The sequence below is a fragment of the Emys orbicularis genome, chromosome 19, assembly GCF_028017835.1.
Source record: "Emys orbicularis isolate rEmyOrb1 chromosome 19, rEmyOrb1.hap1, whole genome shotgun sequence".
Classification (NCBI taxonomy): domain Eukaryota; kingdom Metazoa; phylum Chordata; order Testudines; family Emydidae; genus Emys; species Emys orbicularis.
The window spans coordinates 6,056,397-6,124,815 of NC_088701.1; the positions used below are offsets into that span (position 1 = coordinate 6,056,397).

Genomic DNA, 68,419 nt, shown 5'->3' on the forward strand with positions numbered 1-68,419 from the left:
GGAAGATTGAAAAAATTGGGTTTGTTTAGTCTGGAGAAGAGAAGACTGAGGGAGGACATGACCGTTTTCAAGTAAATAAAAGGTTGTTAGAATGTAAGAATGGTCATACTGGGTCAGACCAAAGGTCCATCTAGCCCAGTATCCTGTCTTCCGACAGTGGGGGAATGAACAGAACACGTAATCATCAAGTGATCCTTTCCCTGTCACTCGTTCCCAGCTTCTGGCAAACAGAGGCTAGGGACACCATCCTTGCCCATCCTGGCTAATAGCCATTGATCGACCTAGCCTTCATGAATTTATCTAGTTCTTTTTGTACCTTGTTATTGTCTTGGCCTTCACATCTTCTGGCAAGGAGTTCCACAGGTTAACTGTGCATTGTGTGAATAAATACTTCCTTTTGTTTGTTTTAAACCTGCTGCCTATTAATTTAATTTGGTGCCCCCTAGTTCTTGTCTTAGGAGAAGGAGTAAATAACACTTCCTTATTTACTTTCTCCACACCAGTCATGATTTTATAGACCTCTATCATGTCCCCCCTTAGTCGTCTCTTTTCCAAGCTGAAAAGTCCCAGTCTTATTCATCTCTCCTCCTTTTCCAATATATCTTTTTTGAGATGGGATGACCAGATCTTCACACAGGATTCAAGACGTGTGTGTACCATGGATTTATATAGAGAAGGAGGGAGAAAAATTGTTCTCCTTAACCTCTGAGGATAGGACAAGAAGCAATGGGCTTAAATTGCAGCAAGGGAGGTTTAGGTTGGCCATTAGGAAAAACTTCCTAACTGTCAGGGTGGTTAAGCACTGGAATAAATTGCCTAGGGAGTCACAGCAGGTGACTGTCTGTCATTGGAGATTTTTAAGAGCAGGTAGACAGACAGCTGTGAGGGATGATCTAGATACTGCTTAGTCCTGCCTTGAGTGCAGGGGACTGGACTAGATGACCTCTCAAGGTCCCTGCCAGGCCCATGATTCTGTGATTCCACCAGTGCCCGCTGCTGGATGGGATGTGGCAGCCCTGGCTCTCCTAGGCACAGCTGGCTGGCCTCTATACACCCCGCCAGGCACAGCTCGCTGGCAGGGATTTCCCTAAACCCCCCATTCGGGGTATAAACCCCCCTTGAATTTCCCCAACACCTCCCCAGTGGCAGGACTGGCTCTAGGCACCAGCAAACCAAGCATGGGGCGGCATAATTCCAGGGGCGGCACTCTGGCCACCCTTTTTTTTTTTTTGCTTCAGCAGTTGTGCTCTTGGAGGTGGGTTTTTTTTTTTTTTTTTGCTTGGGGCAGTAAAAAACCTAGAGCCGGCCCTGCCCTGTGGTCAGCTACTTACATGCAGTGTTGCCATATTAGGCATTGGTTGGAAATTTGAATTGAAATTGAAACATTAGTTCACACTTTAGAAGCCTATACAGAGTACAATAAAATACTTGTACCTGAAAAAGTATAATAGGTTTGAAAAGTGTGAACAAAGACTAGATTCTTCACACAGCTGTTGTTTTTTCTGACAGTGTCGGTGCATCTGTTTCGGCAATGTTGGCCAACCTTATAATATCAAATTATGATTCGCAAGCAAGGTCTGAATGAGCTACTGCTGGGGGTGGGGGGGTAAGGCCTCAAGTGAGGGGAAGGCTTCAGAACCAGAATGTATTTACCTGAACTCCCCTACCTTGCCTAGGTATCCAGCAGACAGAGCTGTGTTGCCCAAGTGAGCAGTTTTGGCTGGGGTTGGGTTATAAATCACTTTAGCATTGAATGTGGGGGTATAACGACACGCTGACTCATCACCACAGCACCTCCTGCTGGTCAGTCCAGGAATTAGCTCATTCCAGCCTCAGAGCGCCTCCTGCTGGCTGGTGTCTCACCCGTTGTCGGCTCTGCTGTGTTATCTCCACCACTGGGACACGCGTCACTCTCTGGACCACGGTGTCCTCTTCAGGACACCGCCCTCCGGCAGCGCCCACTACTCCATTCTCCCCCCGTTCCGGCGGTATATCAGCAGTCCTAATCCACACCTGCCTTCATGGCCACCTCAAAGTCTAGTCCCTTACCTCAGGGACAAGGTGCAGTCCATGAGCCATGAAACATTAGTTCACACTTTAGAAGCCTATACAGAGTACAATAAAATACTTGTACCTGAAAAAGTATAATAGGTTTGAAAAGTGTGAACAAAGACTAGATTCTTCACACAGCTGTTGTTTTTTCTGACAGTGTCGGTGCATCTGTTTCGGCAATGTTGGCCAACCTTATAATATCAAATTATGATTCGCAAGCAAGGTCTGAATGAGCTACTGCTGGGGGTGGGGGGGTAAGGCCTCAAGTGAGGGGAAGGCTTCAGAACCAGACTGTATTTACCTGAACTCCCCTACCTTGCCTAGGTATCCAGCAGACAGAGCTGTGTTGCCCAAGTGAGCAGTTTTGGCTGGGGTTGGGTTATAAATCACTTTAGCATTGAATGTGGGGGTATAACGACACGCTGACTCATCACCACAGCACCTCCTGCTGGTCAGTCCAGGAATTAGCTCATTCCAGCCTCAGAGCGCCTCCTGCTGGCTGGTGTCTCACCCGTTGTCGGCTCTGCTGTGTTATCTCCACCACTGGGACACGCGTCACTCTCTGGACCACGGTGTCCTCTTCAGGACACCGCCCTCCGGCAGCGCCCACTACTCCATTCTCCCCCCGTTCCGGCGGTATATCAGCAGTCCTAATCCACACCTGCCTTCATGGCCACCTCAAAGTCTAGTCCCTTACCTCAGGGACAAGGTGCAGTCCATGAGCCATGCTCCCTCGTGGCAAGGTGCGGTGCGGTGCAGTGCGGGGGGGGTGGGGAGGGCAGGCCCACCCACTTCTCTGGGCCCCAGCCCAGGGACCCTTGAGCGGCAGCTGTTTGCTGCCTTCCTCCACTCCCTGTCACTGCCCACCTTCCCTGGGCTGGGCCACTTCCCCGTATCCTAACACCCACTCAGCCCTTGTTTCAAGGCCTGCAGTCTGGCACGGTCAGCCAGGGCTCCCACTGCCCTGCAACCCTGCCCAGCTGCTGCTCCTACCAGGAGCCAGTCCTCATCCCTTGCTGGCCAGGGGAGACTCACCTCTCCTTTGCTAGGCAGCCTTTATATAAGGCCCAGCCTGGCCCTGATTGGCTCTCCACAGGCCTTTGCTGACTGGCTGCCAGTCTGCACAGCCTCTGGGGCCTGTTCCAGCCCTTTTTCTCCTGGAGTGGGGCAGCTGCTCAATGCTTAATTTTTGCCAGGGCTGAGCCCTGTCACTTCTGGGCCTGGCAGTTCAGAGCCCCGACACCTCTGGACCTGGCAGTTCAGAGCCCCGGCACCTCTGAGCTTGCTGCATCAGTTATGAAAGTAAAAAACTTGCTTGAGTCTCGGCACCTCTTTCATTACAAATTAAGCACTGGTCACCCTCAAGTGAACTGCACTGTCTAAGTGAGGGGTTTGGATGGCAGATCCCAGTGGGGGTGGGGGAGAAAGGGGTTTTGCTTGGTGGTGTGGGCTGTGCCTAAGTGTCAGGCCCTATTTGGCCTGCCCCTCTCCCCTCTATAAAGATAGAGCTTATTAGGTTCCATAGAGAGTCTTTTGTTAAGTGACCATTAGAGCTGAAACCACTGAGAGCCGAGTGGAACCTCAAGAGAATGACTTGCACAGGACACAGTGGTAGGTGGCAGCAGAAGGTGACGGCTCAGGGCCATCAGTGATGGAGTGAACAGTGGCACAATAAACAACAGCACCAGAGTAAGCGTCCGGAGCGAGTGGCAAGCAGCTGGAGGAACAAGCAAGGTGCCTTCTCCCCTGCATCTCCCCAGAGTGGGAGGTGAACTCATGTGAAAGCACCTCTGAGTCTCCACTGACCGAGGACAACAACTATGAGTGGGGTGCGGTGGATGGAGAAGGGAGGGGCACATTAAAGGAACATTTGTTTGTTGGACTATGTTTTAGTGACTTTGCTCCAGAATGTTAGATTTGTGATTGTGAAACGTATATAAATATACATTTCCTAGTAGGCCACGGTTTTTAAAACGCCTTATTTGCCAAGGTCATTATCTCACATTGTTGCTATCTCAAGAGGTTGTTACCTTGGGGAGTTTCTGTACTAAACATTTTTATTATATTATAATTAATGTTTACATAAGAACATAAGAGCGGCTATATTGGGTCAGACCAGTGGGCCATCTAGCCCAATACTCTGTCTTCCGACAGTGTCCAATGCCAGGTGCTTCAAAGGGAATTAACAGAACAGGGCAATTATTGAATGATCCATCCCCTGTCGTCCACTCCCAGCTTCTGGCAAACAGAGGCTCTCAGAGTATGATGTTGCATCCCTGCCCATCCTGGCTAATAGTCATTGATGGACCTACCCTCCATGAACTTATCTAGTTCTTTTTTGAACCCTGTTACGGTTTTGGCTTTCACAACATCCCCTGGCAAAAAGTTCCACAAGTTGACTGTGTTGGGTGAAGAAATACTTCCTTTTGTTTGTTTTAAACCTGCTGCCTATTGATGTCAGTGGGTGACCCCTAGTTCTTGTGTTAGGTGAAGAAGCTTATTTACTTTCTCCACACCAGTCAAGATTTTATAGACCTCTATCATATTCCCCCTCAGTCCTCTCTTTTCCAAGCTGAAAAGTCCCAGTCTTTTTCAGCTTTCCTCCTATGGAAGCTGTTCCATACCCCTAATCATTTTAGGTGCCCTTCTCTGTACCTTTTCCAATTCCAATACATCTTTTTTGAGATGGGGCGACCAGTACTGCACACACTATTCAAGATTTATATAGTAAAAGTGGAGGAGCTTTGTTTGCCAGACTGATCAGCAAAGCCAGTGCTGACAAACTATATGAAAAGGCTGCAAAACACTATGCCTCTGGACTGCATCAACATGCAGAAAGCCTTATAAGCCAGTCACTGTCAAAGCTAATTTTAGAAATACTTAATGAGGTTGTTAAAAATGCTGGAGATACAACACAGTTTATTCAAATAAACATGACTGTCACATCATACACTCTCTTTAAGCAAGAGATACCACAGACTACAAACTGGAGGCCAATATTAAGTGCATTGTCATTTGTTAATTCAGAAGTTGGACACTGGTTCCAACCGAGACCAGCAAATGCTCACTATCTTTCTGCAAGAAATTCTACTGACTGGCTAGAAGCATGCAGTGCAACAGTGAAAGACTCAGCAATTGAAAAAGTGAAGAACTCTCTCACCACATTCAAAAAATGTGCATACATGGCTGATGAATGCACCAATGCAAATGGGCGTCAAATATTAAGTCATGGTGTACGTTATCTTGATAACGTAGGCCAGATGCATGTAGATGTTCTAGGTTATAGAAGACACATCGGCTGCATCTCTGACAACCCACATCTTAGAAGAGTTAAATGCTTGTCAATTGAACCCCAAACAGATGGCTGCTTGTGCATTTGATGGAGCTGCCAACTTCTCTGGAAGACATAGTGAAGTACCAGCTTTGCTCAGAGAAAAGTGTAACTCTAATCTCTCCAATACACATTGCAGATGTAAGGGGACTGCTGCCCCCTTACTAACATTCAGTGGGGGTGTCTTGGTTGGCTAGCTCCCAGCACTAAAAGGGGAAGGGTCATGGGAAATCAGGAACCTGAAATTGACAGTCCCCAGGAACAATGGGGAGAGGCCAATGCTCCAGATCAGCCTGATTGACAGGGCGGGCAGGCCAGGGCCGGCTCCAGCATTTCTGCCGCCCCAAGCAAAAAAAAAAAAAAAAAAAAAATTGCGACCGGCGGCGGCAATTGGAGAAAAAAAAAAAAAAAAAAAAGCCACGATCGGCGGCGGCAGTTCGGCGGCAGGTCCTTCGCTCCTAGAGGGAGTGAGGGACCTGCCGCCCCCGAATTGCCGCACATGCCGCCCCTCTCCCGTGGCCGCCCCAAGCACCTGCTTGTTAAGCTGGTGCCTGGAGCCGGCCTTGGGGCAGGCTAATCAGGGAGTCAGGAGGCCAGGGTGGGTCCCGTCCTCCGTGTGAGCTGGAATGGCCTGAGTCAGACAGAATGGGGCCGAGCTAAGGAGAGAGCAGGGGCCCAAGCTAAGCTGCTGGGAGCAGAACTGCAGCCCAAAAAGCCAGAGCACAGCCCAAGAGAGAGCAGACCTGCCCTGGGGGCAGAGCTGTAGCAACCAGAGCCAGAGGGGCCAGACAAGCAGCCCAGGGAGCTGAAGGCAGAGCAGCAGTAGCCATGCTGAGGCAGAGTGAAGCAATCCGGAGCTGGGTGCGGTGAGCAGCGGGGGAGAGTGAGCGGGACCCTGGGCAGTGGGCCCAGCGCAGGGAGACACCTCAGCCAAGAGGCTCTGCAGGCCAGACTTGGAGGGGGATCGTAACCCTGACGGGGCGGGGGCAACGCTGGGAAGAAGGGTCCTGCCACCTAGAGCCTGAGAGCGTGTGGCCACCGCCCGAGCAAGTGTCCGACCCACAGCGTCTCTGCAGCACAGCCAGGGCCTGAGAAGGAGGCACTACCAGCAATGGGGTTGCCATGTGTTCAGGACAGACTAGAGAATCTGAAGACAGAGTGGAATATCATACGACAAATGAATGAAGATTTGACTTCAACTTCTTCTTCTTTATCATCACTAGTGGCTCGACCCGATCTTTGTGCTCTGTTTCCTGGGACGAAAGAAGTAGGAATTCATCTCTTTCTGCTCCCAGTCACAACAGCTACAGTTGAGCGTTCTTTTTCCTCGTTGAATAGAATTTTGTGTTCTGAAAGAAGTGGCCTTCTGCCTGATCATGAGCATATCATGAAGGACTGGAAATACTGGACACATGAGAAATCACCAAAAAGGAATGCACTGCATTCGAGAAGTTCATTAACAGAGTTGTGCAAAATTACAACAAGAAACCAAGAAGGATGTAGATATCGTGCTCCATAGTAGGCGCATGTAGCCAACTTTAATTTGTGTGAGGATTTAAAAACGAGTTAAATCTAATAAAATGGTCGTGAAACATTTTTCAGATTTGACTATGGTGCCATAAAGCCCACTTTCACCCTAATGGTCTCACCCCTTACAACCCACCCTGTATTTCTGAACACGCCCCCCCCCAATTTCAATTCCTGGGGAAAACACTGCTCGCTGGTCCTTCTATACCCCTCCTGTGTGCTGCTGGGAGCCTGGTACCACGGATGGGAAATAATGGGCTCAGCCCAGAACATCCAGCAGCCCCCCCGCCGCAGAACTGGGGGGGCGGGATTTCTGGTTCGCAGGGCAGAACCTTGGCACCCCAGGGGGACGAGGGCTCCCCTGTGCCCAGCCCCTCTCTGCTTATCCAGGCTGGAGAAGGGGCAGTCGTGTCCCAGCATCTCCCTCACATGCCACCTTGCCCTCAGGGAAACGGCCTGGGCGAGAGAGCTGCTCTGAACACAGTAAAGTCCAACCATGACCGAGACAGCCAGGCTGCAAAGACCCCGCAGCCATCCCCACCACCCTCCTGCCTAACCCAGGCCAGAGCAGCCGCCAGCCAGCACATCACACCACAGCTGCTGGAACTCCAGGCCCACAGAACCCCGCCCAGCTGTCCCTGCGAGGATGGTGGTGCTGGGGGAGGTGAGTGAATCACCAGTTGTTTGGTGCTCCAGCATCTCCCCCCGAAAAAGTAATTTCGGGCTGGGCCAGTGTAGAGAAGTCACATGAATTCTTTGCATCCATCTTCACTGTAGAGGGCAGCGGGGGTGGGGTGGGGATCCCCATTTCAGAGCTATCCTTTCTGGGCCACAAACCTGAAGCTCTGTCTCCCACGGTTGCATCAATGGAGGAGGTTTTAGAACAGATTGATCAGTCACTGGGACCAGCTGGCATTCACCCAAGAGAGCTGAAGAAACTCAAATATGAAATTGCAGAACTACTAACTGTGCTATGCAACCTAGCGCTGAAATCAGCTTCTGGACCAGATGGCTGGTGGCTAGGCAGAGGACACTGATTTTTAAAAAGGAGTCGAGACAATCCTGGCAATTACAGGCCGGTAAACCTAACCTGGTCAGTAAACCAGGCAAATCGGCTGAGACTATAGCAAAGAACAGAATTAGCAGACATGGTATGTTGGGGAAGAATCAACACAGCTTTTGTAAAGGAAAATCATGCCTCACCATTCTATTAGAATTCTTTGAGGGAATCAACAAGCATGTGGACAAGGGGAATCCAGTGGATATAATATGCTTCAACTTTCAGAAAGCCTTTGACAAGATCCCACACCAAAGCTCTTAAGCTAAGTGAGCTGCCATAGGATAAGAGGAAAGGTCCTCCCATGGATTGGAAACTGGTTAAAAGATAGGAAACGAAGGGGAGGAATAAATGCTCAGTTTTCACAATGGAGAGGTGAACAGCGGGATCCCCCACGGATCTGTGCTGGGACCAGCGCTGTTCAACGTAGTCATAAATGAGCTGGAAAAAGGGGTGAACAGTGAGGTGGCAGAGTTGGCAGATGATACAAACTTATTCAAGCAAATTCAGCCCAAAACTGACTGCAAAGAGTTACAGGGGGAATGACACAAAACCAGGTGACTGGGCAACAAAATGGCAGCTGATAAGTGCAAAGTACTGTAATGCACACTGGGAAAAAACAATCCCAAGTGTGCCTATGCAGTGATGGGATCTGCATTAGCTGGTTCCACCCAAGAAAGATCATGGTCTCATCATGGAGAGTTCTCTGAAAACATCCACTCAATGTGCAGCAGTAGTCAAAAAAGCAAACAATGTTAGGAACAGGGTAGAAAATAAGACAAAATATCACAGAGCCACTGTGGTGTGCCAACACCTGGAATGCAGTGTCCAGTTCTGGTTGCTCCATCTCAGAAAGGATATGGTGGAACTGGAAAAGGTTCAGGGAAGGGCAACAAAGACGGTCAAGGGTATGGAATGGCTTCCATAGGAGGGGAAACTAAAAAGACTGGGGCAGTTCAGCTTGGAAATTAGACAACATGGCGGGGGGGGGGGGAATATAAAATCACGAATAGTGTGGAGAAGTGTTATTTACTCCTTCACATGCTACAAAAACCAGTGGTTACCCGATGAAACAGACAGGCAGCAAGCTTCATACAAACAAGAGGAAGCACTTTTTCCACACAACGCACTGTTAACCTGGGGAACTCATTGCCAGGGGACGTCTCTGTATAACAGGTCTCAAAACAGGAGTAGATAAATTCCTGGAGATTAGATCTATCAATGGCTGTTAGCCAAGATAGTTAGGGATGCAACCCCATGCTCATGGTGACCCTAAGACTCTGACTGCCAAAAGCTAGGAGGGGAAGACAGGGATGGATCACCCCACAATTGCCCTGTCCTGTACACGCCCCATGAAGCCACTGCCAGAGACAGGCCACTGGGCCAGACGGACCATTGGGCTGACCCAGGATGGCAACTCTAATGTACCAACGTTTTTGGCTAAAAAAGTCTGGTTTTGTGTCAAAGGCAACGCTTCCATTTTGATTTTTTTCTTTTTTTTGTTCAAAATTTCCTTCATTAAAAAACCCCAAGGAAACATTTGGATTTTCTCTGATTCCCCCTGCATCACCATTTTTTTTCCCCAGCACAAAAAATGCAAAGGATGAAAAACGTCACAGCTCTAGTTCCAATCCTCCCCAGCACACCCTCACCATGCTGCGGTCATGGGCATGCCAAAGGCCATGTGTACAGAGCAGCAGCTCGGTGCAGTTGCCTCGGCGTGAATCTGGAGTAACCAGGATAAGGATCCAGCCAGGCCCTTTGGCTTAGGCCTTGTCTGCCCTGGCATGTGGCAACCCCCAGTGCCAGGCTGGGCTGGGCTGGGCCCCTCAGCTCTGGGTGGGGGCTCTTCATTGTCATTGGTGGGGCAGACGGGGCAAGCTCCCCCATAGCTAGGGAGCTGCTGGATGGGCCCATACAAGACATCCTGGCCCCACCATGCACCCCCGCTCAGAGAGAGGCCATCCGGGTGTTCCCAATGGGGGGCGCTGGGCCCACTCTCCCAGCTACCCCAGAATAATAGCATCATCCATCTCTTACCTAGCGCTTCCCAGCCGTAGATCTCAAAGCACGGCACACAGGGGCTCAGTCTCATTATTCCTGTGCTGTAGATGGAGAAACTAAGGCGCAGGGAGGGGACGAGACTTGCCCAAGATCACTCGGCAGTTCAGTGGCAGAGGTGGGAATGGAGCCCAGGTCTGCAGAGTCCCCATCTAGTGCTCCATCCACTAGGCTGTGCTGCTTCAAGCCTTCTCCCCCCACGCCGCCAGACCCAGCCAGTCCTGCTCCCGTCCCGAAGTCAGCCCAGCAGCCTTCCCGGTGCCAAGAACCAAACTTTTATTGCAAAAACACAAGCTTATAAATAAGAATTGCACTTGGGTTGGGGGGAGGGGGAGCCCCTGCACAGGGCTCTGTGGAGATCGGGGGAGGGGGGCCTCCAGCTCAAATTTGGGTGGGGGAGGGGACCCCATGGTGCTCTGTGCACATTGCCGGGGGGGGAGGGGCGGAGAGGGGAAAGTCTCAGTGCCCAGAAAGTTTGAGGAACGGGAGGGGGAGGGAGATGAAACCCCGGCAGATGGGGCCTGGGGTGGGATTATGGGGCAGCCCACAGATCAGGGGAGCCTGTGGAGACCCCCTGTTCTCCATTAACAGCAGAGATCCATCCCCTGGCTGGGGCTTTTTCAGGGGAGGGTTTATGGACCCAGCAGCCCCAACCCTCTTCTCGTTTACCCCCGCTACCCAACTGGGGCCGAGCTGCCCCACCCCTCCCAGGGCATCAGCCCTCCTAGAGGCAGTGGGGGTGAACTCTGCAGAGATGGGTCCCCGGCCTGCCCTCCAGCCCCAAGGGGTGGGGGAGGGGGTGGGGGAGTCAGGGCTGAGCCGCCTCCCCTCGTTAAGGCTAACGAGCCTCCTGGGCCTAGAATCAGAGGAGTTTTAAAAGAGCCAGTGGTCAGTTAAAATACAATGGGCCTGTTTGGGTGTCAGGCCTGCCCTGACGCCAGGGTGAGGGGCCCAGCAGGAGGCAAGTAGCCAGCACTTGCCCTCTGCACCCCAGGAAGCCACACAGGGGCTGTGCTACTGTCCCTGCCCCCCCGGGCTGGCCCAGTGTACGGGCTCCCTGCTGGCGCCAGGGCAGGGGAGGGGCGCGCAGGCCGGGGAGCTCAGGATCTGCACCAGCAGGTCGGTGGCCAGGGTGTGCGAGGGCTCCTCGAAACCGATGGTCAGCAGTGGCTGGAAGTCACCCGTGGGCTGCGGGCACAGCATCCTGCAAGGAGAGCGAGGGGCACGTTACAGCCTCTGCCCAGGCCCAGGCCCAGGGGCGCCCAGCCCAGCCGGCGCCCAGCCAATGCGCGCCCAGCCCCCGCCCAGAGCCAGCAGGGCCCCCACACCCTGCCAGGACCACACCCACCCACCGCCAGGGGCGCCCAACCCAGTCAGAGCACCCAGCTTGTCCTTGCTCCGATCCACACAGCCACTGCTCTCCCCGCCCCTCCCTGTCTCCTGAGCCCTCCCGGCTGCCCCTCACCCACCTGGCTGCCAGACCCCCGCCCCAACCCCGGGCCCCCTGTGTCAGCCCTGGCAGGAGGGGGCGCTACTCTCTGTTTCCTGGTCCAGGGTTACTCAAGGCTCACCCCGCGGTGCCTGCAGCTGGATGGGTTTGGGTGCTGCCTCCGTAGGGAGGGTCTCGGGTGGAGACAGGGTCACAGGGATGTGGGGTCAGCTGGGCTGGACCACGTCACTGGGACTGACACCAACCCCCCCCCCATAGCAGCTCCCCACCTCTCACTGCTGCAGCCAGGAACCCCCTCCCTGCCCCACAGCCCCTTGGCCGACACCCCGGCACTCACCACTGCAGGACGTCGGAGGAGTGCTCTGCATCGGGGTCCAGGGGCACCCAGCGCCCGATGGACCAGAGCTTCTGCATCTTGACGGCATTCTCCCTGCCCGTGTCCCGGAAGCACAGGAAGTAACTGCAACAAAATTCAGGGGCGAAGGTCGGGGAGGGGTCGGACTGGGGCAAAGGCCCCCCTGGGAGATGACCTGGGGCAGCAGGGCTGAGGAGGAGCCTGCAGGGAGCAGGGGTAAATTGAGGATCGGGGGAGATGCCTAGCAGAGGGAAGGGGTGCCAGTTGGAGGGGCACGCAGTGCCCAATGGGAGGCCAGGTGAACCCCTCCATCTCCCCCATCTACACCTGAGCTCCCTGCTGCCCTCCCACCACAGACACCCCTAGGTCCCTGCCAACGAGGCAGGAAGGGATGGGGGGTGGGGTTGCCCCGTAACCCGGGGCTCAGTCAATCACTGCAGCTCAACATCAAATCTCCCTCGGGCCCAGGCCCCACTCCCAGGGCCCAGCAGCTCACTACTCAGTGTGGTGCCCCCGGCGCCGCCCCCCGGCGCCCGCCCCTTCCTCCAGAACGTCCAGGTTCCAGCGCATCTTCTTGTAGAGGTTGCGGGGCAGGCGGGCGGCCGTGTAGGGCGCGGAGATGCAGAAGCGGAAGACAGAGAGCTGGTGCCACTCGCTGAGCCAGAAGCGGCCGCAGAAGAAACATGAGACGCTGGGGGAGGGGGAGAAAAACCAAACAGATGGGGTAAAAGCCCCCTCTCCACCGGGGGGAGCCGTGGAGGGGCTGGCTTCCTCGGCCACCCTGTAGCATAGTGCCCCCTAGCACTGCATAGGGGCATTGGGGCTGACTGCGAAGGAAGAGCTCCTCCTACTGAGCCCCCCACCCTGCTCCCTGCAGCACAGCGCCTCCTAGTGCCACACTGGGGCATTGGGGTCAGCACTGACTGTCAGGGGAGAGTGCCCCCGGCTGGGTCCCCCACCCTGCTCCCTGCAGCACAGCACCCCCTAGCGCCACACAGGGACACTGGGGTCAGCACTGACTGCCGGGGAGAGTGCCCCCAGCTGGGTCCCCACCCTGCTCCCTACAGTACAGCGCCCCCTAATGATGTACAGGGGTCTGTGCTGACTGCGAAGGGAGAGCGCCCCCTGCTGAGCCCCCACCCTCACATACCTGAAGGGGTCGGTGTCCTCCAGGGAGACGAAGCTGAAGGAGGCGTACATCAGCACCAGCTGCTCCAGCCGCAACGCCAGCTGCTCTGAGATCTCCAGCAGCTGCAGGGGAGAGAGACCGGGAGCCTCTGGGCGTGGGCCTGGCACTGGGGCAGGACCCCGGGGGGAGGGTGTCCCCCAGCGCCGGGCAGGGAGGGACCCCAAGAGTCAGCATTCAGTCACAATCAACAGCTTGGGTGTCGGGGCTGCCCTGATGCCGGGGTGAGGGGCAGGAGGAGTCACAAGGAAGCCTTCCCGGGATGGGCAGCCCAGTCCCCTTCCTGGTCTTACCCCCAGGAGGGCTGCCACCCCTCGTCTAGTCACTGAGCCCGATGGCAGCTTCCTGGGTCCTGCCAGCCACCGGCCTCCAGGCATCCCTGCCCAGCGTGTCTAGGGCGGGCTGGTAACCTAGCTCCTTCTGCCCCCCAACAGAGCCTGGCTAGAGGACGGGTACTATTCGCTGGAGCCCCTCCCCCATTTCGTTAGTGAGGACATTCAACGGGGCTGGACCCAGCGATCCAGTCGACACCCCAGCCGAGCCCTGCCCCATCCCTCCCCAGCCACGCCCCACACTATGCCCAGCTACCTAGCCCACCCCTTGAACCCCTAGCCCCCACCCTGCACAATGCCCCCACCACCACCACTGCCCCACGCCCTCTGGCCCAGTACATCACCCTCAGCCTTCGGTTCTGCTCCTGGAGCCTGTACTCAAAGGCACATGACAACATCACATCCAAGGTACGTGTCAGTTAGCTCTGAGCTGGGGGTCCTGACTCCCAGCGCCCCTGCTCTAACCACTAGACTCCGCTCCCCTCCCAGAGCTGGGGGTAAAACCCAGGAGTTCTGACTCCCAGCCCCCTCCACCCCATCCAACACCTTTAACAGGAGAGTAGAGAAGGCAGGTGACCGTTTGCCCCGATGCGGGGCAGATGCACCCCACTCCCCCCCAAACCCTTATGCAGGCATCTGTGATCCCCCCCTGCCCCCAGCCCACTCACCCTCTTGCGCACAGATGCCTGCAGGGCGCCCAGGCTGGAGTTGTAGCTGCGGGCGGTGGACTCCAGGTATTCGAAGTAGGGCTGGCACATCTGCAGGAAGGTGGGCACGGCCTTGGCAAACTGCTCCTTCTGCATCCTGTCCCTGCTGGAAAGGCAGCGGGCACCCAGTCACAAGGGACCAGAAGAGGCTCGTTGGCACCGACGGCAAGCGGAGAGCTCCCACCAGCACCAGGCTGGGGCATGTGGGTCAGCAGTGACCGCAAGATGAGAGCGCCCCCTACTGCTCCCTGCAGGGCCTTGGCTCCTCACCGTCCCCCTCCTGGCCCTGGGTATCTGAGTTCTGCATCTCCAAGGGGGTACCGCACCAACACCACTCCCCATTCTGCCCTCTGGGGTGGGGCTCAGTGCGCCCACAAGCCCCCTGGCAGAGAGCTGGGCACCCACAGCTCCTGTTTGATACAGACCGGCCTCTTCCAGCGGGCAAAGGTGGCTCCTGGAACCTCCACTCCCAGCTGGGTCAGATCAGAGGTGACCGGCGAATTCCCCTTTTCCCCTGGAGGGCAGACCCCTGGTGGGGCACGGCCTCCCCACCATGTGGGGTACCGCCCAGATGAGCCCCTGGCTCCTCAGCAGAACAGCTGGGAACCCGGCATGGCACTGCCCAGAGCGGGAGCTGTGCAGGGTAGACTGGCTGAGAGATACTGTGAGGGGGGTGCCCGCTTGGTCGGGCATTAATCCTGCCCAGCACTGTCTGATCCAGTGCGGGCTCCGACCCATCCTAGGTCCATCCTCCCCTGTGTTCCCAGCCTCCTCGCCAGCGTCGGCCGCTCTGCCCAGCTCAGCGCCACCTGGACCCCTCCCTTCAGCACACAGAGCTGCCCGGGGGTCGCTGGTGAACTGGCCCGCTGCCACCCCCCCTGCTGCCAGGCTGCCCCATATCCGTCCCCCCCCACGCCAGCCCCCTCTCTCCCCACTACCCTCCACCATTGCCCCTCTGTGCCAGGCTTCCCCTTAACACCGCCCCACACGTCAGCCCCCTCACTCCCTACTGCCCCCTCTGTGCCAGGCTTCCCCTCCCCCCACTTCCCCCACCTCTACCCCCATGCCAGCCCTGTCTCTTTCCACTGCCCCCCTACACTGCCCCTCTGTGCCAGGCTTCCCCTTAACACCGCCCCCCACCTCTGCCCCCCATGTCAGCTCCCTCACTCCCCACTGCCCCCTCCGTGCCAGGCTTCCCCCTCCCCCCACTCCTATTCCCCCTGCCAGACCCATCTCTCCCCACTGCCCCCTCTGTGCCAGGCTTCCCCCTCACCTCACTCCCCCCAACTCTGCCCTCATGCTAGCCCTGTCTCTCCCCACTGCCCCAACCACTGCCGCCTCTGTGCCAGGCTTCCCCTTAACCCTGCCCCCCACCTCTGCCCCCCATGCCAGCTCCCTCACTCCCCACTGCCCCCTCTGTGCCAGGCTTCCCCCTCCCATCGCCTCTACCCCCCATGCCAGCCCCTTCTCTCCCCACTGCCCTCCACCACTGCCCCTCTGTGCCAGGCTTCCCCCTCACCCCGCTCCTCCCACTTCTGCCTCCCCCTGCCAGCCCCCTCACTCCCCACTGCCCCCTCTGTGCCAGGCTTCCCCCTCCCCTCGCCTCTAGCCCCCATGCCAGCCCCTTCTCTCCCCACTGCCCCACCTCTACTGCCCCCTTGGTACCAACCCCCTTACCCCACTGTCCCCCCGTTCACTGTTGGCCCACTTCTTTGCCATACGCCTTCCTCTCCCCATTGCCCCCATACTAGGTGCCCTCCCCTCTGCCAGTCATCCCCCCCACATCCCCTCATGCCAGCCCCCTCCAGTGCCAGGCGCCCCCCTCTCACCCCTGCACACCTGTAGAGCAGGTATGTCTGGAAATCCTCTGCCTTCTTCAGCAGGTACTTGAGCTTCTCCGTGACGGGGGTGAGCAGCTCTTCCAGCGTGAGGTTCTCGTGGGTCGGGGACTCGGCCTGCGGTGCTGGGCAGCTCAGCCAGCGGGCTTCGGCCGCGGGCGAAGAGAAGAGGCTGCTGTCCGGGCTGCAGGGAGCCAGGCTCGCCACGCTGCCAGGGCTGAAGCACTGGGCCTTGGCAGAGCCCTCTGGGCAGAAGGTGCCACTGTACCCCTGCTTGCCTGCCATCCTGGGGTCCCGTCTCGGCGTCTGCAAGAGAGGGAGCCGCTGAGGCCGGGGCAGGGGGCCGTGGGTTTTGCCCCCACAGGGGAGCAGCCGTTACCTGAAGGGATCGGCCAGGAGAGCGGGTTACTTGGCCCCCCAGCCTGATGCCGCCAGTCCCCCGTGCATCTCCCAAGGGCAGTGAAGAGCGCGCCGACTCTAGGGGGTGGAGACGAGGGGAGAAGGCCTTGTCTACACGGGGAAGCTAATCTGAATTAGCTAACAGGGCGAATTCAAACCAGATTAGCCCCCCCGTCCGGACACTCCCATTCCAGATAGAGGTGCCCTCAATCCGGATTCGCCCTGGCTGTAGAGAATCCCCGAGGGAGAGGGATCAGGCCCAGAGGTCTCAGGATCACCCAGAGGTGCTGCCAACCCCCCTGCCTCCCAGCCCATCCCCGTGCCCCATGCAGCTGCAAGGGGCCTTGGTACAAGCCCCCAGCTGGGGGCAGGTGTGCCCAGGAGCCCCAAGGCCAGGGCCCTGCGGCGGGGGAACCCTGTTAGGGCCCATTTGGCCACCTCCTGCAGGGGGCTGGGTGGGGCTGTTCCCGATTGTGGGAGCAGCCCCAGCTCCAGGCTAGACGCCCCAGTGAGGAGCTGGGCAGGGGGAGGGGGGGGGAGGGGAGGGGGCATCTCCCACCAGGCCCCCCAGGTAAGTGGTTGCTTGAGAAATTGTTAACCTCACTGCCTCAGTTTCCCCATCGGTGTAACGGGGGGGGGAAGCTGCCTGGGTTCACGGGGGTCACACTGCAGGGAGGGTGGGCGGGGCTATGATCTTGGGGGTGGGGCACAGGGCAGGGCTAGGTAGCTTTGGAGCGGGACAAAGCGATAGGGGCGGGGCCGTGTGACGGTTGGTTCCCCTCCCCTTCACCTGCTCCTCCTACTGCGCCTCGCGCCCTGGCCACTTCCAACCGCCGCCTCCGTGAGGGGCGGGGCCAAAGGAGGGGGCGGGGCCCCGGGCATCCCAAACAAGAGGGCGGGGCTTAGGCAGGCAGAGAGCGGGGCAGAAAAGAGCAAATCAAGGGGAGGGTCTGCAGTAGGGACCCCGTTGCTAAGGGGGCCAGCCCCCCACCTCTGCAGGGCCCCAGTTCCCCGCCAATGCTAGGGGCCCCAGGCCTTCCAGTCTCCCCCCACCTTAGCCCCCCCATTATGCCCCCTGCACCCCACTCCTCCCCCTCTGCAGAAGCTGCACTGAGGGGCCTGGATTGTCACCCCCTGTCCAGAGACCATGTGTGGGGGCAGGGAGCAGCTCCCACAGAGGGGGGCACAAAATGGGACATCCCCAAGGCTGCCCACCCTGACCCTCCTTGTGGGTGCTCAGGGCGTCCCTGACAGCCCTCCACAGGGGCCGTGGGCAGGAGACAGAACTGCCACTTCACGGGGAAAAAAAAACAGATTTGTTTTCATTCCACATGGGACCAAAAATGTGGGAAGGAGCCACAAGAATCACACTCTTCCCTAAAGCACAATTCGAATCTGTTCTAGCTGTTGCTCTGGGTCGAGCAGCACCTGCCGTTAGGGTGAAAAAATCACAACTGGCCACGCTGATATATTTTAAGTACTAAATAAATAAATTAAATAAAATTCAGCCAGACTAATTTACAAACAAGGAATCTGAGTGGTTCCTTCTGTCCCTCCCCGGACATTTCAGCTGCCTCAACCCAGACCTGCCAAAGCGTCAAGTTCATCCAAGGAACATTTTTCTGCCAGAGGAGCCAGCTCTGCCCTATAAAGCCCCAGGTGCTGGAGTCCTGGGATTTGTTTCTGCGGCAAAGCCTTTCCCCCCCCCCCCCTACGTGAATGGGTGTTTCATAGAGTTGACACCAGAAGGGATTATTTAATCATCTAGGCTGGCCTCCTGTATAGCACAGCCCATTAAATCCCCCCCAGATACCCCACACTGAGGCCAGAGACTTAGGTGACTCTAAACTGATAGGTTTCAGAGTAGCAGCCGTGTTAGTCTGTATCCTGGGTCTGTATCTGTTCTAAACTGATACAGACCCAGGGCTGAGAGGGGCACCCCAGCCCTACAGCAGGCCAGTGGGACCAGGGCACACATAAACCCACCCCAGCAGTAGCAGGAGTTCAGCCCCATTCTTCAGCAAGGGGTTCATGCTCCAGAACAGGGCAGGAGAAATCAAAACAACCTGATCCTTTCCCTTGCCCCAGGATCCCGCTTCTGTAGGCCCCTGCCTGCTCCCTGCAGGTCTGCTGTGTCTCTCTGACCACCTGGCTTGGTGGCCTCTTATCTCAGGCTCTGTGCTGCTCCACTCTCGAACCCATCACCTGGGGGGGGGGGAAAGGGGGGCAGCTAATTAACTACAGGTGGGGGTGGGCTAAACCCACCTTTTTTAAAGGGCCAGACCAGCCTGAGCCAGACACAGCTGGTCTCCTGCTCTAGCTCCATCGGTTTAGATGTGGGTGGGAGTTTTGCTGTTGATTTCCTTGGGAGTTGGATCAGACCTGTAGCGAAAGCAGGGCAAAGACCCCGTGTGGACGCAGTTATTCCACTAATAGAACAGCTCTAGTAGCACCGCCTGGAGCTACGTTTTTGCCCAAGGTTTCCGTTTTCAGCTGCTTAGAACTTTGCCAAAGTTTAATTGTTTGGGACAAAACATCCCCCGCCGGGGATCTGCTTCAGGTGAACTTGGGGAGTTTAAAACCACACAACTGGGGGGAAACGCCATTTAGCCCATGTGGAAATTTTTTCCCAACCATTTGGTTCAGCAGTTCTAGCGCCCCCATGTGGTGACACAGGGACATTTGATGGATGTGGGGGAGGCGGAGGTCCTGGGGTCAGGGAGATGCTGCTCCTTGGGCCAGGGGCTGTCTTCCTGGCCTGTGTTTGTACAGCACCTGGCACGATGTGCTCCTGGCCCATGATTAGGGTGCCTAGGCACTACTGTAATACACCTAATAAATAACGTACAGCACCGAGCACCAGGTCTTGGTCTGACTGGGGTGCCTAGGCATTACCGTAATACACCTACTAACTCACTAATACAATGTGATCCCAACAGGCTCTGAACTCAGAGACCAGAATAAACTGAGCCCTGGGTTAGAACAAGCCAGGAAAGAATTGTTTTCCTGGGGACAAATTTAAAATATGTTTTTAAAGTTTGGGGCAAAATTTTGTTGTAGGGTTTTTCCAGGTTTTCATCAAAAAGCCAATGTGTGTCGAACAAAGTCATTTGAATGGAAAATATATTTGACACCCAACACCCCGTTTATTGTTTAAAATAATCTCATGACATTTTAGGCCAATCTTGCAATTTGACTCGGGATCTTAAAATGCCTGGGGTTGGCAATACTGGATGTCCCCTTACTCATTGGTGTGTGGCTCAGGGTTAAGCCAGTAGGAGGTGCTATAGGCTGCCAGCTCATCTCTTCTCTGGCTTCTCCATTGATTTCTGCAGAATTCCAGATTCCAACCGTTATGGATTCATCACAATGATGACTGAGCCGTGCTCCATCTTGGTTGGTGTTGACTCTGGTCCCTAACAATGACAGCCAAAATGGCCAGTGTGTTAACAGTTGATCATTTTAGCCCAAACATCTGGCTCATACCAGGCCTGGGGACTGTGGGCAGGGCTTGTAGGTTGCACCCGTCCCCTAACCTTTGTTGTGTCGATTTAGATTGCAAGAGCCTTGGGGCGAGGGCTGTCTCGGCGGTTGTCCGTGCAGCTCCAAACGAAGCCATCCCAATGTCTGCTGTTCTGTGTTTGCGCAGCACCCCCAGCAGGGGTCTGATCTTGATTGTCCCTTCCCCCGGCACCATTGTAAGAAACATGATTCTCTTCTCCTCCCTCTGAGCCCTGAGCTAGCTTAGACCATGCTGCCCATCACCTCGGCATCAGGCCTTTTATCACTTGCTGCTGAGGGAAGAGCTAAGGACAAGGCCAGAAGGAGACACAAGGAGGCAGCGTGTGATGGAGACAGGTGGCCGCAGCGCTGGGCCAGCACGGGTGCCATGAGACGCCCCCTCCGGGGATCACGGCATTGGGAGCTAATAGCAGAGTACAGGCGCGCTGGGCCTGTTACATGCATGAGAGGGCAAACCCCTGCCCAGCCCAGCCTGGGCCCCCAGGTGCCCCACACCAGCCCAAAACAGGTGTATGGAGAGCTCTGGGCTATGCAGGTGCCAGACTAGCTGGTCACGACGATCCCTTCTCCTCAATGGCTATGAATGAGCCTTCAGGACCAGCCCATGGCTGACCAGCTCAGCCGCTACCCCCCAGCAGTAGGGGGGCTCAGAGCCTGCGTGGGCTTCCCCAGTGGTGGGTGGGGAGACAGGTGCACCCCACATCCTGGGCAGCTCTTCCGGGGCTCAGCTGTCTGGAGGCAAGACACTAGCAGAAGGTAAGGCCCCTCTGCCCAGCCCCCATGGGCTCTGGCCACTTGCTCCAGGAATGCGGCCACGTGGCTGGTTGCTGGCAGCGCCAGCCCAGGAGCACATCTGAGGGGCAGACCCGCAGCGGAGGTAACTTAGCATTGCGCGAATGGTGTCAATGATCCCCAGCTGGTGTCAGTCTAGGGCACCCCCGGAGAGCTGGCTCCGAGCGTTTCTGCCATGATGCCCCAAGTGCTGGGTGGAAGACCAGGGATGAGTGGGACACGTAGGAGACTGCTGAAGCATTTGCTGGCGTGTGGAGCGTGTCAGCAGAGAACTGGACAGATGACAGTATGGGGAGCTCTCTCCTCTAAGTCTGTATGAACCCACTACCCCATTGCAGCACCAGGGGGCGCTGTGCTGCAGGGACAGGGAGTCTCAGTAGGGGGCACTCTCCCCTTGCAGATAGCACCAAATCCAATACCCAAGAGCAGGACTAGGGGGCGCTGTGCTCAGTAGGGAGCATTTCCCCTCACAGTCAGTGATGGCCCTAATGCTCCAGTGGGCGCTGTGCTGCTGGTAGGTCTACTGCTCAGAACAGACCCCAAACCTAGCCAGGCATGCTGAATAAAGATCCCCCAGAGCCCAGGCTCCATCCCAGCTCCCTCCAGGAGAATCCCCCCTGCCTCCCTCAATCCCCATATAGGAGCATCGGGACTTGGGCATTTCCCCCACTTCCTGTCCTAAACTGCCATGCACAGGGCCCTGGACGAGCTAAATAAACTCCAGGCCCACTGCGGCACTGCCCTGTTCCCCAGAAGGGGGCGCTGCAGCTACCATCCCTGCCCTGGGATTCTCTTCACTGAACTCACCAGGTCCATATTAACCCCTGCTGCACTGAGGCCAGGTGCCTCCGTTGGTTCCTGGGCCTTCTGCAGCAGGTTGAGGGCCCAGCCACGGTGCCACCACACACTGCCCAATTTCTACGGCTTGTCCCATCTGGCAGCCTCTCACCACCATTGTGGGGAGCTTCCTCCTCAGCCTTCAATGTGCTTCTTAACCGGGGGGGGAGGGGAGAGCATCAGTCCCACAAAGTTACCAGTGGGGAAACTGAGGCAGGGGACGCTTGCCCAAGGTCAGTGGCAGCGGAGAGAACTGAGCCCAGGAGTTCTGGCTTCCAGCCCCCTCCCCCTGTTCAAACCACTAGACCCCACTCTCCTCCCAGAGCTGGGCATGGAACCCAGGAGTCCGGAGTCCCAGCTGCTGCTCCCGAAGGGTTTCCCACAGCGCTGCTCTGGTTGAGGGCTCTTCTAGCCTCCCGGAATGAGACGCCTCCGACAGCTGGGCTGCAACATTTGCTTAACTGGTCTATAATTTACAACTCACATCTCATAACACAAAGGCAGCTGATTGGCTCCCTCTTGCCCCACAGAACACAGCCCGAGGGTTTCCCTGCGGGGACAGAGGTAGTTAAAAGGCAGGCGGGCGGCGGGGTGACTGTAACCTTGAGTCTTTGCCTGGAGCCAGAGCGACCACACCCCAAAGGCTGACAGGCAGGGGCGGGAATGTTAAAGAAGGGGAAACTGAGGCACAAGAAAAGTGACTCCACCAGGCACACACAGCAAGTCAGTGGCAGAGCTGGGAACAGAACCCAGAAATCCTGATTCCCAGCCCCTCCTGCTCTAACCACGAGAGCCCACTCTCCTAGGTCCAGGACAGAACCCTGACTTCTGGCCATATGTCCCTCTTTAACCACTAGACCCTTCTTTCTTCCCCATCAGTAACAGAACCCAGGAGTCCTGATTCCCAGCCCCACCTCCATCACTAGACCCCCCCACCCATTCATAAGCAATGGGCTCGACGCCTGCCAACCAGGATGAGAACAGCCCCTGTTGTGGCAACGCTTCCCTGCATCCCGACACTGCGGTGAGGGGCACAGCTCAGTGGGGGCTGGAGCAGCAGGCAGGTGCATGAAGCCCCCATGGGGAGGTGCTGCAGGACGGGGCAGCACCCTGTGGGTGGGAACTAGAGACAGTGTCCTCCCCCACACCCCCGGGGATGGGAGTACACAGGGAATCCCTTCCCCCAACCCCTGTGGATCTGCTGTGCCCTCAGCCCTTGTGCCTGCCTGACCTCCCCATGGGGCCAGCAGCCCCCAGCTCTCACCCCAGTCATACCCAGGGAGGCCCCTGCTCCCCTTTATCAGGGGTGATGTGGCTCCAGCCCCTCTAACCTTCATGCAGTGAGCGGGGGGGCTAGGACATCATGCTGAGTGCGGTCAGACAGGTGAGAGACAAGGAAAATGTAGGGAGTGGGACAGGGGCTCAGTGCCCCCATACAGCACGAGGGGGCGCTGTGCTACTGGGAGCAGGGTGGGGGAGCACAGCAGGGGCGCTCTCCCTTCACAGTGAGTGCTGACCCTAAAACACCAGCACGGCACAAGGGGGCGCTGTGCTGCAGGGATTGTGGGGGAGCACGGCAGGGGGCGCTCTCCCTTCACAGTGAGTGCTGACCCTAAAACACCAGCATGGCACTAGGGGGCGCTGTGCTGCGGGGAGCCACTCTCCCTTTCAAGGCAATGCACAGGGCCCCCTGGTTTTGGCTTAGAATTAAAGCTGGAGCCCTGATCAGTTGTCGCAGAACCCGAGGTCAAGTCCAGCACCCTGCACCCAGGCAGGGCCATGGGTACCTAGACCGTCCCCGACAGTTGTTTGGCCAACGTGTTCTTAAAAACATGGCCCAGCCCATGGCCAGTGACAGGGTGGGAGCACCAGTTTCCTGGCCAAAGTCCCTTTGGGGCAGCCCCCTGCCGCCTGCCTACAGTCCCGATACAATCCCCCTTCCCCTCCAGTCCTAAAACTGTTGTGCGCTGTTGCTGGTGGCTGTTAAGCAGCTGATACAGCCCACCCCAGAGGCAGCTGCATTTCAGTGCCATGCCAGGGATCCCTGTATAAACAGTGCCCATGCCCTGCCCCAGCGGCAGCTGCCCCCACCAGCTCCTGCGTCACCTGGCTCCAGATGCTTCAAATGGTCCATGATATGAGGCAGAGCCCACAGGCAAAGGGCTAGGCTGACCCTCGCCTGGCCCTGGGGGAGCAGATGGGCCTACAGCCATGGGCAGAGGGCAGCTGAACCCTGGGTAGAGCTGCGGTAGGATGAGGGTCTGCGGGGCATAAAGCCCCCTAGCTCAGGGGAGGTTTCCAGGGCTTCAGAGAGGGGCAGGGGGGTGGGTCACTGGATGGCAGGGGTGGGAGGTGGACCCTCCTGGGCATCCTTCTGGGACCTGGCCACCAGTCCTCCCCCAGGACCCAACATTGGGTGCCACTCCTCTGCCCTCAGGGTGGCCCCTACTTGCCCCGAGGGTCCAGCAGCTCCCCACCCCCACAAGCTGACTCCACCCTGGCCTGGCAGGGCCCCCACCTCCCCTCAGTGCCCATCCTCCCCCCACCCAGGATGCAGGGCACAGACCCCTCCTCTCGCTGCACCCCTGCCTCTAAGAGCAGGGGGTGGGGCTTGGCCTTTCACCCACGGCAGTGCCAGGGCCAGACCCAGGCTGGGGGTAGGAACCAGGGTGGGGCCAGCGCTGAGCTCCCCCTCTTCGCTTGTTGGCAAAACTACAATGGTCCAAGAGAAAGTCACGGGCAGAGGGGGCAGCCGGGGGCTCAGATGGGGAGGGTGGGGTTGGAGGGCAGCAGTCCCTGGCAGGGACTCCAAGAGATCCACCTCCCCGTCTTGCTTCTGCAGCCTTGGAGCCAAACTGCCCCCCCAGCACGGATCCGGGCCGGCTCCCCGCCCCACTGAGTCCTTCAGAGCCCCAGGGGGCGCCGGTGGGAAACCCTCCGTCCGTTCCCGCGGCCCAGATCTCCCCTGGGCTAGCAGGTGTCCGCAAGGTAGTCGAAGTGGAGGAAGGCCTCCTGCTCGGCAGCGGTGAGCAGGCGCGGCTCGCGGGGCGGTGTCAGCGCAGGTGCCTCGGCCGTGAACTCCTCGTCGAAGTTGCTGATGTCCTCACGCCCCTTGATGATGGGGACGAAGGGGGGAGGGAGCCGCCGGGCCAGCAGGGCCTCCCAGTCAATGACCTGCGGGGGGAGGGGAGCAGTGAGTGAGTGGGGGAGGCTGCAGCCAGACTGGGAGTTAGCCCTGCCCTTGGGAACCTCCCACCAGGCTAGGCCGGGCTGGCCATGGCCAAGCCTTGGGCAGCAGAAGGCAGCTGCAGGGTGGGAGGCACAACAGGGGGCGCTCTCCCCTGGCAGTCAGTGCTGGCTGTAATGCCCCCGTGCAGCACTAGGGGGCGCTGTGCTGCAGGAAACAGCGTGAGGGGCTCAGCAGGGGGCACTCCCCCTTGGCTGTCAGTGCTGGCTGCAATGCCCCCATGCAGCACCAGGGGGCGCTGTTGTCTAACATGATCTTAGACCAAGGGGGCTGCACTTCATCCTGGATATGGAGGAAGGGGGCATCGCCTCCTGCTGGCTGAGCCAGGCGTGGCAGTGCCAGCATCCACAGGGGGCATCCCAGCAGGAACCAGGCTGTAGCCAGGGACGGGGGCTGCAGTGGAGGGTTGTTCTGTCTGGAGTGGGAGTGGGGGGGTGGCCGCAGGGCGGGATGTCGGGGGAAGAAGGAGGGGGGTTAACATGGGGGTGGGGACTGACCCTGAAGAACGGCTGCTTCTTGACGTCCTCGGCGTCCCGCTCGCTGGAGCCCAGGCGTCGCTCCGGGTTTCTGCGCAGGAGCTGGACAGAAACACAGTCACCCTCCAGCGCCTTTCCCCCACCCCTGCTCTCCAGCCCTGGAGACCCCCCCCCCACTCCCACTCTCCATCCCCAGGAACCCCTCCCTGCCCCTGCTCTCCATCCCTGGAGACCCCCCATCCCCGCTCTCCACCACTGGAGACCTCCCACCCCCACTCTCCATCCCCAGGGGAACACAGGCGCTGCACTGAGCCACCCTTCCTGATCCCCACCCAGAGCAGAGCCCTGGAGCATGAGGATAGCTTGACCGGATGAGCCATACACTGGAGGGGCAGGAGCTGCTCCACGCTGGGGGCAGGGCCCCCACCTCCCCTCGGTGCCCTGCCCCCACCCGGTGTCTGGCCCCTCCCCCCAGAGCCCACCCCCTGCTCCAACAGGCCCTTCAGGAGCTGCCCTGTTCCCTGGCCCAGCCCCAGTGTGTGTGGTGGGGGCAAGGCCTGGCGCACTCACCCGGCGCATGACGCCGATGGCCTCGGTGGACAGGAAGCGGGGGTACCGCACCTCGTCATTCACGATGCTGTCAAACACCTCCTCCTCATCGTCACCTGGGAATGGGGACTGCGGGGGGAGCCAGGGGGCAGGTCAACGTCCCCCCAGCTCGGAGCGACCCCCCAGCGCAAACCTGCCACCACGCTGCCCCGAGCGCCCCCCCAAACCCCATGGAGCTGACCCCATGCACCTCAGCCCTGACCCAGCCCCCCCACCCTGAACCAAGCACACCCCCACCTCCACCCTACCCAATATCTCTCCACCTTTGACCCAGCCCCCGCCCTGTCCCAAGTGCCCCCGCCCCATGCCCCCTGCCTGTGACCAGGCCCCTCCCCCCAGCCCAAGCCACACCCCCTCCCTCCATTCAGACCCACCCCCCATCCTGCTGGGAGAGCCCCTCTGAACTAGTCCTCACTCTGAGCCCCTCCCCGACCTACCTGCCCCTCCAACTGCCCTCCCCCACCCCGACCAGCCCTGGGGTGGCCATGTGAAGGCCCAGAGTAAGACCCCGCCCCCCAACTCACCTCCCCCACCAGCATCTCGTAGATCAAGACGCCCAGCCCCCACCAGTCCACGGCACGGGTGTAGGACGTGTCTGTCAGCACCTCGGGCGCCAGGAACTCGGGGGTCCCACAGAACGTGCTGGTGCGGTCGCCGTAGCCCATCCCTGAGTGGGGAGGGGAAAGGGTTAAACCCCGGGGTCCCCCCCATGCACTGAGCAACCCCCTTCCCATCGCAGGGTGGGGGCTACGCCCGGGGCTTCCTCCCAGCTCCCTGGAGGCCACAGACCCACCAAGGCTCCTGCCCCCGGTGCCCCCCCCTTCAACTGCCCCCAAGCTAAGCAGGGTCAGTGCATGGCGAGAGCTCCCAGAGAGCGGGGTGGGGGCTCAGCAGGGGGCGCTATCCCCTCAGGCAGGGCTGGCCCTAATACCCCAGTGTGGCACTTGGGGGCGCTGTGCTGCAGGGGGTGGGGTGGGGGGCTCAGTGGGGGGCGCTGTGCTGCAGGGAGTGGGGGCTCAGTAGGGGGCGCTGTGCTGCAGGGGCTGCCATACCTCGGGGTGGTTATTAACAACCCCTGAGCTCCCCCCAGAGCTGCGTTTGTCCTGGTGCCCCTAGCACGGCGCTTCCATCCCCCTGCGGCCAGATACGCGCCTCTCCTTCACTTCCTGTCCCAAAGTGCTGCATCCCCCCCGAGTCCTACAGCTGCCACGTCTCCCCACGGAAGTGGCTGCACCCCGGCGCTGGGCGAGCCACCCTCATATAAGCAGCTTCTACGTTCCACCCCAGAGGTGGCTGCATTGCAGCAGCAGGTGGAATGGGCATAGAGACCCCCAGCTGCCTAACGGGCCCCAGTGGCAAAGTATCTTGACACTCACACATAACTGCCCCGGTACCCCTGCCCCCCTCCCTTGCCCTGTGCCCAGCACCCACCTTCCTTGCACAGGCCAAAGTCTGCGATCTTCACAAAACCCTCCTTGTCCAGTAATAAATTATCCAGCTTCAGGTCCCTGAAGGAGGAGGGTGCGAGGGTCAGCGTGTGCTGGCAGGCTAGGAGTCCGGCCTGCTGGGATCTATCCCCAGCTATGGGGGAGGACTGAGGTCTAGTGGTTAGAGCAGGGAGGGCTGGGAGTCTGGACTCCTGGATTCTATCCCCAGCTATGCACAAAGTCCCTTCCCAGCTGTGTGCCTCAGTTTCCCTACCTGTACAGCAGGGTGCAGAGCGGGGAGCCCCATGCTGGGCAAGGGAATGTTCCCCCCTCCCCCACTGAGAGTCTCTTACCTGTACACTATTTTGCGCTCATGAAGAAACTGCAATCCGAGGACGACACAGGCGGCGTAAAACCTGCAGGGGACGATGGAGGCGGGGGGGGGGGGTCAATGCTACAGCCTGTGTTGGGGCAGCCCCTCCCTGCTGGCTCTGCCATACAGAGCAAACCCAGCCCAGTGGGGGAGCAAGAGCGGGCTGGGAGCCCGGACTCCTGGGTTCCATTCTTAGCCCTGGGAGGGGAAAGGTGTCTAGTGATTAGAGCAGGGGGATGGGAGCCAGGACTCCTGGGTTCCACACCTGGCTCTGGGAGGGGAACGGTGTCTAGTGGTTAGAGCAGGGGGCGCTGGGAGACAGGACCCCTGGGTTCCAGGCCTGGCTGGGACTGCCAGCAAGGCCCTGTGGGCTGGCGCGTGGCTGCCCTGCACTCACGTGGCCCGTGGCTCGGTGAAGACGTCAGTGTGGATGTGCATCATGAGGTCGCCGCCGGCTGTGTACTCCATGACGAAGCAGACGTGCTCGGGCGTCTGGAAGCAGGCGAAGAGGTTCACCAGGAACGGGTGCCGCGAGCTATTCACCGTCTCGAAGATCCGCTTCTCGCACATCAGGCTGCAGGGGAGGGGGACATGGGGAGAGGCGGGAAAAGGCAGGGGTGGGGTGAGGGAGTCGGTTCCCCAGGCCCTCAGCAGGGATCTCCAGAGGGAACTGGCTGGGTCTCCATGGCAGTGGGGGGGGATGGGGGGGGGGGAGGGTGTGTTTGCTGGGCACTCACCTCTCCACCTCGTCCCGCGCCACAATGTCCCCCTTCTTCAAGGCTTTGATGGCGTAGAGCTCCCCTGTGCGGCTGTATTCGGAGAGCAGCACCTGCAGCCACACACAGCCGGCGTTAGGGGCCGCACCGCGGCTGGGGGCCAGGGCTCCTGGGAAGGGAGTGGGGTCTAGTGGTGAGAGCAGGGGCTGGGCGCCAGGACTCCTGGGTTTTCTCCCCAGCTCTGGCAAGGACTCGTGGCACGACTGGGTGCAAATCACTTATCTGTATCGTTTCTCTGCCCCGCTGGGAAGGGCCTGGATGGGGGGCACTTTAGACTTCCTGCCACAGCAGGGGGGCTGCAGATGAATCAGTGGGGGGGAGCCATTGAGGAGTTACTAGGGGGGAGGGGCTGGGGGAAGGGGCACAAGTGGGGCTGGGTCCAAGACTCACTTTGCCGAAGTGCCCGCGTCCCAGCACGGCTAAGAACCTGAAGTCATCCAGCGTCAAGGGCGTCGTCCTGGGGGGCAGAGGCAGAGTGAGAACCGGTCACCGCTGCGGCTGGCAGCCGGCGTGGGGCGGGGAGGGACCTGCGCACCATGGGCAGAGAGTCCCCTTACCCCTCCCCCGGCCCAACCCTGAGCAGGGGGGGGTTGCGAATGGTGCCCCCCTAATCCCTACCCCCTCTGGGGAGAGAAGAGCCCCAGGAGGGGAAGGGGCTGCTCGCTTCACCCCTGCCCCCCCCACAACCCGACCCCCTCTGTCAGCCGGCTCTGGGCAGTGAGGGTCCCTGGTGGGGGCTGTGGGGGGCAGGTGGGATCCTGGGGATGGGGTGGCTGTCCCAGTGGGGGTCCCAAGAGGAAGGCTCTGGGGTAAGGGAAGGGGTCTGTGGGGAGGAATGGGACTAACAAGTGCGTGTGGGGGGGGGGGGGAAGGCAGGAAGTGGGGAAGGGGTCTGGGGGGAGGGGAGGGGGGGGGGCCAGCAGGTGGGGCTAGGGGCAAGTGGGGGAGGAATTGGGTCAGCAGGCAGGAGAAGGGCTTGTGATGGAGGGGCAGGGCTGGCAGGTGAGGGAGGGGCCAGTGATAGAGGGGTGGGGGTCAGCAGGTGGGGGAGGGGCTTGGCATGTGGCAGGTGTCAACCTGGGTGGGGCCCTGTTGCCAGCTTTCTCCCTGGAGTGGCTGGGAGGCTGGAGCAGGGCTGGGGGAAGGGGTTTCCCCCCCCTTGTCCCGGAGGCAACCTCCAGCGAGGTGTGGGGGGGCAGCGGCCGGGGGTCTGGGTCAGGAGCAAATGGGGCTGGGAGGGACCCTGTGGTCTCTGGGGCTGGGGAGATGGGGGGCAGCATGGGGACAGGGGTCCCTCACCTGTGCAGGGTGCTATTCCCAGGCCTTCGGGTGTCTCCTCCCAGCACCGGCTCCTCATCTCCTGCTTGCGGGCTCTGGGGGGCAGACGGGGGTGGGGGGGTCAGGCAGACAGGACCTCACCCGGCCCCCTCACTGCCCGCTGCACCAGGTGTGGGGGGGCAGCTGAGATGGCACCACAGTCCCATGGCAGTGCTGGGTGGTGCCAGAGGCTTGAGGGATGAGCCCCGGGGGACAGCAGGGCCTAGCCTTCCTCACTGGGGTACAGAGGGGCCCAGCCATGAGGCAGGGAATCTCCATCCACAACTCCCTGCTTCATCTCCAGGGTGCCCATCCCCACGGACTCTGGGCGCAGCTGATGGCCCTGTCAGACAGGAGGGAGCGAGAGTCGGGTCCCCAGTCCCTGGCGGCAGGTGGTCCGTTCCCTCCCCTGGGCTCTGACTGCAGGGAGCCCCTGGGTCTGGCACTGGTTCCCTGTGGGGCTGGGTGTGGGCTGCTGGGTCCCCATAGCTGGTGCTGGAGCCCAGGGTGGGCGGTTCTCTGTGCCTGGCGCCAGGGACCCGGCCCATCCCTGCCATACCCGGGAGCTGCTCTAGGCACTGGGCTGGTGCCCTGAACCCCCAGCTGCCTCGAGCTGCTCTAGTGGACAGGACCAGCCCCCCACGTGGCAGGGGGAGTCTTACCAGTGCGCCCCTCTCCGGTCGCTCCCCACCATCGGCCGGCTGGCCTGGCTGCTCCTGCTGTGGCTTATCAATGTCCAGGTTCAGCTTCTCGATGGAGAAGTCTCTGCGGGGCAGGGAAGGCGGGGGTCAGAGGGGAAGACCCATGGGATCACCCCATAGCCCCCTCCCCCCAGATCCCCGGAGGAGCTGGAGCTGGGGGACCCCGCCTGGGAGGCTGGAGGGTCTGACGACAGGAGGTAGCTGCCCCCTGGTGATCCCCTCCCTGTAAGCATTTGTGGGGTGGGCCGGGCAAATCTCCTGCCCCCTTCCACAGCTGGGCGGTGAGGCACCCCCAGGCTCCTGGCAGTATCTGGGCTCTTGCCCCACAGATCTGGGCCCCCCCATCACCCCACACCCCTCTGGGGGGCAGCTTGACCGGCCTGCCAGGGGTGTGGGGCCTGCCCCTCTATCCCTCCACAGCGGGGGGCTGTCCCTGGGGGCCCTGCCCAACCCCCACAGTCCCGGGCCCCAGAGCGAGGGCAGAATGAGCCCCCCAGGGGGCCATGCCGGGTGCGGTGAGCTCCAGCCCCCCACTCCTCCAGGGACCCCCAGGGGCTCACCTGGCCAGGCCGAGGTGGCCCTCGGAGCCGGGCCCGGCGGGCATGTGGGCCGAGGGGCTGTAGGCGCCGGTGGAGCTGGTGGTGGGCAGGAGACGCCGCAGCAGCCGCACCCAGGTGGCGATGTCGATGTTCATCTGACGGGCGCGCAGGAAGGCCTTGCCTGGGGGGGTCAAATGTCACGGTGGGACTGGTCCCTCCCATACCTCCAGTCACCCCCCAGATCTGCTTTAGGGCTGGGAATGCGGCCGAACCCGGAGCTTCAGGAGCAAGAGGCTCCAGTACCCAGTGCCCGTCCCCTGGGGTGGGGGATATGGGGCAGAGCCCAGCGTCAGCCCCCAAGGAAGAGGGAGGAGCATAGGGGGCAGAGCCCGTCCTGATAGGGAGGAATGAGGATATGGGGCAGCGTCAGCTCCCAATGGGGGAGGGGGACACAGGCTGGCATCTGGTGCCCACCCATAACTCTGGGCTGGGGAGTTCACGCAGCAGCCCCCCTGGGGCGCTGGGCGCTGCATTTGGGTCCCGCCCCCCCCCCGACGGCACCTTGCTGCTTGGAGAAAATCTTCTTCTGCCTCTGGAGCCTGGGGATGCGCTCGATGACGGGGTCGAAGAAGGTCACCTGGGGCGGCAAGAGACCAGGGTGAGGGGCTGGGCCCGGGCAGGGAGGGGGGGGGGGCCAGGACAGGGTGAGGTCACTGCACCCTCCACCGCCCCCAACACTGATCTGATCCCGGGGGCCATGGGGAAGCTCCCACCCCCCTGTGCAGTGGGGCCAGCACAGGCCCCGCTCCAGCGAGCCCATGGGGTGACTGGCCGTGTATGGAGGAGTCCGGGGCCAAGGGGCTTCCCCCTCCCCCGGTGAATTTACCTTGATGGGTGTTGGGAAGGGGACACGGCCAGTTCCCCTCGCCCCGAGGCCTGTTCCCTGCTCCCCGCTTCCCCTTCCCAGGACTGCTCCCCACTCCTTCCCCCCAGGGCCTGCTCCCCCTCCCCCCACTCAGGCCTGCTCCCTGCTCCTCCCTCCTCCCGCCCCCCTGGGACCTACTCCCCGCTCCCCCCTCCCACCCCAGGGCCTGCTCCCCCTCCCTGTTATCCCGATCCCGCCCCCCGCGGGCATCACCTCGGCCAGCAGGGTGCCCTGGGGCTCCAGGTCCAGGTGGATCTCGTGGCGTTGGTTGTCCAGGAAATCCTCCAGCTTGAGGTGCTTCAAGGCACAGAGGCTGCGGAAATCCCGCCAGTACACCGAGATCTCCAGCTCCCGCGCCTGGGGGGCAGAGCCAGGGGTGAGAGAGGCCCCAGGGACCCAGCCAGGGCTATGGGGCAGCTGGGGGTGAGGGGCAAGACAGTGCGGAAGCCCCACCCACCACCTGGCAGCTCCACCCACAACCCCCGCAAAGGAGCTGGACATTTGGGCTAAAATGTCCAGCAGTAAAACAGCTCCCAGCACTGGAGCCATGATTAGGTTCCAGTGTAAACAGTTTCCCACTGACCTGGGGCCATTTTAACCCCTTCCAGTAGCTGCTTCTACAGTGGCTCAGCTGAGTTTTGGGCCTGGGGTGTGTGTGTGTGTGTGTGTGTGTGACTACAACTCGGTTAGAGCTGGCGTGCAGACGGGAGCTGGCTGTGCCCTGCTAAACACTTTGGGCTGGGGGAGGGCCCGTCCACACTACAAAGTGACAATGTTGGAAGCAGAATCAGGGCTGGGCCATGTTGGAACCAGGTGCCCCAATGCGGTTAAGAGGTTAACAGGGTCCAGGGGGGACGGAGCAGCTGAGCATTGGAAGCCCAGCTCTGTTCGGGATCGGCAGTGCAGCAACCAGGCTGAGGAGGCTGGGGGCCAGGACTCCTGGGTTCTATCGCCAGTGCTGGGAAGGGAGTGGGGTCTAATGATTAGAGCAGGAGGGCTGAGGGCCAGGACTTCTGCGTTCTATCCCTGACTCTGGGAGGGAAGTAGGGTCTAGCAGTTAGAGCAGGGAGGAGGGGAGCTGGGGGCCAGGAATCCTGGGTTCTATTCCTGGCTCCACCTCCCTCAGAGAGGCTCATCTGATTCAGGTGCATGGCTGCCCTTTGACCAGACCCAGCGTCCTGGAGCAGCAGGGCCCAATGGTTGCGCCTCCCCCCCACACTCACCCTCTCCAGCTCCAGGGCAAAGGTCTGGTTCCAGGCCTGCTGGCCCACAGGCTTCCAGGACGTCTGCCCCATCACAGTGTTATCCAGCTTCAGCACGGCGCTCACCTCATCTGCGGGGAGAGGCGCGCGTCACCCCCTGTCCGTCCTACCGCTGCCTCCTTGGAGCCGGGCCCTGCCAGCTCCCAGCACATAGTGCAGGGGTGGGCAAAACGTTTTGGCCCGAGGGCCACATTGGGGTTGCAAAACTGTATGGAGGGCCGGGTAGGGAAAGCTGTACCTCCCCAAACAGCCTGGTCCCCGCCCCCTATCCGGCCCCTCCCACTTCCTGCCCCCTGAATGCCCCCCTCAGAACTGCCGACCCATCCAACCCCCCTGCTCCTTGTTCCCTGACCACTCCCTCCCGGGACCCCCCGCCTCTAACCACCCCCCGGGACTCCACCCCCTATCCAATCCCCCCGCTCCCTGTCCTCTGACTGTCCCAACCCCTATCCACACCCCGCCCCCTGACAGACCCCCCCGGGACTCCCAAGCCCATCCAACCACCCCCTGTTCCCCATCCCCTGACCGCCCCCCAGAACCTCTGCCCCTTCCAACCGCCCCTTGCTCCCTGTTCCCTGACTTCCCCCCTGGACCCTCTGTGCCTTATCCAACCCCCCGGCCCTGACCCCCTTACCATGCCGCTCAGAGCAGCATGTCTGGCCGCCGCGCCGCCCGGCCAGAGCCAGACACGCTGCTGCGCTGCCCTGCAGGAGTGTGCGGCCCTGCCACACAGAGCGCTGCACGAGCGGCGGCGTGACTGCGAGGGAGGGGGGACAGCGGGGGAGGGGCCAGGGGCTCAAGGGCCGGGCAGGACGGTCCCGCGGGCCGTAGTTTGCCCACCTCTGACATAGTGGGTACCACGGTAAATGCTATTGTACCAGTAGCCACCAGGGGGTGCTGTTACACAGCCTGATGCTCTTTGCGTGCTGGTGGCACTGTCCCAGCCTGGGTCTCTCCAGCGAGAGTCAGTGCTTGGGGCAGAGTTGCTTCCTGGGCATCAAGAGTTGGTGCAGGGCTGTGGTCCTGGGTTGCCCTGAATGCTACTGTGCCCACCTCTGCCCCAGGACTGGGGCATTGACAATAAATTAATTCTATTGAGGGTCTCCCCAGACTCTGTGTCATGATTTCTCCCCAAGGGGAAACCGCCCTGCCTTGCGCTGCGGGGAGTGTGCCTTGGTGATAGTGCCAATGCCCCCCGAATGCCTGCCAGCTGACAACTCCTTACAACCACCTCCTGCCTCCATCAACAACCATCCTCCACCTCCAAACCAGCCTTGTGCTGAGGCAGACAGAGTCTAATCCATCTCCCCCTCCCTTACCCCACACAGCACCCCCGATCCCCTCCCCCATCCCCTCTACAGCACCCCCCCAATTCCCTCCCACATCCCTCTGATCCCCCTCCCCTGCAGCACAACACCCTCCTTCGGTTCCCTCCCTCTCTGCAGCAATCCTACGGGATCCCCTTCCCCATCCCCACCTGCATGCCTCCAATCCCCTCACCCAATCCCCCCTGCAGCACAATACCCCACCCCCGGGTGTTCCCAGCCAGGGGCCGGGCGCCCGGCTCACTCACTGCTGAAGTCGTCGGATTTGAGGATGGTCCGTCCGCTCAGGCTGCCGCTGCGGCTGTACAGCCCCCGCCCGCTGCGGTTCATGAAGGAGGGGCGCGCCTCGCCGGGGTTGTTGCAGGGCAGCGAGACGGTACCACCACGGGTCCGGCCAGGCACCGACTCCAGCAGCCCGCTGCAGCCCAGCAGCTGCACCTCCAGCATCCCTGCAAGGGGTGGGGGGCGTTAGAGCAGGGGCCTGGGAGCCAGGACTCCTGGGTTCTATCCCCAGCTCTGGGAGGGGAGTGGGGGCTAGTGGTTAGAGCAGAAAGAGGCTGGGAGCCAGGACTCCTGGGTTCTATTCCAGCTCTCTCACGGACTTCTTGTTCCCTGGGGGCTGGTACCTGTAGGGCGCTAGGGGGCGCTGCCCCAGGGGGCCGGTACTTTGGCGTTTGTCCCAGTGGGACTGTTGCCAGTGGGCCCTGGGGTGCTACCCACGCGACGGGTACCTGTGAGGGGCGAGGGCTTGCAGAGCGTGCTGTACTGGTTGTGCTGGTAGGGGGCGTTGTTGCGGGTGCTGAAGACGGACGAGGTGGCCATGATCAGCTCCTCCTTGATGATGCAGCCCTTGGGGTGATCCTCGGGCAGCTCCCCCACGCGCCGCTCCAGCGCCAGGCGCAGCAGGTCCAGCTTCTGGCTCGACTCGGTCAGCTTCGCCTGGGCCTGCAATGGGCACAGCGTGGGCATGGCCCCTGAGACCCTCCGTGTCCCCACATGCACTCACCCTGCCCCCCATGACCCCCCAGGTACCCTGGCCCTGCACCCACAGATAAACCCCAGTCCTGTGCACCAAACCACCCCCGACACCCCCTGCTCCCCCGACAGCCACCTCTGCTTGCTGCCCTGGGACCCCTGTCCTCCTCGATAGCCCTGTGGAGGGGGGATTAGAGGGGGGGCAGTACCTCAGTGATAGCCCTGCGGGGGTGGTCATGTTAGAAGAGGGTCTGGGGGGCAGTAACTTCAGCCCTGAGGGGGGGTGAGGAGAGCCTGGGGGGCAGTACCCCAGCCATGGCCCTGCAGCATGGGGGAGGCAGTACCTCACCGATGGCCCCGCAGGGCGGTTGAGGAGGGTTCTGGGGGAGGTGGAGAACCTCGGTGATGGCCCTGCTGGGGGTGTGTGTGTGTGTGTTAGAAGAGGGTCTGGGGGGCAGTACTTCAGCGATGGCCCTGAGGGGGGGTGAGGAGAGCCCGGGGGGGGGAGCAGTACCTCAGCAATGGCCTTGGGGGGGGGGGGTCGAGGAGAGGCCGGGGAGGGAGCAGTACCTCGGTGATGGCTCTGTGTGTGTGGGGGGGGGGTTCGAGGAGAGGCCGGGGGGGGGGGGGGCAGTACCTCAGCAATGGCCTTGCGGGGGGGGGGGTGTTGAGGAGAGGCCGGGGGAGGGGGGCAGTACCTCAGCAATGGCCTTGCGGGGGGGGGGGGGTGTTGAGGAGAGGCCGGGGGAGGGGGGCAGTACCTCAGCAATGGCCTTGCGGGGGGGGGGGGGGGTGTTGAGGAGAGACCGGGGGAGGGGGGCAGTACCTCAGCGATGGCCCTGTGTGGGGGGGGAGTTCGAGGAGAGGCCGGGGGGGGGAGGGGGACGGACAGTACCTCAGCAGTGGCCCTGTGTGTGGGGGGGAGTTTGAGGAGAGGCCGGGGGGGGGGGGGGGGGGAGGAGACAGACAGACAGTACCTCAGCGATGGCCTTGCGGGGGGGGGGGGTGTTGAGGAGAGACCGGGGGAGGGGGGCAGTACCTCAGCGATGGCCCTGTGTGTGTGGGGAGTTCGAGGAGAGGCCGGGGGGGGAGGGGGACGGACAGTACCTCAGCAGTGGCCCTGTGTGTGGGGGGGAGTTTGAGGAGAGGCCGGGGGGGGGGGGGGGGAGGAGACAGACAGACAGTACCTCAGCGATGGCCTTGCGGTCCGGCGTCCTGGCAGAGCCCAGCAGGCGCAGCACGTTCTTGGCCCCCTCGGACACAGCGTGCTCCACGCGGAAATGATGGCGCAGCTCCTCGATGCGCAGCTCCATGCAGCTCAGGTCCAGATTCCCTGCGGGGGGACAGTGCTGGGTCAGACCCCTGCCCTGGCGGGGGAGCTCCCTGCAGGGGTGGGGGGGCAGACCCAGAGGCCCTGCCCTGCAGCCATAGAACAGTGGGCAGGACTCCTGGGTTCTATTCCAACCATCCAGCCCTGGAAGTGGAGAGGGAGCTGAGGTTCACAGCTGTGAACTCAAACAGCCCCCATGTCCCACCCCAGAAGTGGCTGCATCTCAGCACTGGGAGAGGGGTCCCTCTATAACCAGCCTCCGTGCCCCACCCCAGAAGTGGCTGCACATCTAGGAGCTGGGGCGCATGGCAGTGTCCTATCCCATTAACCTCAGCCAATTCCTCTCCAGGTGTCTCAGCTCTGCGGGGCTGACCGGTGAGCACCAGGCTAGGAATTAATGATCAAAGCCAGGCTCACTGCTCCTTGGGGGGCTCTGGAGAGAAGGGAGGGCCTCCCCGGGTTGCCGCCTTCCCTGCCCACCCTGCATAGCACTAGAGCTGTGCCCCCCCCCCCCCGCCAGCTGTGCCTGTCCCATGGGCCTGGCTGTAGCCAAAGCTGCCAGGGTTCCCTCCCACTGAGCAGCGTTGGCGGGGGGGGGGGGGGGAAGAGCCCAGCTGGGCTACCTGGGTGCTGGGGGAGCCCTGACCCGGGGGATCCAGTGTTAGGGGGGATCCCTGCCCCCTACCCTGTGGCTGGGCCATGGGACGCCAGGGGGAGGGTTCGATGGATAAACACCTCCCAAGTTGACAGGGCTCCAGGATCTGCCCGCCGGGCCCCACCCCTGACCCTTGGGAGAGCAGCCCCACAGCAGTGTAGTGAGCAGGGCCGTGGGGAGCAGAGGATTGTGGGAGTTCGGGCAGGGTGAGTATCTACAGCAGGAGCTTATGGACACCACCCCGGCCCCCACCCTGCTGCCCATCCCTCACCCCTCCTTGTCTCCCCACCCCCCCACTGCCCCGTGCCCCACAGCTCCCCAGCCTATTTCCCCTCCCCCCACTGCCCCTCCCACCTTGCCCGTCCTCGCCATCAGGTGGTACCACGTCGGCCTGCGCAGCTCTGCGGATCTGCATGCGGATGATATTGATCTTGGTCTTGCTGTCTTGCAGCATCTGCTGGGCCGTCTGCAGCAGCTTCCGGTCCTGGGGGCAGACAGGGGATGGGGTTGGGGGGCTGCTCAGCCCAGAGCTGTCTGAGGAGCGCCCTCCCCCCCCACACACCCCCATGAGTCCAACTCCCCATATCAGGGGCAGCTCCATGTCCCAGCCCGGCCCTTGTGGGGCAAACCCCTTGTGCCCCTTGAGGGCTGGATGGGCCCTGGGGAGCAGGATCCCCTCTCCCCACTGGGGGGGAGCTCTGGGGCTGGGGGCATCACCAGCACCTCACCCCTCCCTGCTGCTTTCCCCAGATCTCCCCGCCAGAGCCACAACACTGTCACTACCCCGGGGGAAACTGAGTCACGGAGCAGGGACGTGTCTGGGAATAGCGCGGCGTCCCTTTAAATAGTCTGTCAGCCCTCGAGTGGTGCTCACTGGGTTCTGTGCCAGAACAGCGGGGTGGGGGGAGCTGGGTCCAGCCTGAGCAATGGGGGAGCAGCTGGGGCTGGGCAGGGGGTGGCTGATTATTATTGTGGGAGATACACACAAGGGGGAGAAAGAGAGAAGGGCTGGGGGCTGGCAGAGAGCAAGGGAAGGGAGCGGGCTGAGGAAGGGACTGGGGGCAGGCCTGAGGAGGGGGGGGGGCTGGAGAAAGGAGGGGGCTGAGGAGGGTGGGGGAGGGGCTGGCTGGAGAAGGGCGGGTGGGGCTGGGGGGCAGGCCTGGGGCTGGCGGAGATCTGGGGAAGGAAGGGGGCTGATGAGGGCAGGGGGAGGGGCTGGGGGGCTGGAGAAAGGAGGGCAGGGGAGGGGCTGGCAGGAGGCTGGAGAAGGGGGGCTGACGAGGGGGGGGGGGCATGCTTTCACTGTAGTCAACAGGTCCCCCAGGAACCACACGCTGGCTGGGGGTTGTGGCCTGGGACGCTTGGGGGGGGGGGTGGTGTTGTATGCTGAGGGGGAGGGGCAGGGCCATTGGTGCGGTCCCTTTGAACCAGGTCTTTTACTTGCTGCTAAATATAAACTTGCTGCTAAAACCAGCTCCCTGCTACAGGCCGTATGACCCCCCCGGCCCCCCAGAGCAGACGGATGGGTGGGAGCTACCTATTGGGGGTGGGGGGGCTACATGTCTTCTCTCCTCCTTGTGCCAGTTTTTCCGGGCTGGAGGCCTCTTTGGGAATTCGGTCCCAGAGCCTCCAGGGCAGGGGAAGGGGGCTCTGGGGGGGCGGGGAGCAAAGGGGGCAGGCAGAGGTGGAGGAGGGTGTGGCGGGAGGGGAGAAGGAAGGGGAACGGGAGGTAGGTTGGAGAGGCAAAGCGACCAGGGGAGTTGGGAGGCAGGGGGCCAAGGGGGGCCGGGATGGGGGAGGAGCTTGGGGGGTGGAGAGGCTGGGGGGAGGGAGGTAAGTGGGGGAGGAGGTGGGTTGGGGGCCAGGTGCAGAAAGGCAGGGAGAGGGGGGAGGGGGCAGGCGAGGGAAGGGGGAGGTGAGAAGTTGGGAGATGGGGACAGAGGGGACAGGGGGTTGTGGTGGAGAGGTGGGGGAATGGAGGTTGGGGGGCAGGGTGGGGGTTGGGGCAGAGGCCAGGCAGGGGAGGGTGGGATGGGGGGCAGGGGCCAGGCAGGGGAGGGTGGGATAGGAGGCAGGTGGAGGAGGGGGCGGGACCCCTCACCTTGGTGGAGCCATTGGCATACATCTGGATCATGTTCTCTGCCCCCTGCTTCACCTTCAGCTCAATGTTCAGCTGCTTCTCCAGCCCGGCCAGGCGGTGCTTGTTGGCGGCCGAGCGGCTCAGGCTGTTGGGTGACTGGGGGGCATCTGCAAGGGGGGAGGGGGAAGGGTCAGCAGTGCCCGGTAGGGGGTGGCCCTGCCCCTCCGGGACCCAGGAGCCCAGGGCGGGGCTAGCAGGGGGCTACGGGTCAGGATTGAGGGGCATCAGCAGAGCCAAGGTGTCTAATCTCTGCTGGGGGGGTGTCGTGCCCCCTGGATGGGGGGGCTGGATGAGGAGGGGGAGGGGCACTCTCACCGACCTGCCCCCATCTCTGCTGGCAGGTCCCTCACTGGGGCTGGTTCTTGCCCTGCCACGCCGGCCCCATTCCCAGCCTCACATGGGTTAACAGGAGCATCAGTCCCGGCCCACCCCCAAATGGGGTCCGCACCCAGGGAGAAGGACAAAGTAATCGTGTGATGGTTTCTTCTGGACTCCCCAGCTCTGCTGATGCCCCTCAATCCTGACCGGCAGCTCCCTGCCAGCCCGGGGCTCCCCACACGTAGGGTATCTGGGGGATCTGGCTCGCTGTCCAGAGGGAGTTTGACTTAGGGCCACATTTGAACCCAGGGCCCTAAAGACAAAGAACCATCCCGGCCTCAGGTGCCTTTACCCTGCAGGCGTGGGGGAGGGAAGCCCCAGTATCTGGCTCTTGGGGAAGAGTTGCTGGGAGCTGAGACAAGAGGTTTCTCTCCTTCACTTGGATCAATGCACCTAAAACATCTCATTGAGCAGAGAGGGTCAAATCCCCCTGTGCATGGGCTGACCCCTGCCATGCCCCACCCCAGAGGCAGCTGCATTTTTTGCACCAGGCAGGGAATCACACAAATGTCAGGCTCAAAGGGACCTCGAGAGGTCACCTAGTCCATCCCCCTGTTCTGCAGCAGGGCCAAGTAACCCTAGCCCGTCCCTGACAGGGGTTGGTCTAAACTGTTCTTACAAACCTCCAATAAGGTGATTCCACAACCGCCCTTGGTCGCCTGTTCCAGAGCCGAACTCCCCTTGGAGTTAGAAAGTTTTGTCTAATATCCAACCGAAATCTCCCTGCTGCAGATTAAGCCCATTGCCTCTCGTCCTACCCCCCGGGGACATGGAGAACAACTGATCCCTGTCCTCTTTGTAACAACCCTTAGCATATTTGAAGACTGTTCTCAGGTCCCCCTCAGTCGTCTTTTCTCAGGCTAAACATGCCCAGGTTTGAACCTTTCCTCACAGATCCGGTTTGCTAAACCTTTGATCATGTTTGGTGCTCTCCTCTGGCCTCTCTGCAACATGTCCACATCTTCCCTAAAGCGCGGTGCCCAGAACTGGACATGGGACTCCAGCTGAGGCCTCCCCAGTGCTGAGAAGCGTGGGACAGTCACCTCCTGTGTCATACATACGACACTCCTGTTAATACACCCCAGAATGAGATCAGCCTTTTTCACACTGTTGACTCATATTCGATTTGTGATCCGCTATAACCCCAGCTCCTTTCCAGCACTTCGACTACCTATCCAGGTATTCCCCGTTTTCTGGTTGTGCATTCGCTTTTTCCTTCCTAAGTGAAATACTTTGCACTTGTCTTTACTGAATTTCATCTTGTTGATTTCAGGCCAATTCTCCAATGTGTCACGGTCGTTTTGAATTCCAATCCTGGCCTCCACAATGCTAGCAGCCCCTCCCAGCCTGGTGTCAGACGCAAGTTTTATCAGCACACTCTGCACTCCGTTACCCAATTCATTAATGAGAATATTGACTAGAACTGGGCCCAGGACTGACCCCTGCGGGACCTGCTAGACACACCTTCCCGGTTTGACTGCGAACCATTGAGAGCTGCTCTTTGAGTAGGGTATTTCAATCAGTTGTTCACCCACCTTATAGTATTTGTATCTAGACCACATTTCCCTAGTTTGCGTATGAAAATGTCACGTGGGACTGTGTCAAAAGCCTCACTAAAATCAAACCGTATCACATCTACTGCTTCCCCCCATCCACTTGGCCAGTAACCCTGACAGAGAAGGAAATTAGATTGGTTTGGCATGATTTATTCTTGACAAATCCATGCTGCCTATTCCTCTTAACCCTACTGTGCTCTAACTGCTTACAAACTGATTGGTTAATAATTTGTTCCAGTGTCTTTCCAACCAGGGCCGGCTCCAGGCACCAGCCCTCCAAGCATGTGCTTGGGGCGGCACCTGGAGGGGGGCGGCGCTCACCCGGGGAGAGCGGGGCCCCGGCCGGGCTCGCCACCCTCGCCCGGCGCTCTGGCCGCCGGGGACAGCGGAGCCGTGGCGGGCTCGCCGCCCTCCCCCGGCGCTCCGGCCGGCTGGGGAGAGCGGGGCCGCGGCCGGGCTCTCCGCCCTCCTCCCGGCGCTCTGGCCGGTCGGGGAGAGCGGGGCCGCCCTCCCCCGGCGCTCTGGCCGGCCGGGGAGAGCGGAGCCGCGGCGGGCTCGCCGCCCTCCCCCGGCGCTCCGGCCGGCCAGGGAGAGCGGGGCCCCAGCCGGGCTCGCCGCCCTCCCCCCGGCGCTCCGGCCGGCCAGGGAGAGCGGGGCCGCCCTCCCCCCGGTGCTCTGGCCGGCCAGGGAGAGCGGGGCCGCGGCCGGGCTCTCCGCTCTCCTCCCGGCGCTCCGGCCAGTTGGGGAGAGCGGGGCCCCGGCCGGGCTCGCCGCCCTCCTCCCGGCGCTCCGGCCGGTCGGGGAGAGCGGGGCCGCGGCCGGGCTTGGCGCCCTCCCCTGCCCCGCTCCCCGCCGGGGGGGCGGCGGGAGGCTTTTTTGCCTGGGGCGGCAAAAAAGCCAGAGCCGGCCCTGTTTCCAGCTATCGAAGTCAGGCTGATCGGGTTCTCTGTTCCCCTTTTAAAAGCCAGGTTCTCTGTTTGCCCTTCTCCCTCCTCTGGGACCTCATCGGCCCTCCAGGAGTTCTCAGAGATAATTGCTAATGGTGGTGCGATTGCTGCTGTTAGTTCCTGAAATAGGACGAATTGCACTGGGCCCTGCCGACTTGAACACACCTATCATCGAAATATTCTTTAACCTGATCATTCCCTAGATTGGCTTGTGTTCCTTCCCCCGGGTTGTTAATATTAATTGTGCTGAGTATCTGCTCTCCATTAACCTTTTTAATGAAGACTGAAGCAAAACAAGCATTAAACGCCTCAGCTTTCGTGATGCCATTGGTTGTTTGCTCTCCTTCCCCGCTAAACAGAGGACCTGCGCTTTCCTTCGTCCGTCTCTTGCTCCTAATGGATTTAAAGGATCTCTTCTTATTGCTGTTTATGTCCCTTGCTGGGTGTAACTCATTTTGCGCCTTAGCCTCTCTGATATCCTGATATCGTTAGAGAGTCCCTGAAGGAGCCATCTTGGCCTCTCCCTATTCTTCCTCTCTTGCCTTCGCCTTGGGATGGTTTGCAATTGTGCCTTTAAGACTGGCTCTTTGACAAACTGCTCAACTCCTTCATCCTGGAGATTTTCTCCTGATTGCCCTTATTCTGCTGCTCTCTTTCCTCAGAGTCCTGAAATCTGTCATTTCCCGATCGCTTCCACCCAAATCGCCTTCAGATGCAAAACCAATTTGGTCAGAATCCCGGGCTGCCCACCCTCCACTCCCCTGTCACTTCCTCCGCTTCGTGGAACAAACAGCTGGCCCCAGCACATCCCAACAGTTGACTGGAAATTCTGTGCTTTGCCGTGTGCCGGAGGTGACGTCCCCATTCCGACCAGAGCGTGTGTTTGGATAGTTCTGTTATTCCTTCTAGAAATGCCTCCTCCCCCTGGTTGGGTGGTTTAGAGGAGACCCCCCCACCAGGACAGCGCCCCCCTCCCTTTATCTTTACCCAGAGACTCTCAACTGGTCTGACAGCCACCTCCTGCTGGCCCTCAGAGCAAGCCTATGTATTCTTGTGTAATGCACCAGCTTCCTTTCCCCGCTGCCTGGCCTTCCTGAACAAGCTGTACCCCCATCCCCACGTCCCAGTCACGAGACTTATCCCACCACGTCTCTCTGATGCCGATTAAGTCATAATGAAGCAGATGGGCTTTCTCGGGGTGGGGGGGCACTCGGGGCTGCTGGGCTGGGAGGGGCTGTAGCAGGCGCCGGATAATTTGTTTTTCTAGCTAAATAGAGGAAGCAGCCATGTCGCTTCCTGCCTCGGACCCCCCAGCTCGCGCCGCGATTCGCTGCTGGGGCAGGTGGCATGTGGCGGCTTCCTGTTATGAAATCCCAGTCGCTGGTACAGCCCTGGCACCGCACAGGGGCCTGGCACTCAGGGAGCTCAGGTCAGACACCGAGGGGGGTCAATTCCCAGCTGGATGGGGAGGAGGGAGCTAGTGAAAATGCTCCTGGGGGGGGGGGTGCTGTGGCTGTGACCCACAGGGTCTGCACTGCCCCCTAACCCTCCTTGGGGCCATCTCAGCAATGCAGCCTGGATCCCCATGGCAGAGCAGTTCAATGGGCCCATCTGCCCTGGTATCCCGTCTCTGATGGCGGAGGCTGCAGGCAAATTCCCACAGGGATGGAGGAATCCACTCCCAGGGGTGAGAGCCCTCCTGCCCCCGACAGCTGGAGAGCTGTACAAAGAGCGGCCCCACCCCAGAGGTGGCTGCATCTTGGCACAAGAGCTAACACTATGACACCACACCACGGGGTGGGGGTGGGGGCTCCCTGCCAATCCTGCGGGTGTTCAGAGGCCTCCATTCCAGCCCCAGACAACCCCCCCAGCCTGTTTGAATCCTGCCTAACCCTTGGCCTCACTGAGACCTAGTGGCAGGAAGCTCCGCCGGCCAATGCTGCCGGGTGATGGAGAATCCCCTGGGTTCTGTTCAGCATTTGCTGCCTTGTGGTTCCCTTCCCTGCTTCTTGCGTCGCATCTCCCCTGATGAACCCCAGCCACTAGTGGGGGTCTGCCTGGCACCTGCCTCCTCTCCAGGACAGCCCTGAGCTAGCAGCATCCCAAGCCCTCCTAGCACTCGGAGCACTGAGCCTTTACCCTGCAGGCGTGGGGGAGGGCTCCCCAGTATCTGGCTCTTGGGGGAGAGTTGCTGGGAGCTGAGACAGGAGGTTTCTCTCCTTCACTTGGCTCAATGCACCTAAAACATCTCATTGGGCCCCCTGGCATGGACCCCCGTATGACCCCCATGTCCTCCAGCAATGACCCCTGCCCCCCAGTGCCCCCGCAATGACTCCTGCATGTCCCGCCAGGCCCCTGCCCCCTGACCTCCGCTCTCCTCGGGCTCCTTGACCATGATGTGGGCGTCCAGGTGCTGCAGCCGGCAGTGCAGCTGGCGCAGTTTGCGGTCGGAGCCGCGCAGCAGGCTCTCCACGCTGGCCAGGTTGCGGCGGTCGGTGGTGGCCCGGCGCAGGTTCTCCGCCCCCTCCTTGATCTTCAGCTCCTTGCGGATCTCGCGCCGGATCCGCTCCTTCTCCTCGTCCAGGCGCAGCTGGACGCTGCTGGCTGCCAGGTCGGGGCTGGGATCGAGGGCCAGCTGCTCCAGGACCGACCAGCTCTGCTCGCCCTGCGGGGGAGAGCGCGGGTGAGGGGCCTGCAGCGCCTGGCCCTGCCCCACCTCCATGGCTGCCCCCCGATAGCCCCCTCCCTGCCGCCCGCCGCCACAGCTGCCCCCTGATAGTCCCCTCCCTGCTGCCCCCCGAAACTCCCCTCTAGGCTGCCCACCTCCACGGCTGTCCCCCAACAGCCCCCCTCCTGCCTCCCACCTCCACGGCTGCCCCGACAGCCCCCTCCCTGCCGCCCGCCGCCACAGCTGCCCCCCGACAGCCCCCTCTGGGCTGCCCACTTCCACGGCTGTCCCCCGACAGCCCCTCGCCCCCGACAGCCCCCTCCCTGCCGCCCGCCGCCACAGCTGCCCCCCGACAGCCCCCTCTGGGCTGCCCACTTCCACGGCTGTCCCCCGACAGCCCCTCGCCCCTGACAGCCCCCGCCCTGCCGCCCACCTCCTCGGCTGCCCCCCGACAACCCCCTCCCTGCCACCCACCTCTACGGCTGCCCTGCAACAGCCTCCACCCCTGACAGCCCCCTACCCGCCCCCCACCTGCCCCTCTAGACTCCTGCATCTGCTGGCCCAACGGCCCCTCAATTCCCCCCAAGCTCACGGCCTCCCCCGCCCCATCCCAGCCCCCTGTCCCGAGCTCAGTCGGGGTCTGGGAAGCACCCGGCACTACGGGGGGGCCTGATCTCGGTTGGGGTCTGGGCAGTGACCAGGGAGGGGGGTGATCTCAGTTGGGGCCTGTAGGCCCTACTATAATATGGACAATACCAGCTCATCTCTGGGCACAGAGACGGCTGGGCGAGGGTCTCGGGGGGGGGGGGGGGGTCAGGCGGGGGGGGGGGTCCTCTGGAAATCTGCGTCCAGGATCCTCCCAGGTAGCCCAGCTGGCTCCCGGCCCCACTGCCAGGGCCTGGCAGCTGGTTTTCCCGTTGCCAGTGGGATTTCCACCCCCCCCCCCTCCCCGGGCACTCAGTAATCAGCCCTGGTGCTGCAGCTCCCCACCCCCCAGGACGTGGCACAGCCGGGGGGGAGGCTCCTTAGTTAACAACGCGCCACCCCGGAGCCGCCACGGCCTCTCGGGGGAGCAGCGGGGGGGCTGGCTAGAAGATGGCGGCGGGGGGGCCTAGGTGGGGGCGGAACCCTGTCCCTTCCTCTCCGCCCCTCCCCCCTCAGCCGTTTGCAGGCAGCTGGCGCAGTAGCAGAAAGGCACCGTGCCCCCTGCATGGTGCCACCCAAGTACCACCCCCACCCTGGTTCCCATCCCCCACCAGGCCCGCACGGTGCCCTGCCTTGCAGAGCCATATTTTATTTTCTGGGATGGGGGTTGGCTGATTCCCCTCCTAGGGGGCCGCCCACAGCCCCTTTGCCAGGCTGGGCCACCCTCTCCGTCTCCACTGTGCCAGGGCAGCGGGACGGGGACAATTCGTGCCCCCCTGGGGCTCCCACCCGGCCGGGTACCTCCAGATCGTGCTCAGAGCAGGAGTCTGACTCGGAGAGCGACATCCTGGCCCCGGGGGGATCCAGGCCGGGCCCCCCGTCCGTCCTTGGGTCCGTGCGCTGGGCCACACCCGGCCTCCTGCTGCTCAGAGTCTATTCCCCCCCCCCCCCCCGTGTCACAAAACCACTTCCCCTTCCCGCGCCTCGCAGCACTGCCTCCAGCCACCCGAACACCGAGCACCGCGGGCTGGGCCTGGATCCGCCCCCGCCAAGCCTGGGCCAAAAGGGTTAACGGGGGAGGGGGAGACTCCCACAAGTGCAGCCCCCCAGAGCCAGGCCCAGAGCTTGAGGCTGAGCCCCAAATGCCCCCAGGGAGAACCTGCTGAGCTCCCGTCCACAGAGACCAAACGGCCCCACCCCATATCCCTCCAGAAGCTCCCCGGACCATGCCTTGAGTGGCTGAAAACTGCACCCCCCAGGCAATGCTCCCCCCAACTCTGCACACAGGGCCCCTTGACACTGGCCAAGCTCCCCCTAGAAACACCCCGGGGCAGAGCCCTCTGGGCCCCAAAACTGGGATGTTCATCCAGGGATCCCAGCTGAACAGCCTCCGTGTCTCACCCCAGAGGTGTCTGCATCTCAGCACCGGGTGAGGGAATCCCTGTATAGACAGCCCCCGTGTTCCACCCCAGAGGTGGCTGCATCTCAGCACCAGGTGAGGGAATCCCTATATAGACAGCCCCCGTGTCCCACCCCAGAGGCACCTGGGGGGTGCACTCTCCCTTCACCCTGATCAACTCTGTACTAGAGACCCACCAGCCCAGTGCAGGCCCCAGGCAGTCAGATTTCTCCTGTCCACCAACTCGGAGCCGGGACAGGACCCAGAGCATGGGGGGCAGCTCCTTCCCCTTTTCTGGCCCTCTGCGAGCAGCTGTCGCAGCAGCTGCTCCCCACGTGCCACCCGAGCCGTGGGGGATGTTGAACAGACGCGGGGGAGGGAGGGGGCAGATTGGGTAACTCAGCACATCATGGCAGCCAGGCTAGGCCTCGTGCCCACCCCAGCTGGCCGCACCTTGCTGCACAAGAGCCCTGCTGCCCTGTCCCCACCCCGGAGCTACAGACGGGCCCCCGTGCGACACGGGACGGGCTCAGCGCTGGGCACTGGGTTCCATCCCCGGCTCTGCTGGGTGACCCTCCCCCGTCATTCCCTGCAGCACAGCGCCCCCTAGTGCCACCCCATGGAGCTGCTCACCCCACTCCCTGCAGCACAGCACCCCCTAGTGCCACACTGGGGCACCCCCTATTAAGCACCCCACCCCAGAGCACCCCCTAGTGCCACGTGGGGGCATTGGGGCCAGCACAGACTGGAAGGCGAGAAAGCACCCCCGGCTGAGCCCCCACCCTGCAGCACCCCAGTGTCACGGGGGCTAACACTGACTCGAGTGCAGAGCGCCTCTGACCCATTGGTCTGAGGTCTCCCACCCAAAGTTGCTTAGCCAAGCCCAGGCCAGGTGCCAGCACACGGCCCAAACAGCTGCAGCAGGCCCTAATACTGCAGAGACTCAGCACCAGTAAAGTGGGGGTGGGGGCCTTTCTGCCCCGGGGACCGGCCCCAGTTGCAACCCCTGGGGCCGCCGCCCCACACACTAGCTGACAAAGCCGGGCTCTGCGCCGGGGCAAGGGGCCAGCTGCACCGGTGCAAACAGCAACCCGGGGCCTGCACAGGGGTGTCTCCATGAGGCGAATCCCAGCACAGAGCAGGCTGCAGTGAGGCACAGGAAGAGGCCGGAGTCTCTGCCAAATCCTGGCAGGTCCCGGAAAGGTCAGCAGGCCCAGGGCCAGCAGCCTGCAAGGGGCCAGCCCATGGCTGGCCGGGGTGAGCGGGAGCAAGAGGCGACCCCTCTGTGCTGCTCCATCGCTGCGCCACGCGAAGGGTTGGGACTCCCTGGGAACGGCACCCGTGGCCTAGCGTCCAAGGGCGCTGGCTGGGCAGCTCCACCCAGCGCTGGCATGCAGCCAGATCACAGGGTCGAAGCCTGGTCGGGAGATCTCCGGCTGCAGGAAATGAGAGCGGCTGACTCACTAGAGCTCCCCGGAGGCGGTGCCGGCCTGGTGCAGCGCTGGGGGGCGCTGTGCTGCAGGGAGCCGGGCTCAGCAGGGGGCGCTGTGCTGCAGGGAGCGGGCGGAGGGCTCAGCAGGGGGCGCTCTCCCCAGGCAGTCAGTGCTGACCCCAATGCCATGCTAGGGGGGACCCACATCCCTCGGCTTGCAGCAGGGAACCCCCAAACCCCCAAGATGAGAGCTCGCTTTGGGAGGTCAGGTGCCTGATCTCCGGGGACAGGCGGAGGCTGGCTCAGCCCGTGACCGGAGAGATGAAGCCGTTTAAAAGGAGTGAAAACATGAGCTACCGGCTAGGAGGAACCGGGCCTGCCCTTGGCTGGCGGTATCCCCAGCCCCGTGCCCGGAGCGGCTGGCAGGAAACCCGGCGGCCTGGTGATCTAGTTCCCTTCAGCAGACACCTCGTCCTTCGAGGAGCCCACCCAGCGCATCTTCTCCAGCCAGCAGCTGCCCAATGCACCTTCCACCCTAACTCCCCCCGATCGGCCCCTGGTCTGCGAGTCACAGCGCTGGGGGGTTTGCCAAGGGAGCTGCGAGGCCGAGGGTCTGGGAACATCCAGGGGTATGTATTCTACCATAGCAGCCAACATGGGGCCGACAGCACCGCCTGGCTCGGATTCAAAAGGAGCCAATTGCTCCTGAGAAGCAGGGTACTCGACAGGAGTGGCCACCTGGAGGGCCTTGGGTTCCAGTCCCAGCTCTGCCACTGACTCGCTGGGTGACCTGGAGCAAGTCACTGCCTCTCTGTGCCTCAGTTTCCCCATCAGCACAATGGTGAGGACGATGCAGACCCTGCTTCCTGCCGGCAGGGTTGGTAACTGGCTCATATCTGGGCAGTGCTAACGCACTGTGGAAGGGGTAAGTGTTGTCACCCACTGCGCTGAGCGGCAGCAGGGCTCCGGGCCCCACAGGGAGGTTTCCTCTTGGGGGAGGAATCGATGGTGCGGTGCTTGGGGAGTCCCTCAGTGTAACTAGTTTATTGTCACTGCCCCAAACCTGGGGCAGAGGTGGGCACAACAGCATGCAGGGCAACCCTGGATCTCAGCCCTGCACTGACACCCGGTGCCCAGGGAGTGACTCTGCCCCAAGCACTGACTCTCGCTGGAGAGTCCCAGGCTGGGAGCAAACTCCCCTGCCGCTTGCAGCAGCTCCCCTGCGAAGCATGGGCATGTCAACGCCACCAGCAGCAAGTCTACCGAGGCTGAACAGTCGCTCGCACACGAAGAGCATGTCAGGCTTTGTAACAGCGCCCCCTGGTGATGCCCCCCCCGGAACCATGCTCCAATTGCAAACCCTCACCCATGTGCAAAGACCCTGCTCATGCCCAGCAACCCGTTCACTGTTTCAGATTTTAGAGCCCGCCCCACGAATGTGTCATCCTGACCCCCTGGCTCCTTTCCCCTCCCCCGCTGGCGCCTTTAACGTTATTTAAAGAAACAGTGCAGCTAATCTGGCCTCACGCCCAGCATCCTGGCTTGTCCAGCTCCCACCAGAACCGGCTTCTCCAAAGCCCACAATTCTCCCAGTGCCCTGTTTACTCTGGAGCTCGACTGGGAACAGAGCTGTGGGAGCCGAGCCCGTCCGGGCCGGACAGCGCCTAGCACGACGAGGCCTGATTCCAGGCGCAGCTTCCAGGCGCAACCCCACTATAAACGTTACATGAGCCTGGATCCGCAGCGCACCGCGACAACTGAGCAGCAGGGGGCGCTGGCAGGACTGGGAGCGGCACTCAGCCCCAAGGAGGGGGAAGGGCAGGAGTTTGGCTGGCCAGTTGGTTCCTTGTGTGGGACAGAGAGAGGATGCTGAGATCCAGGCTGCAATAGCTGCACTGGTTCTTTAAATAACATCAGAGGCACGGCCGGGGCTGGGGCAGGGGATCTCTGTGTTCCTGGCCTTAGAGAAGTTATATTTGAATAATAACCAGCATCCCAGGCAGGCTCCCGGGAGGAGGGGCAGGCTGGGCAGCTGTATGCAAACCAGCCTCACGCACAGGCTCCTTTGCAGCAGGACAAGCTGCCCAGACCCAGCGCTGAGGTCTGGGGGCCAGATTCCCTGTGGGCATAAAGGGGCACTGCCCCACTGCAGTCAATGGGGAGATCCCCAGCTAGTGCCGACCTGCCCTGGCTGCACTGGGGTCAGCAGGGCCAGACCCCTGGCCGGCGCCGACCCGCCCTGGCTGTGCTGGGGTCAGTGGGGCCTGCCCCCCGGCCGGCGCCGACCCGCCCTGGCTGCGCTGGGGTCGGTGGGGCCTGCCCCCCGGCCGGCGCCGACCCGCCCTGGCTGTGCTGGGGTCGGTGGGGCCTGCCCCCCGGCCGGCGCCGACCCGCCCTGGCTGTGCTGGGGTCAGTGGGGCCTGCCCCCCGGCCGGCGCCGACCCGCCCTGGCTGCGCTGGGGTCAGTGGGGCCAGAGCCCCTGGCAGGTGCCGACCCGCCCGGGCTGCGTTGTTGCCCACGTCACTGGGCCTCTCGCTGCCGAGGATCCAGCCTGGAAACTGCACGTGGAAGGCCCCAGCTGGACCCGCCGAGCCCCAAGCCGAGACCCCTGCAGGGACGCTCCGCTGGTGCCACTCGCCCCTGGAGCAGCTCGCACAGGGGAGCCACGGCCTGGGGGAGCAGGGATTTCATGGAACCCCGAGAGCAAACCGGGAGTCGGCTGGTGAGGCACAAGACACCCCCTTCCCTCCGCCAGCCTTTCAGAGACCCAGGCTCTGCTGTCAGCCTCCGCGCTCCCCAGAGATGCAAACCCCACTGGCCCCGCTGGTCAACGTTCCCTCAGCAGCTGCGTCTCCAGGGCGATTGTCGGGGCCAGGATCTGGGTTTGAACCCCCGTCCTCACCCCGATCTCCCGGGGGGGCAGCTGTCCCTACCCCTTCCTTTGCAGCAGCTGCTGCTGCCAGGAGACCGAGCTAGATGGGCCCCCGGCTGAGGCAGGGAGAATGGAGAAAACATGCTGTAAGGCCAGGGCTGAGGTGCTGGAGTGAGGTCGCAGGACTCCTGGGTTCTATCCCCGGCTCAGGGAGGGGAGTGGGGTCTAGTGGGTTGGGGGGGGTTAGGAGCCAGGACTCCTGGGTTCTATCCACTGCTGGGTGACCACAGGCAAATGCCCTCGCTGCTCTGTGCCTCAGTTTCCTCTCCCACCTTTGGTCTATTCACTCTGAGTTCTCCAGGGCAGGGACTGCCTCTCACTGGGTCTGGGCAGCGCCTGGCACAATGGGGCCCTGGTTTCAGCTGGGGCATTTAGGTGCTACCATAATACACCTAATAACATGGCCTTGGTTAACCAGGCTGAGCTGAGCAGAGAGCAGCCAACTGGCCATCTGCCAAGCCCAGCATTTCCCACCCTGGGATCCCAAGCGGGTTTGGCTCGAGCCCTGTGTCTCCCTCCAACGCTACCCTGCAGCCCCACGGCCTGTGCTGGAGGCGCCCGCAGCAGCTACTTCCACCCCCCTGCCCTCGGCTCACATGCAGGGCAACGGCTCCCAAATCGCTCTGTCCTGGGCACAGGCTCCCACAGCCCTTTACAGACCTCGACTGAGTCCCAGAAGCACCCCCGGGGGCTGGGCCTATGATCCCTGCACTCACAGGGGGAGGAAACTGAGGCACAGAGAAATTGGCCTGAAGTTGTACTGGGAACCAGGGACACAGCAGGGATTGGAACCCAGGAGTCTTGATTCCCAGGCCTCTCCTCACTAACCACTAGACCCCACTCCCCTCCCAGGGCTGGGGATGGATGGAACCCAGGTGTTCTGGCTCCCCCCTCACGCCACCACTAAAACAACTAAACCCCAGTAAAACCTGTAATGGGGGTTGGTGCCCTGAGAGAGCAGAGCCCCATTATAGAGCCCCATCACCATAGCATCTGGGCTCCTCACACCCCCTGTGGGCCAGGGTGGGGCTCTTACCCCCATTGTACAGATGGGGAAACTGAAGCACAGACTGGCTGAGTGACTTGTCAGAGGTCACTCTAGGAGTCTGTGGCAGAGCCAGGACTTGAACCCAGATCTCCCAGGTCCCTTGTGCTCTAACCACTGGGCCACCCTTCCTCTCATTCAGTCACCCCATTGCCCCCAGCTCTGGCAGCACCCAGTGAGTGGTGGCACGCAGCGGTGGGGTGTGGGCTGCCCGGTGCTATCACTGACCCCAGTGCCCGTTGGTTGGGCCATGCCAGGCAGAGAGGGCCCGGGGTGCATTGCGCCCATGAGACCTGCGTGGCACTGAAGTCAGAGAGTGCCCGTTTCCAGCCAGAGCGCATGGGGCCGTGCCTGTAATTCACCCCCTACCAGGTCCATAGTCCTGGCACATTCGGTCTCGCTGCCAGGGGGTTACTGGCCCCTGGCCACTGCTGGGCCAATCCCCTGGACACCCGCTCCCGTCGGACCGCATCCAGTTCCCCCGTCAGCGTCTCCGGACAGCTGAGCCTCGAGCAGCACAAAGCAGCCATTCACCCTCCCTGGCCGCTGGCACCACGGGGCTCAGTGCCAGAGCCCCGATGGCGCAGGGGTGGGTGGGGGCGCTGCCCTGGCAGAGCGGAGAGGCGGGGAGGGGGAGGAGAGCGGGAAGGCAACTCCCCGAGCTGAGAGAACCGGCACTTGGCAAGCTAGGAGGGGAAATTCAGCTGAATTAATGCTACTGGGTATATAGATCCTGAGCGAGATCCCGTCACGCCGGGCGCTGCACAGATCCCTCCCCTCCCCCCAGACTGAGATCGGGGCCCCTTTCATGCCGGGCGCTGCACAGTCCCCTCCCCTCCCCTGACCGAGAAGGGGGCTCCCTGCAGGGGCCCTGATCCCAGTTGGGGTGTGCGTAGCACCCAGCAGACCTGGCTGGCTCCGGTTCAGGCCGACAGGAGCGACCGTCCCTCCCACCACCCCTGGTAACAGATTCAGGCTCTGAGCTCCAGAGAGCTGCCGACTCAGCTGGGGGGTGACAAGACCTGAATGCCTCCCTGCTCCACGGCCCGGGCGACCTGCCCCAGCTCGGCGGTGTCCCGGCCTGACCGAGGGGGTCTACAGCACGCCTGCTCCAAGGGCCCCGCTGTGGCACAAGGCGGCTGGGGTATGGCTTGGGGGATCTACATCGGGGCACTCCAGCATCCCCACCCCCAAAGCCTCTGAGAGCCAGAAAACGAGTTCTAGAAATAGTGACTCCAGCTACAGCCCCGTTCAATTGGGTCGCTCCTCCCCCTCCCCCGCGCTGCCCGCCACCGAACCGAACCAGAGCAGGGGTTAGATCGGCCCGAACGTGGCTCTGCAGAGCCCCACGAGGGCTGGGCCGGGGTCAATCCAGAATCCCCCTCAGCAAGGCAGTGCAGGAGCCCGAGGGAGCCGCGGGGTCTGTCTGCGTCCAGCAGCCCCCATGGATTCACTGCAGCCGGGCCAGCGCACTGGGATTTAACCCTTTAGGGCACCTAGCCCAGCCTTGGGAGACATCACTGCCCCCGGCGTATTTCTAGGGCGCGAGCAGATCCCCGCTCAGCCAGCGTGTCAGCCCACTCTGTCCTCTCCTCCGCTCAGATCTGCTCCCCGCAGCCCTTCTCTGCAGCCGACCACCCACCCAGCTGCAGGTCGCCTTTAACAGGAGTCCCCGGGGTGGGCAGCAGCTTCCTTCCCAGGGCCCTGCCCCAGCACTGGCACGTGCGGGACACAGGATGTGATTTAAAGGGCCAGTGCCCCTTGCTCGGTGCAGGGTCTCATGGTGTTGTGGCAGAGCCACTCCAGGCAGCCAGCGCAAGGCGTGTGCGGAGGGCCCTTTGACAGAACGGAGGCAGTTTTCACCAGTGCAAAGGGAATTCACAAGTCCCAGCGTGGCCGAGTGGTCAGATCGCTGCCCCGGGACTCAGTTTCTGGCCCGGCCACTGGGTGACCCTGGGCAAGTCACCCCCCTGTGCCTCGATTTCCCCATCTGTAAACTGGGGGAAACAATGCTTTAGAAAGCGCCCTGAGGTCTACGGACGTTACTATTGTCACCGTGCACTGGTGCAAATGAACCACCCCCAGGGACCTGCTACTGCGACCCACAAGCCTGTTCCTGTGACACCCCCGCCGCCCCGATGCAAGAGGGGGAGGCAGAGAGGTCTTGGGAGGGGGTTTAGTACCAGCCTCTCACAGAGTCCGGGAGAGACGGGAGAGACGGGATCTCGGCTGGGAACCCCCCTGGCATGTGCCCGGAGCTGGTCGGGAGTTTGGGGGGGATCGGTAGCACTGGGAGCAAGTGGGGGGCAGCACCAGCATGGGCGACAGCTGCAGCAATGCCGGCTCCCCTCTGCCAAAGGCTTTGGGGGAGCAGGGGGGGCGGAGCCACCATGTGACAAGACAACAGCTGTTCCGGGCGTGACGCGACTGGGAGCAGGCTGGCGCCGCTGGAGAAAGGAGGGGCTGGCGGGTCAAGGCCAGGGGATCTGGGTGCGATTCCCAGCTCTACCAACCTCACTGTGACCATGGCCATGTGGTGCAGGAACTGGGACCAAGGAGCCTGCCTTTGTCTACGAGGACTGGAAGCAATATGAGGTAGAGACTGTCTCTCATGCAGGGTCCCTGCAGCTCCCGGCCTGGTGAGGGGTGTGTGTGTCTCAGTAGCATTTCGATGGCAGCATAATATAAATAAAAGCACTGCCTGGCCAAAGCGTGAAGGGAGACCGACTTCCTTTCTTCTCCTCCACGGGAGTCAGGGGGGTGCTAAGAGGGGTCGTACCCCCCCTCCCCCGGAGATCCACAAGGCAGGGGAGCCTGCAGGGCTGAGAGACCCTCTCCCCAACCCAGGATCCATCACGTTCCCTCTCCCTGCCACTCCGGTAATGCTCGCCCAGCAGATCATCCAGCCGGTCCCCGGCTCCAGCGCCCGCTCCCCGACCCAGACACCCATCACCCCCTAGCATGAGCCAGTCCCGGGAGCTGCAGGCCCTGGCGCGCGCGCACACACACACACACACACACACACCCTGCCCTCCATCAATCACCAGCGCCGGCCTAGGCTAACCTGATCATTTCTCAAGGCCCTTTTCATTAAGGGGCTGCTGCCAAGATAGGAATCGAGTCAGCGTGAGGGCTGCTGGCCGGAGCTCAATGCCGGGATGGCGCCGGAGAGATAGGGACTGGGACGCTGCCTGGGACAACACCCAGGGTGCCCCAGCGCGGCACTAGGGGGCGCTGTGCTGCAGGGAGCGGGGGTCAGGGCTCAGCAGGGGGCGCTCTCCCTTTGTTTCCAATGGGAGCCCAGTCACATTGCAGGGACCCAAGCGGCCTCGCCAACCGCTTATACCATAACTCAATGAGTGGTGCCACCTAGGTACTCACTGCACTCCCGTCCACCGGGCATCTGAGCGCCAGTACGGTTATAACAGCACTGGGCACTATGCCCAGCACAAGGGGGGGCAACGTGCACTGCGAAGAGCACGCCCGCAGGTCAGGCTTGACAACCCCCATTGCACAGACGGGGAGACTGAGGCAGAGAGACAGGGGTCACCTGCTAACAGTGACAGAGCCAGGAATTGAACCCAGGAGTCCTGGCTCCCAGCCCCACCCTGCTCTAGCCCACCGAGCAGCGGCAGCCCCGGCAGAGAGAGGTCCCCGATGCTGGCTGCACGGCTCAGCCCCACGGGGCCCCCCTCCAGATGGAGAAAGGGAGGCTCGCTCCCCGTGAGCCATTCAGCCCCGAGGGGCCCGGTGAGCACCCATTGCCATGGTGACGGGCCCGTCCCTCTGGGAACTGGGCTGAGACCCGGCAAACTCATCTTACAGGGGGTGGGGAAGGGCCCCGGAGCAGAGTGCAAGGGTGAGAGAGAGAGAGAGAGAAGAGGAGCGGGCCCAGTCTGGCCCAACCGCCTGTGCCCCCCCGTGCAACTGGGTGTGAGGGGCAGCTACAGACAGACAGCCACAGTCTGCTGCCATGACCCTGACCCCAGGGCAGGGCCTAACTGTGCCCCACAGCGCATGGGCAGCGGCCCAGAGAAGGGCACAAGACTCCCAGTTCTTATCCCATCCCAGGCAGGTCCCGTCCCTGCTGCTCTGTGCCTCAGTTTCCCCATCTAACACAGGAGGAAACTCAGCCCCCACCGAGCCAGGCCTGGCGCCACTCACACCAGACAAGGCGGAGGGGAAGGGGTTAAGTGGCTCCGGCTGCCGGCTCAGCACAGCGGCTCCGCCCAAGTGCCAGGCCCCAGCAGATGCTGGCCAGGCCCCAAGGAAGGTTCCCACGTTGGTCATTCAGAGGGGCTGGGAGCTGGGAACTCCCTGCCTGCTTCCCCCTCCCTGCCGCTGGGCTCCCAGTGCCAAGGGAGTCACACGCCCCTGCTCCTTCCTCCCAGCTCCGAGTTCTGGCTCTGCAACGCCCGGGGGGTGGGTGGGGGGCGCCTGGGCCATATAGAGTCATATGGGCCCTGCAGGGTTAGAGCACAGGCAGAGTGGAGGCGTGTTCACAGCCTCTGCTCGGGCACAGGCTGCACAGTGGGCATGCAGTGGGGTCTAGTGGTTAGAGCCGGGGGTGGGGGTTTGCTGGGAGCCAGGACTCCTGGGTTCTATCCCCAGCTCTGGGAGGGGAGTGGGGACTAGTGGTTAGAGTGGGAGAAGCTGGGGGCCAGGACTCCTGGGTTCTACCCCAGCTCGGGGTGGGCAGTGATGTCCAGTAGTAAGCCACTTCACCTTGGTACCTCAGTTTCCTTCCCATCCATAGGATAGATTTAGCAGCTGCCACCTCCCACTGGGATTGCAGGGGTTAACTGCACCCATCCCATCAGAGGTGCTTGTGGGGGGCCCCAGCGACCAGAGTCCCTGTCCCAATGCTCCAGCCCAGGGGAGGGACTTGCTGCCCAAAGCCACACAGGCAGGTGGGATGGTGCCTGGCTGATGTGGGGGCTGGAAAAGGGGGGGTCCAAGCCAGAGTGGGGGGATGGTGCTCACCTCGGTCCTACAGCAGCCCCCGAGGATGCCAAACCCCAGTATGAAAACCCCCATTAGGCTGTGCTTCCCCCAGGGTCAGGGCCAGCCGCTCCAGGAGCCAGGGGCTGTCAGCATCGAGGGGGGGGCATTGCTGACCCAGCACCCAGGTGGAGAGTTGCCTCCATCAGCCCCCCCTGCACCAAGACTCCTCACCCTGACCTCTTCCATCCCACAATCCTTTGCTCCCCGCCTGCTGGCTCTACAAAGGAGGCCAACACTAGGGTTTAGCTCTTGCTGCAGTATCTGAGCGTCTCACGCTGCAGCAGATGGAGCCACACAGCCTAGGGGAGTGGCACCCCCCTGTACAGATGGGGAAACTGAGGCACAGAGCAAGGAAGTGACTTGGCCAAAGCTGCACAGTGAGGCAGGGACTCAAACCCGGGTCACCCTGGCCCCAGGCCAATGCCCACCACCAGACTTCCTCAGTGCCATCCCAGAATCCTTTGCTCCATGGTTTTGTTAAGAAGGTGCCACTGAACCAGTGCTCTGGCTTAAAGAGGTTGCTCCTAGTATCCTAGTGCTATTAGGTGTATTATGGTAGTGCAAAGAGACCCCCCTCAGAGATTGGGGCCTGTCACACTGGGCCCTGCACAGGCTCCTCCCCTCCGCCCCAGACTGAGATTGGGGCCCCCATCATGCCAGGCACTGCACAGACCCCTCCCCTCCCCCCCAATGAGATACCGCTGGACCAGATGAGCCTGCAAAAGAGAGGGGTAACCAGGGTCAGCACATCGCCATGGGGTGGGGGGACCAATTTGATTTACAATGGATATGGGGCAATCCCCTCCTATGGAGACATTGGCCCAATGATTCAGGCACTAGCCTGGGATACAGGAGATCTGGGTTCAAGTCCCTCTGCCACAGACTCCTTGGGTGAGCCAGCTGCTCTGTGCCTCAGTTTCCCCCATCTGTATAAGGGGGATAAAAGCCCTGCCTCGGGGGGGGGGGAGGGGCGCGTTTGAGGATAAACATCTCAGGTTGTGAGGCACCCGGATGCTCCGGGGTTGGGGGCCCAGGGCGATGCCTCAGACAGACCCACATGCCCGAGTTCACCCTTTCCTGAGACAGGGAGACCCAGACAGGTCCCCAGAAACTTGGGGGGGGGGGGCGCACACCCAGCCAGGACCCTGGGGTCAGTTACTCCAGCCCTGGAGCCCCAGGCCTCCCCATGTTGGAGTCTGGATTCCCATGGATCCATTCCAGCCTATAGGTAGAGGGACCCCCCCACACACACACATACACGGTCCCTGCCTCTCCCAGAGCATCTCAGCACCTCTGGCAACGCAGGCTGGGAGATGAGGCTGCACCTCCAAACTCAGAATGTGAGTGTGTCTCCCCCCCCCCCCCCCCAAGTCTGTGCCCTGGGCTACCCCCTTAGTGCCCTGGCTAACCGCTCACCCCCATTGCCTGCCCCAGCCAGGAAAGGGCTCGCTCCTGGGGGGCCCCAGGGGGGCTGCCCACCCCACTCAACCAGCCCAGGGGAGCAGAGCTCTGCACTGGCTCAGGGCCCCCAGCCCCGGAACTCAGCCTCAGACACAGGCCCCCCAACCCAGGTGCTCAGGAAGGAGGAGGCTGACCCCAGGCACTGGGGAGGTGCAGCTCCCCGCCCCTGGGGATGCACCTGCCCCTGGAAGGCAGCCACTTCTGGGGTGGGGCGGCCAGGAGCAGGAAAAGAAATGGAGCCGGGTGGGAGGCAGCCAGCCAGAGTGGAAGAACCGGCCCTGCCTGCCAGCACTCCTGTCCCCATGCTCCAGGGCTGGCCGCAGGCCGCACCCACACAGCTCCCAGGGACGGGTGGCACCCCAGCCCCGAGGTGTGTGTGTGGGGGGGTCCCTCTACCTACAGGCTGGAATGGGGCTGGGGCCTGCACCCCTCACTTTGATGCTGGGTGCACGAGGCCCCGTCCCCCTGCACCCCGCTCCAGCTAAGCTGCCCGCCCCCCCAGCACCCAGCTTCCCCTGCCCCCCCCCCCCCCAGCTAGCTCCGGTTGAATGGGAAATCCCAGGCTCGGCTGCCTTAACCCTTCGCTGCCTGGATGAAGCGCCAGCAACAGAAAGTTCCTAGCAGGAAATGAGGCAGCAGCTTGGAAGGGGACAGCGCTTTGTAGCCAGGCCAGGCCAGGCCGAGAGGGGTTAGAGCAGGGGGCGCTGGGAGCCAGGACTCCTGGGTTCTATCTGCAGCTCTGGGTGGGGAGACTTCCCAGCTCTGCCACTTCCCCTTTCCATGCCACAGTTTCTTGAGTGCCCAGCCCATGGCAGGCACCAAGCGGACCCTTGCCCCGACGCGGAAGGGGCCCCATAGAGGCAGGGGTGGAAGTTGCCTGGCTGATTCTGGGTGTCATTCTCTGCCACTGGCCGGCGCTGCCCTGGGGGCTGAGGGGTCAAAACCACAGGCGGGGGAGGAGGATTGGCGGGGCGAGGAGTTAAAGCTGCAGGTGGGCGAGGGGGGGCTGAGGGGTTAAAGCTGCAGGTGGGGGAGGGGATTTGGGGGGACGAGGGGTTAAAGCCGCAGGCAGGGGATTGGGGGGGATTTGCTCAGGGTAAATCCAGAGTGGAAAAAGCAGTTGGAAAACAGACAAATCTGGAGCCGGGGAGCTAATCCCATAATCCCCCAGAGCTAAACGGGGGGGGGGGCATCCCACTGGGGTTCCCCCCCAGCTAGTCGAGCACGACGGAAGGTGGGGGGACCCCAAGCTTGATCCCAGAGCAGGGAGAAGTCTGGAGAAGAACCCCCACCCCACGGGGGGCAGCAGCTCCCCGGGCCCCCAGGACCCATTATGGTGGGGGGGCAGCCAGACCCAAAGAGGCTACTGCAGAAGGCACTGGGCAGCCTGGCAAAGGAGAAGACCCCCGGTCTCTTTGGGGGGAGGGGGTTCTCTGCAGGACACTGAGCCCAGGGCTTAGTGCCCCATAGCATAGGGGGGGCCAGGTCCAGCTGTCCACAGGCTGGGTTACATGTGCAGCCCCATGCCCCCGGCCAGCCACTCATTGGGCTGCTGCCCTGTGGGTTGGGGGGCAGTCTGGGGAGATCCCCCGGTTAGCATTCAACTGGGCCCTTCAGGAGTAGGCCAGATTGTGGGCGCTGAGGGGGGCCCCCAGTGGCTCCTCCAGCCCGAAGTGTGTGTGGGGGGGGGGGGCTGTTTGAGTCGTTCCCCCCCCCCCCCCGCCGCCCTCCCTCCATGTTGGTTTCTGGCTCCAGGACCTGCTCCCCCTGAGTCACGAGGGACAGATCGCACCCCTCAGGGCAGGTTGTGCCCCCCCCCCGGCGCCTCTGCACCCGGAGACATGGGAAGGGGCAGCAGCAGGACCTGCCGGGGGTCACAGCTCTGATCAGGCAGGATGCTGCCAGCGGCTCTGGGCCGCCAATCACCCTGCCCATGGCACCTGTGGGTGCCCCCCAGCGCGCCCAGACCAGCAGGATCATTGGGCAGAGCTGGCACCTTTCAGGGGGTGCTGATGGGGCCCCCGACGGCAAAAACACCCCCCCCCCCAGTCCGTACAGGGCAGTGAGATTGGCTCTTCCCGGACTGCACAGCTCCACAGCCCAGCCGGCGGGAGCTGCTGTCAGGGGGAATGGGCTGGATGGGGCTCAGCCCTGGGCCCACCCCCAGCAGAGCAAACTGCCCCTGACGGCACCTATGCTGGGCCTTTGGCCTTGGTGCCAGACCCATGGTGCAGGCCCCGCGGTGGCGCGAACTGGCACACCTGGCGTCGGGGGCGTGGGCGGAGGGCACTGGCCATGCCACACAGGTCAGGAGTGAGGGGAGCCCAGGGCTGGGCTAGCGGGGGGTTGTGGGTCGGGATTGAGGGGCACCGGTAGAGCTGGAGGGGCGTCCAGGGCTGGGCTAGCGCCAAGAGCAGGGGCTGTAGCAAGGAGGGATGGGAGCACCCAGGCCTCCTGCCAGCAGCCTGCCCGGCTCCCCAGCCAAGGCCCAGTGCTGGTATCTTGGGGGTCTGAGAGCTGGGGGCCCGGGCTGGGGGAGGGGGCCCCTGGGCAGGTTTATTCAGGGGGGGCTGGAGCAAAACGTGTTCGTTAAAGGACAAAGCCTTGGGAGCGAGGGGGTGGGACAGTGATGGGGGGTAACCAGGGCACCAGATGGGTCAGCGCAGGAGGAAGGATCCTGCCCCTCGCCCCGTTGGCTGCACTGGGGGGGGTGGGGTGGGAATCACAGCCTGGAAGCAAGAGGCCAGACTCAAAAGAGGTGCTGGAACTAGGGGGGCTGCCGCACCCCCTGGCTTGAAGTGGCGATTACAACCCAAATCCATGGCTTCCGCCTCCAGCACCCCTGCTCGGCAGGTCCGAACCCAGGAGTCCGGGACAGGAGGGAGAGAGAATGCTCTGCAGAACCCAGGAGTCCTGGTGGGGGGAGGGGAGGAGGGAGACTGCTCTGCAGAACCCAGGAGTCCTGGTGGGGGGAGGGGAGGAAGGAGAATGCTCTGCAGAACCCAGGAGTCCTGGCCGGGTGGGGAGGTTTGAACACTTCCTTCCAACACTCAGATTCCACAAGGACCTTACACAAGCCGGGTAGTTGGGCCCCCCAGGAGACACCCCCATTAGGATGCAGCCCCCCTCTGCCCTGCTATGCAAGAGGCTGGGGCACCCTGGCTCGGGGGGGCACTGGGAGGAGACCAACCTGCCCCCTCCCCCACTTTGACAGCAGGTCGCCCCCACCAGGTAGGAAGGGCCCACAGCTGCAGAAGTGGCTGAACAATCAGGGGAGGCGGAGCCGGGCCAAGGAGTGAGAGGAACAGGCTGCCCTGGGCTGGGGGTGCTTTCCCAGGACTGACCAGGGAGCCCCAAGCTAGGAAAGCAGGAAGTGCCAAGCACCCACCCCTTTGGGGGACCCAGGAAGTGCCAAGCACCCGTCCCTTTGGGGGACCCAGGAAGTGCCAAGCAGGCCAAAAACTCCGGTGAGAATCAAATCAGTGCCAGGAAACGAGAGAGACGCCAAACTGGGGGGATCTTACAGAGATTCCCCACCCCCATGCTCCTCAGCCACCCCAGCGTCAGGGTCTTGGCCTGGCCTCGCTTTGCACATGCCCTGGGACTGCTAGGGGTCTCCAGTTCAATTCTCCGTGACCCCGGTGCTCCAGGCGCTCTGCTGCCCCAGCCCTGCCTCAGTTTTCCTTATGAGCAGACCAAGGAGAGCAAGTGTCTGGAGGGGAGAGAGGCAGAGGCTGTAAGGACCCAATCTTGGTGGTGGGGAGCCCCTGGGCTCGATTCCCTGGTGGCTCAGGGGGTCGGTTACACTTCTGGTGTGAAACGCAACCACGCCAGGTCCAACCTCTGCCCTGGTGGCACCGAGGGGCAGGGGAGAAGGCCCGGATGCCCCTCCACAAGGCAGGCAGAGCGGAGGGTCAGCAGGGGGCCAGTGGGGGGACTGGCAGAGGCATTGACCCTCCTTTGGGGAAGCAGCCCCATCTTTAGCGCCCCCTGCGTTGCATCCCGACTGCAAGAGCCACCCCGATCTAGCCTGGCCTCACCCTGTCCCTGCCAAGCTAACGCCCCCTTTAGCATGATCCTTGGTTGGCATGTTAACCACCACACACCCACCCCCACACAGCCCTGAGCCAGAACAGGACAGATTGGATTTTCTCACACTCCAGTGGGCTGAGAGGCAGGACACCTGGGTTCCATTCCTGGCTCTGCCACTGCCCTGCTGGGTGACTCTGGGCAAGTCGCTTCGCCCTGCATGCCTCAGTTTCCCCTCCCACCCTGGGTCTATTGAGAACAGAAGCTCCTTGAGACAGGACGTCTGTGCTTCTCTGGGTCTAAGTGCTGCCATAACCCCACCAGTTAGCAACATCTCTCCAGTTATTACCCCCCCCCCCAATCACTGAGGGATTCTGGGATGACCTCCAATGTATTTATAAATAGAAATTCCTCCCCCACCCCCCGGCCCCATTTCGCAGCCTGTCAGAGAACGAGCTGGAGTCGTTAACGACGGTGTTTTGATTTTGCTGGTCTCCAGGAAGAAGGGAAGTTTGATCACAGAGCCGAGGGTTTATCTGCAGCCCCAATCACTGTGGGCCCAAAGCCCCAGTCTCCTAGCGGCGAGGGGACCACCTCCCCCAATCGCCTAGTGGCAGGCAGTTCCATAGGTTCCACCGCAGACTGGGGCCAGTCCCATGGGATGGGGGGTTCTGAATATCAGGTCTGCGGCCTGGACCTGGCCTAGAGCCAGCATGGAGCGCGATAACAACCAAAGCCTCCCCGGGTCACCGTGCCCAGCGCTGGGGCCAAGGGCCGGGGCGTGGCCTCGTGCATCCTTGCAGCCAGAGCCATCCGGGGCTCCAGGTGCCCCCAGGCGGCTGGTGCCAACACCCTGGCCAGGGTGGGTTTGCAGCTGCTGCAGTTCAGCCTGGCTGGGGCTAGAAGATGGGGGGGGGGGAGTTAAAGGGACAGCAGCACCCACAAGGAAGTTAAAGGGCAGGGGAGGCCCCCTTGCCGGGAGAAAGATGGGCAGTGCAGTGTCCTCGGCCAGGCTGGGCCGACTACATTCCAACTCCAGGCAGGAGTTTGGGTTTCCCAGAATTCAGTTTAAAAAAAAAAAAGGGGGGGGGGGAGGGTTGTCATATTTACATAGGACCTACCAAAAAACAAAGCACCTGATTCTACCCTCAGTTACAATAGGTGCAGCCCTGCTGCAGCTGGCAGGGAAGCACCATTTGACACCAGCACAGACGAGAGCAGAGCCAGGCCCTGTGCGGCTCCCTGGCTGCTGGCATGCCATGCCCCTCCCTGGCAAGAGCGGGGGACGAGGGAGTCCGCGGAGAGGCTGAGTTGGTGGCATCGTGGGCAGAGAGAGAACAAACAGCAGCGCTCAGAAGCGCTACTGCTAGCAACTGTGCTGGGCAGTGCTGGGGCCAGGGCCAGCGGGAAACACGCCTGGCGGTGCCAGGGCCGGCGGGGAATAAAACCCAGGAATCCTAGCCTGGTGCCACTGGAATGAGCAATTTGCTGCTCCTTGGCACACTGGGGGTTAGAACTGGCTTCCACCCTCTGCAGGTTCTGGGAGGAGCCCATGAGTGGTAGACCTGGTCTCTGGTACCTGTGGGGTCTGCTGCCCCCAGGCGACGTATACAGACTCTCCTGCCCTATGCCCGACACTCGCCAGGAGCTGCCACTGCTGCTGCCTGCCCAGGGCCTGCTCCGGACGCTTCCCCGGCGCCCCAGCTGGTGTTGAAAGCACTGCGCCAGGCTCCGCCCTGCTGTGCCCTTCCCCAGAGCAAAGCCCCACTCGCTCCACACGGGCACCAAGCGCCACTGAGATGTAGCCACCAATGGATTAGGGCTGGGGTTTCCCCACAGCCCAAGTGAGTTAGGCACACCCCAATCCCATGGAGTCTCCTCTAGCCAGGCACCCCATAGCAATCAATGGATTATCCCCTCCCACCCGAGAGGTAAGGACCTGCTGTCACCCCCATGTATAGAGGGGGAAACTGAGGCAGAGAGGGGCAAATTAAGCAACACGCCACAGAGGGAGGCAGATCAAATCAAACGGCAGCCTCCCGAGCCCCAGTCAGCTGCCCTGTCCCCCCTGATTCTCCCCCCACCCCCGCCGGGCTAGCAGAGCTCAGTGCGGTTTCCGGACAGGTTCTGGGTTCCAGCAGGGGGTAGTGGTCCCCCCCCCCCCAACCCCGCTTTGCCAGGCACAGAGCTCCACGCTGGCTGGGAGAAGCTGGCAGCTGTTCTCAGGAGCTGGAAGAGAAGCGCCAGGTGGTGGTGGTGGGGGAACGGATCTGATCTAACAACCCCCCACCCGCACATCTCCCCTCCCCACAGCTAGTGCTTCACAGCCCCTCTGCGGGCCATGCTGCCATAGAGGGAGGGACAGGGAGTGAGGTTGGACTCGGGGGGGGGGGGGGGGTGGATACAGCCTCGGCACCCTGGGGTGGGGTTCAGGGATTCTGTGCTGAGGGAAGTCAGCGGGAATGTAACCACCAGCCACCCTCCCCCTGCCGTGGGGAGCAGAGAGCCGAGCCGCACGCACACCGCAGACAGGATCGTTGGATCGGCTGCATTAACTCAGCCTGTCAATTATTCATGTGCAGACAAAGACACCACGATTCCTTCCCGCCCCCTTGTATTAACCAGACACGGCCTCCCCTCTCTCCGGCCGTCCCCCAGCACTGCCTGCCTCGCCGAGAGGAAGCCCCTGTCTCGCAGCACCAGCGCCCCGTGATCGCCGCCCCCAGCTTCCGTGCGGCGCAAGGAAACCCATCACCTAGCAGCTCCCCAAACAGGGGGAGGCTGCGCCAGCCAGCCAGGACCACTGCCCACAGAGAAGCCCGCTGCTCTAGTCGGGGCCTCGCGCCATGCCCAGCGCAGCAGGGAGCAGACACAGCACGAGCCGGAGGGGAGGGGGGCAGCTTAAAAATAAATAAATAAATACAGACCCTGAGCAAGGGAGGATTTGTAGATTTCAAGGCCAGATGAGAATGATCATGAAGTCTGACCCCCCCCACACACACACACAAACGCGCATAGAGGTGGGGAGGGTGGACCCAGAACATCTGCAATCAATTCCCAGCGCTGACACAGACGCCCCATGGGACCTCACTCCATTGCCGCGTGACTCAGTTTCCCTCATGCCGTAAAATGGGGATGAGATGAATCCTTCCTTTATCTGTTTAGACCGGGAGCTCTCTGGGGCAGGGACTGCCTGTGCAAGGCCTGCACGATGCCCCCCCTGGATCTGGGCTGGGGGCCCTGCAGCACCGGGCACAGCCAGCACCGCCCCGATCTGGGCCGGCGGCCGCTGCAGCTGTTTCCAGAATACAAAAGCAAGACAGGCCACAGAATTTCCCCCAGCCCTTTCTGCAGCAGGGGCGCTATTCGCCCCCCTTCCTCATTGCACCACTAGAGCCACCTGGATCTCTCAGGACAACGTCCTGCCTCACCTTATTGATGCTGAGTGACAGAGAATCCAACCCGGCCCAGCCTGGCTCTCAGCTCCCCCAGCTCAGTCTGGCTCGGCCCTTGGGAGTGGGGGGAGGGTGGATATGGGGCTAGGGGCCATTCGAGACCTGAAACACACTGGTTGGAAAGTCACTGGGCTCAGTCCTGGGGGACTGTAACGGCCTGGCCTCCCCAGCAGGTCGGCCTGGTGGTCCCTGCTGGCCTCGGACACCAGAACAGTCACTGCCCGCCCTGTGGAGACGTTGCATCCCAGCCTGAATTTCCCTGCACATCAGCCCCCGGACGACGGCCCCTGGTCGATCTGCAGCTGTTAGAAGGCCCCGGATCTCACCAATGCTTCGCTGGGGACTTGCAGAAGCCCTGGGCTTTGGCCTGCCGCTGCTCCCAGCCCACGGCTCCTTGCTGCTGCAAACCCTCCCCCCTTCAGCACGGTGGGCACAGGCTCTTTGACGTTAACAGAATTAGCCACATTATTAGGGGTATTACGGTACTACCTAGGCACCCCTGTCATGGCCCAGAACCCCATTGTGCTGGGCGCTGTGCATTATTTATTAGGTGTATTACAGTAGCACCCAGGAGCCCCTGTCATTGTACAGCGCCGAGCACAATTGGGGCCTTGTCAATGAATGGGGCTCCGAGGTGCTATCATAATACGCTTAATAATAACGTACAGCGCCTAGCACAAGGGGTCCTTGCCAGACCCAGGACACAGCTCTTTGGGGCAAGGCCCCGCTCTGGCAATCTACACAGACAGGAGCCAGCAGATGTGGGCAGACGGGGGTGAGCACAGGGAAACAATGAGACAGCGATAGCCTCCTGGGTCAAGTTACTCACGCAGCACAGGGAACGGTGCCATTAACAAAACTCTGGCTCATTAGAAGCCCAGGAATATTTTACAAAGCTCTTTCGCTCTCTCTGCTATAGAGGCTGACTGTTTGCTTCCTGCCTCTCTCTGCCTGGACTATTAAAAACAAAACAAAAAATACAATGAGGTCCCTTTTCAGTTTTGCTCATGGTCAATTTCATTTTTGGGTTGTCCTTGGGTGCAAGCGGCTAATCTGGTCTTTAAATGCAGAGGGAGATCTCTCTACTGCCTCTGGGTTTTGTTACAAAACCCGACACCCTGCTTGTTGCAGAATGGTGACCCTGGAACTGGCCCCATGTGGACTGACTCCCTCAGGGCTCTGGGAAGGCCCAGGAGACTGTCCGTGGTTTGGGGCCAGGCAGGAACAACCGGCTTCCCTTTAGAGAGAAGTTTAGGGTCAACACTGCAAAGGACTTTGTCTTTACATTTTACAGAAGCTGCTCAGAGAAACGCTTGCTATTTGGATTACGTTTTCAGCTCAAGGTCCCATCGTCAGGATCCAGGTTTTTGCTTCCCAAACACAACAGCGTGAGAGCCAGGTATGGAATCAAAAGTGAAACTAACTAGCGTGGGGCAGTGGACGGAAGACCCGACTAGGAAGCAGGACCCCCGGGTTCTCTTTCCAGCTCTGCTGTGTAACTTTGGGAAGAGCCTCTGTGCCTCAGTTTCCCCACCTGTACATTGTTACCCAGCCTCATTATTCCCCAGATTTATTATTCAGTCCTTTAGTAAAATGCAAACGAGAGCAAAACCAGGCCAGAGCATCTCTTCCAGTCCCGTCGGCCGGGCAAGGGAAGGGGCTGCCAGTTCTGGATCAATACAACGGCTTGAATAATTGACAGGCTGCTAACAGGGCAGGGCAGGAAGGTTTTTTTAGCCTATTGATTTTTAGCCTGACAGCGATCCTTTAAACAAGCAGCTGAGGATGACCATGGCCAGGCCGGGGCCGGAGGCAAGCTCAGGAGCCATCTTGGCCAACACACCTGGGGTTGAACCCGGGACCTCCCGAGCTAAAAGCAGCAGCTGCTGCAGCTTGAGCTAGGGCACCAGGGCTCCCCTGTAGCACACCCTTGCTGGTGGGGTT

General features: G+C 61.6%; 2 protein-coding genes across 2 annotated transcripts; both read right to left on the reverse strand.

Moving 5' to 3' along the window:
- Positions 1 to 11,042: 11,042 nt before the first annotated feature.
- On the reverse strand, positions 11,043 to 16,181 carry C19H19orf67 (chromosome 19 C19orf67 homolog). Its single transcript, XM_065419641.1, has 6 exons — positions 15,898 to 16,181; positions 14,020 to 14,164; positions 12,984 to 13,084; positions 12,330 to 12,524; positions 11,816 to 11,938; positions 11,043 to 11,232 (listed from the first exon to the last, which is right to left on the reverse strand). Exons 1-6 carry the CDS (start codon positions 16,179 to 16,181, stop codon positions 11,043 to 11,045), a joined length of 1,038 nt encoding a protein of 345 aa, XP_065275713.1.
- Positions 16,182 to 24,416: 8,235 nt separating this feature from the next.
- On the reverse strand, positions 24,417 to 46,563 carry PKN1 (protein kinase N1). The gene is made up of 22 exons (XM_065419269.1): positions 46,519 to 46,563; positions 44,772 to 45,069; positions 39,485 to 39,630; positions 37,738 to 37,867; positions 36,586 to 36,731; positions 35,155 to 35,368; positions 34,672 to 34,872; positions 33,060 to 33,169; positions 32,050 to 32,193; positions 31,473 to 31,548; positions 30,933 to 31,092; positions 30,334 to 30,436; positions 29,654 to 29,727; positions 28,745 to 28,811; positions 28,316 to 28,407; positions 27,976 to 28,152; positions 27,559 to 27,621; positions 27,210 to 27,286; positions 26,303 to 26,445; positions 25,740 to 25,847; positions 25,191 to 25,271; positions 24,417 to 24,620 (listed from the first exon to the last, which is right to left on the reverse strand). Exons 1-22 carry the CDS (start codon positions 46,561 to 46,563, stop codon positions 24,417 to 24,419), a joined length of 2,859 nt encoding a protein of 952 aa, XP_065275341.1.
- Positions 46,564 to 68,419: the final 21,856 nt, after the last annotated feature.

What these genes read in the sequence shown, in the direction of transcription:
- PKN1 (XM_065419269.1), bottom strand. Translation starts at nt 46,563, where the DNA reads ATGTCGCTCTCCGAGTCAGACTCCTGCTCTGAGCACGATCTGGAG. An exon ending in GGCCACCTCGGCCTGGCCAG is followed by an intron (nt 30,437 to 30,932) that starts GTGAGCCCCTGG and finishes CCTGCCCCGCAG; the next exon opens with AGACTTCTCCATCGAGAAGC. An exon ending in GGGAATAGCACCCTGCACAG is followed by an intron (nt 28,812 to 29,653) that starts GTGAGGGACCCC and finishes TCTGCCCCCCAG; the next exon opens with GACGACGCCCTTGACGCTGG.
- C19H19orf67 (XM_065419641.1), bottom strand. Translation starts at nt 16,181, where the DNA reads ATGGCAGGCAAGCAGGGGTACAGTGGCACCTTCTGCCCAGAGGGCTCT. An exon ending in GAGGACACCGACCCCTTCAG is followed by an intron (nt 12,525 to 12,983) that starts GTATGTGAGGGT and finishes CCCCTCCCCCAG; the next exon opens with CGTCTCATGTTTCTTCTGCG. An exon ending in CGGGGGCACCACACTGAGTA is followed by an intron (nt 11,939 to 12,329) that starts GTGAGCTGCTGG and finishes ATTTTGTTGCAG; the next exon opens with TTACTTCCTGTGCTTCCGGG.